The sequence below is a fragment of the Patagioenas fasciata genome, chromosome 1 (assembly GCF_037038585.1).
Source record: "Patagioenas fasciata isolate bPatFas1 chromosome 1, bPatFas1.hap1, whole genome shotgun sequence".
In the NCBI taxonomy this organism is placed as follows: Eukaryota; Metazoa; Chordata; class Aves; order Columbiformes; family Columbidae; genus Patagioenas; species Patagioenas fasciata.
In genome coordinates, this window is record NC_092520.1 from 149,552,935 (window position 1) to 149,623,839 (window position 70,905).

The following is a 70,905-nucleotide window of genomic DNA, read 5'->3' on the forward strand; positions in this document are numbered from 1 at the left end:
AGTGTTTGGCTTTCAGCTTTACAAGATCAAGCCTGTAAATTCAGCATTTCCTCATGTTGATTTAACAGCTGCGATTTTTTTGATGTAAACACCCTAACGAGTAGTAGCAGGACAGGGCATGATCTCATCTGGTGGTGTTGGAGACTGCAAAACATGCGCTCGAATCCTGGCAGGCAGAACTGCTAAAATCCAGGACACAGCACATGCCATTGTGTACAAGCACACATTGGTTACACATCTAAAGCAACGTTAACCAAGGTGCATTGGTGAGCTGGTAGGAGACCCAACCCTCAAGGTGGCCGACTTGAGATTTGATCACTATAGAATCACAGAATCAGAGAATAGTTTGGGTTGGAAGGGACCTTCAAAGCTCATCCAGTCCAACCCCCTGCCATGAGCAGGGACATCTTCAACTAGATCAGGTTGCTCAGAGCCCTATCCAGACGGACCTTGAGTGTCTCCAGGGATGGGGCATCTACCACCTCTCTGGGCAACCTGGGCCAGGGTTTCACCACTCCCATTGTAAAAAATTTCTTCTTCTTGTCTATCCTGAATCTCCCCTCCTTTAGTTTAAAACCATCACCCCTTGTCCTATCGCAACAGGCGCTGCTATAAAGTCTGTTCCTATCTTTCTTATGGGCCCTTTTTAAGTACTGAGAGGCCACAATAAGGTCTCCCTGGAGCCTTCTCTTCTCCAGGCTGAACAACCCCAACTCTCTCAGCCTGTCCTTACAAGACAGGTGTTCCAGGTGATCGTTTTTGTGGCCCTAAGACTTCTTTCCTCCTTATACTACTGACCCTCAGGCTGGGAGACCAGCAGAAGAGCAGGTTGGCTCTGTGCACCAGCTGGTCCCAGGCATGGACAGCACAGGGCTGACCTGCATCATGTCACAGCTCCACAGAGTGACTGGGATAGGTACATCTCATTCAGACATTCATTTATGAATTCATGGACTCACATATTCATTTATGAATTCATGGACTCTAAGCTGAGCTAAGGAGTGCGAGCCAGTGGGAAGGCAGGCCAGCAGACCTGGCGACACTGTCAGGTGCCAAGAGAGGGGAGAGACTAATTTGCACTGAGCTACACTGTGTGCGCACACGTACAATGGGTGCTCATCAAACGCTCTGAGTACATGGGTATCTCTGCATGAGGTCATTGGGAGGCTGTCACAAACGAGAGCATCACCGTCACACCTACACGTGATGCTATGATGAGCTACCTCCTTTCTCAAGGCTGTATAAACCAGAAATATGCTGCTGTTTAAGGACAGCTCTGAAATATTCCCCAGCTTTATCCAAGGTGTTATACACTCCTCCAGCATCATCTACAACAGCTCACGGCCTCTATGCTGTGTGTGCTTTGAGCTGGGATGTGCCAGTGCCAGCGGTTAGCGGCACAGACAATTCCCGAGGGAAGTCAGCACTGGTTCATGGAGGTGGGTTTAAGCATGGTGGCTATGTCCTACCAGCTGCCCCAGGAGTTTCTGCCTCCCACTGGCTGGGATTTAGGTGTTGCCACTTCCCAAAAAAGATAAAAGCTAAACCACCCATGGGCACTATGATCCATCATACTGCCTCTCACCCAGGGATGCAGCCAGGGAGGGTATTTGGCAGGAACTGCCCTGTTCCAGCTGGGGGGAAGATTTCTACTGTGCTGGAAAGTCTCCCCATCACTTAGCACACCTCTGCACAAAGCTGATTGCAGCAGAGCATAGTCAGTGCAGGAGACTGGGACAGCCCCTAGCAAAGAGCCTTCCACTTACTCTCTCAATTGCATTTTAGAGTCAGGGGGAGGTTACTGCACACAGCTGCAGAGGGTGGGATGGTCCAGAAGAAAAAGGCTGCCTGGTCTGCCAAGCTCTGGCTCACAGTGCCAGCCCCGATGGATGCGGTGGAGTTGGCTGGAGACTGCAGAGGGCTGAAACATGGCACCTGTGAGCAGCCCACACCATCCTGATGCACTTCTCCAGTTTCAGGGTCATGTCCTACAGCTACCAGCACGCCGGACTCCTCACTGGATGCTCTCTTTCTGCCACATGCCCTTCTGTTGTGTGTTTGCTGGTTCTGGTTTATGGTAGATCAATCCACAACCATCTGGGATTCGAACCTGGTGGCATCCGAATCTCTGGGGTGACAGCACAGCTGTGTGCATCTCTGTGGAGATGCATGTGAAAAGGCAAGAAAAAGAGAGAAGTGGTCAGCAGTCTAAGCTCTCCAGAAACACCACCTCTTGTCAGGAGGAGGAAGACATGGGCAGTGTCCACTCATCTCTGAGAGACTGAACCAGGATGTTGCGTGATGAAGATGGTCAGCACACAATGTCGTGGTGGCAGCTCACGCAGAGCCTAGGGAAGCTGTGCTGGGAGGAAGAGACATGAGGGTTCCTCCATCAGGTCCTCTCTTCAACAAGCAAAAGCCACCGCAGAGCTGGGAACAGTGAGCCGTGCTGGAGGAGCTCAAGGGACAATGTGGCATGAGCAGCTACAGGGCAGGATGAGGAGGTCCAGGTTGTCCTCCTACACGGCAGCATCTGAAACCCTCCCATTCAAGGATGTCTTCGGCTGGAGACCATTGTTCTGAGTGTGCACCTCTGGCTTGGGCTGTGTCATCTGCTGCAAACGCTGCCCAGGAAAGAAGGGAAAGAGGGAGTCAGCTGTGGGATCAGGGGCAACAGCAGTGACACAGCTGGTGCATGGCAGTGGCTGAGGGTTGGGACTCCTTGTCCCAAGCCTCAGAGGTGGCCCTAGTTACAGAGCAAAGGGATAGTGCATGCAGCAGGAGTTACTCCTCAGGCACCGTTCAGCAACCTACTGCAAGCCCCTCTGTGTCACTTTTGCTTTGGTGCTGCACACAGCACAGCAGCTCCTCCTTTTATCTGAAATACAGGGATCACCCTTGAAACACAGGCAAACTGTTACCAGGCAATACCAGCTGCAAGTAGGAACGAGGGCTGCAATGTCACAGGCTTCACAGCAGACCCATTTTCCCCCCTTCTGAAATTTTTCAACTAGGGTTTATTACAAAGCATTACTAACTAGCTACAGCATGCTGACAAGGTTACAGCCTGTGCTGCTGATGCAGATCAGACCAGTTCACCTGCATAAACATTTGCACTGGCAGTGATTCTTGTCACCCTGAGCAGATCAAATGAAAACTGCAGAACCCAGTAAAGTGAAGCAAGAACTCGGGAAAATATGGAGGGGCAAGTCATTACTGGAGGCGTGTGTACTGAGCATCAGGAGTGATAAAGAAGAATGAATCACTGTCAGGGAGGGACTGAGGCTGCAACTTGCAGAAGAGAAGGCAGAGGAGGATTGAGCCTGACCTGAACAGACATGGCTAAGTCAGGAAAAAGCTCTTTCCAACAAAGGGAAACCAGCTCCTACTCTCCTATACCACTGAAGTGGGCTGTTGCTAGGTGAAGTCCCTGAAATGTTCTCTGAGCTGCTTCTGCCATTCATGGTCTTCTTTTTTCCCCCCCTCACATTCATGCTCAGTAGGATCAAAATGACTTGTAATCTTTCTTGTCTGTCAAAACCATTTTATTCAGCATTGACATCTAATTTCCCTCCAGCTTCAGCTCTATTACAAACTAATCCAGGATCTGTGCACATAAGAGGCCAAAAATTCTTGCTGTCCATCTGATACCAATGCGCACATGCACACAGAAGCCTGCTTTCTTCCTGCTGCCATCTCCTGCTCACTCCTGGGCCTACAAACCATGGGGAGAAGGTCTGGGTCTCCTGATGTGTGTGGGTGCTGTCAGAGGGACAGCGGGACAAGTAGGGTAGACACCAGCCACTCACGCTACTGACTGGCATGGTGGTTGGCACGAGATGCTGAGGGGATGGGTGGAAATGTGCTCATGAGCTGCCCTCAGATGCCAAGATGTGCTTTCACCATTCCTAGTGGAATCAGGACTGAGACTAAGCAAGGGGTTGAACCACTGTCTGTATTTGCAGTTTTCCCTTTTCCAGCTCTTATTATGAGAGGATAAGGAGCCCTCGAAACATCTGAGGAAGGACATACTATTGGAATTACCACTGGCTTTCAAACCAAAATCACCAAAGTGGCTTGCCATAAGACCCTGGCTTGAGTCCTGCAGGAATCTCTACGTGAACCTGCACAGCAATGGCAAGAAGTGAAACTCAGCCTCAGATGAGAAACTGAAAGCATATCTGACACACCAAACCCACCTGGTTCCCACATCAGAGCCCATCCAAACGGAGAGCCCAATAAAAGGAAAGACAAATTCACCTGCAGCTTGACCTCAAGAGGTAGAGAGCATAAAGCTGACCTCATCCCAGCAATCCAGCCAAAACATTTCTGAATTAAACATTATTCAAAATACAGCATCCATGAAGTAAACTCATAGGATGTAGATAGTGTGTGGTGGTTGTTGGAGCTGGGCTGGGAGAGCCATCAATCAGCACTCCTGTGGTGATTTCTTGCACCTGTAGCTTGCAGCAGACAGCACTGGGCCAGGGACTTTGTGCACAGTGCTCTCAAGACTGAATGTCAACACTGTAAATAAAATCTTAACAGGTCTTATTAGATATGATACACAGAGGCTCGTGATTCACAGCTACATGAAACCCTACTCAAACTAAAAAAAAGAAGTTTTAAACAAGATAATAGTTGTGGGTCCTGCGTAAAAGTCTTCCTTGCTTCTTAACTCCACATTCACCGAGTGCCCTTTACAAAATACATGACAAACTGCCACTGTGCATGTCTCTGTAACTAGCAGGTCTTAGCTCAGTTATGTCAATCTTCATGCTCAGAGGAAGCTGATCTCTCTGCTGAGAAGTGCCAGATAACCATGCTCATAGCCAAGAACTGCCAGGAACTGGGATTTCTCTGGGTTAAGAAACCTCAAGGGTTTCTTCCCAATCTCTTTCAGGGCTCCAGTCTCCTGTACCAAAGAGATATCCAGTGGAAGAGGGCTCCTTTTTTGTGATGGTGACAACACACAGTTCAATGAGGGACAGCAGACTGACCTAAGGAGACACTACCTGAAGGTCTCTCATGCGCTGCCTGACCGTACTCCCAGACATCTAGACATGTTGGTGGTCAGTTTTGCTGGTAAGTCCTCTCCAGTGAGCCCTCCTGGAGGAGAACGTGGGCAGAGCTTCTGCGGCACCAACGTGAAGCACTCTGATAGTTGTGTCAGAGCAGAGTCTGCTTGGTTCTCCTTAGACTTAGATCAAAGGGAGCTCGGTCTAAGCAGGGAGCAGAAGAAGAGTGGTGAAGCTGTTCATACCTGCCGGAGGGTCCCCGTTGAGGTGAAGAAACAGTACAGCATGTATCCTGGAATCAGAACCATGGAGGACAGAGCCATAAGCCAACCAATGCCTTGTCCCCATGCGGGATAGATGTATTTTCCCAGTGTCAGAGGGGTCATTTCCACCACGCTGAAAAAGAACACGCCCTGGGAAAAGAGGACCAGCCATTGCAGGTGAAGCTGTGCAAAATCAGGGTTCATCCATTCTTTCCTTCACTATCTTCTTAGCTCCCAACACTCTTACAGCAAATCAACAGCCTTGCAGAAAACCAATAGCTCCTTAAAACTAGTTAAATGCTCTCAGCCCACCAACTGGTAATTTCATAGAATTTCTTATTATCCTGTGTAAAAAGCTGGAACTGGCATGCCCCTGATTGCCTTCTTCACTAAACTACTCAGACAAGCCGTGTCCCCACACTGGTCTCTAAGCAAGCCGGCAGCATCCTCACAGCTGGCCTCAGGAGCCTTCATCATCCTACCATTGGCCCCCTCACACCATTCCCTGTACTACTGCTGCTGGAAGCACAAGAAGCAGCAAAGTCAAAATCGCTCTGCAGTCAGTAATACTGCATTTGCTGATAGCTATTGCTCTGACAAGCCTATCAGGGGCTGAGGCTGGAGATGGAGCAGCCGAGAGCCTTCACCAGAATCAATAACAGCTTTTTAAAAGAGTAAATTATTTGCTTGTCTCCTGGCATCTCAGAAACAAGAATGAAGAACAGACGGCCTCCTTTAGATTGAAAACAGGCTAGAGCTTTTCTTACAGGTGATTTGCAGTAGGCAGAGTGACAGAGGCTCCTGTATTGCTTTACCCATCTCAAGTCCACCTAGGACCACCTTGCACCACACCTATACTGGATCAAGAACATAATGTTTCCCCTACAGCTCATCCAAACTAAGAGGCCCTTCTGTATCCACTCCTGCAGAGAGGATGTCCCAGGTCTTACCAGGCAGACAAGAGGAGTGAAGAAAGCCCAGCAAATCTTCCACCAGATGCAAGGTTTGTAGCCAATCATTTCTTCAATGTTCCTGTAAAACCTGTTCACACCTACAAGAAGAAAGGACCGTTAAAAAATCCCACCTCGGCACCATTGTCATCACCTCTTCCCATGACACAGCACACAGTGAGGGGGTGACAATGCCATGGCATGAGAAGCACTATCTGGAGGGAATGGGCGATAGGGACACAAAAGCAAATTTGTGCTAGCAGCATCCATCTTCCTGGTGTCCTCTTGAAGGACCAGAGGGCAGGACCCTAGGCATATGCCAGTTTGTGCAGACATCTTTGTGGTGGACTGAAGAAGTGAGACGACAACCTTTCACTCCTGATTTTCTGGAGTTATGAGCCCAAGCTATATTCAGTTGCAAAGTTCTCATTTGCTTCACTGTGGGAGGCTTCTGAAATAACTCTCTGTGCCCAGGGAGAAAACAAAGGAACAAGGCATTTTGTGCTTACCATAACACCAAGAAATGGAAATAGTCTCAAAGAAGACAAGAAAGAGAAGGCACATGCCACTGGCTGAGTAGTAATCAAACAGCTTGAAGACATAAATGCCACCCTGAGGAGACAAAACCAGGGTCAAAGAATTTAGCTGTAGATTATGGTCAACAATATCAGTTGGCTGCTTGGATTGTTGCTATCTGTATCTGCTGGGTTTAATGCTAATTTCCTTGGACATTGGAGCTGGTGATGCAACTTTTCCACTGGAATCTGGTTCCCAGCAGCAAAACTGGTGTGCTCTTGCAGACAATTAGCCAGCCTGTTCAGGTATGGCCAAGAGTGAGGAGAAAAGCAGAGATCCACTAGCATTTCTTACTCTGTTTTAGATAGAGTCACTTAATTTAGTCTGCTGTGCCCCTGCCAGTTTTGCTGCTTTGCCTCCTCATCAATCTGCACTGCTCCCCAAAAGTCTCCAGACCTCTCAGACCTAACCTCCACTCATGTGAACCTTAGCTTCAGCCCCAGAGATTCAGGTCCCCAACAGATTGGTCTTTATATTATCTCAACCCTTGCACCAAGTGTTTCTTCAGCCTGGGCTCTGTTAGCTTGAGCCCTTATTGCAAATAGCAAAAAAACCCCAAGCCAGACCGACAACAGGATTGTGTTAAAAATATGGAGGCACCCTAAGTCACTTGAGACATAGCAGTGATGAGCAAGACCATTTATCTAGCATTAGGATGGCTCCTAGGGATGCTGTCACTTCTCCAAAGCTTGCAGTGCTGGTGTTCTCTGCCAAAGTGACTAGAAAGGTGCTATGAACAGAGGTACAAGCATGGCTATCTGTACCTGGGTGATGTTGGAGAATCCAATGAGATAAGAGATGAAGCAGACTACTGCGATGAAGACCTTCTTCCTGGCTCTCAGGAGATGAGGATACTCATCCATCAGGGCTGTAATAAACCCTTCCACGGTGCAGAACTATGGAAAAAGTTATACACCAAGGACATATATATAAGTATCTTAGCCTGATATCACCCTCACCTACATTTAACTCCAACGTTGAGAACCTTATTGCTTTAAGTGCTCTCTGCAGACACTAAAGAAGAAGGAGGTACCTCTGCACAAAGCTGGCCTGAACTATCTTCTTGAAATGCCTCTCTCCCTCCACTGAATACAGAGGGAGCTAAAAGCACCGGGGTTAAATACCTAAGATTAGCTGAGATAACGCTCTTCCTTTTGCGTCCCATGGAAAACCTCCTCTTTCTTCCCCAGAACTCTCTAGGGCCTCCCCACCACTGCCCCACTCCCCCATGCTGCCAAGTGCTCTGTTACAGCCGTGTGTCTGTCTGCTGCGGGGACACGTGCAGGACCTCGCTTACTCTTCCTTTCCCATGTGTGGTCCTCTCAGCCTATTGCAACAGAGCTTGTGCTGTTCAGTGATCTAAAACACTCATTAAGGAGCTGCCTAACCCACCGCCCCCTCTCACATGCGTATGTGTAACAACAGCATCTCTGACTATGCAGTCTTTCACTTTATTTCAGTTTTTCAAGCATGCTACATTAAGTACATGTAGCACATTAGAAGCCCATCCTCACAGCACATGGTCTTTCTAGAGCTGAAAACACCCGCTGGCTTGCGCAGTGCTATGCCAAGCACAGTGTATTAACGCCGTCTGCACCATAAAACATTAAGAAGTCCCCATGAGTGTTACTTTCAAATCAGTTTCCCTACCAGTTCTGCCCTATGGCATGAGGACAGTTTGACTGTATATATGTGAAGTGCATCCCACCCTCCTATTTCTTGTTAAATTGTGAGATTTGCTTTTATGTCTCACTCCCAGAAACTACTGGTAACATACAGCTCTCAGAGAGCACATCATGCCTCTAGCAAAAATACTGGGAAGTTTATGAGGGCAGCAAGCTCCTAGTTTCCCTGGTCACCCTCAGTAAATGTAAAAGCCAGTACAATAAAAAAGAAAGAGGTTTCATTGCTCTTGGTTGTCAGGGATCTCCCTGTCTTTGGGGAGCGCTGTACAAAGTGCTGGTGGTTTTAGATTCAGCACTGAATATGGAAACAGAACAAGAAAATATCATTGGTGGAGGCAGCAGTAGAGGTACACAGATTAAAATGAGCTATACAGCACTGGAAAGATGTATGGAAGAAAAGTGGGGAGTCTGGACCATGTCTATAGCTGAGCAGGGACAGCAGAAGAGTTGGCACACTGCAGGCTGCTGGGGCTGGTTTCCACTGGGGCACAGAGCAAGTCAACAGGATATGTTATAGGATAGGACAAGGAGTGACAGTTTTAGACTAAAGGAGGGAAGATTCAGGCCAGACATGAGGAATAAATTCTTTACAGTCAGGGTGGTGAAACACTGGTCCAGGTTGCCCAGAGAGGTGATAGATGCCCCATCCCTGGAGACATTCAAGGCTGGGCTGGACGGGGCTCTGAGCAACCTGATCTGGTTGAAGATGTCCCTGCTCATGGCAAGGGGTTGGACTGGATGAGCTTTGAAGGTCCCTTCCAACCCAAATTATTCTATGATTCTGTTTCTGCCCAGGATTTCATATCTGCATGGTGCAGTGCGGAAAGTCAGTATTCCCAGAGTGCCAAAGCTCAATGGCTTCAACTCTGATTTTTAATGAACTAAGCCTTTTATGTTTGGCACAAGAGCTATTAAAGCATCTTTTGCCATTCAGGCATGGGTTAAGCTGCCTTTATACTCATTGACAAAGAGCTCTTCACCCCATCCCACCCAGCTCATTGTTAAAAAACAACACCACCACCACCACCCAAACAAAAACAAGCAACAAAACCCCAAACCAACACTGTTGAAAGTTATTCCTTTCATGTGGATTCGTGGCCAGGCACTGCCAGAGCCATGGGCAGGGTTAAGCAGTATGGCACAGGGCAAGGCAAAGAGGGAGAAGGGTTTGGAGGGGTCCAGGGGTGACTGGGAGCAGCGGGTAGATGTGAGGGGTGTCCAGCAGAGAAGTGGTGAAGAAAAAGACACCTCAGATAATGACAGGGAGTAAAACCAACAGCCCTTTGATGCAGGAAGAGGGATTGAAGTCAGGGAAAGCACAGAAGGAGGGACAGTGAGATGGGTGATGGGGAACACGGCTACAAAGTAAGTTGAGATCTCTTTGCCTCCTGTCAAAATTAAGCTGGTGCATAATGGATAAAGTGGAGAATCAGACGGTGGAGCTCTGCTTTTTCTAGCCATAAAACAGGTAATGGCTTTCACATAATTTACTGAAAATTGCCTTATGTCAGCCTCAGGCTTAGGAGGTGATGCCGCCTGCAGGACGGTCACCTTTACCACCCTGGGGACTGTGGCTCCCTGGCTGGCCTGGGATCTGAATTTCCCAGCCCCATACCCAACCTCAGACACTCACAAAGGATGAGCAGGCAGCTGAGTGAAAGCATGCTGCTTGCAGGGGTGATGAGAATCTGGTCATTGTCATGTCTCCTTATCTCACCCTTGCCCGGTGTGAGCACTCGTGCATGAGGGTAGATACACACACACTCATACACATTCCACAACACACCCCAATGCCATTGCCCCCCTCCCCCATGCATTCACACTTCAGTCTGCTCTCCAAAAAGTTCCAATTTTCTCACCAGCCATCTCCAGCCACAACTTTTAGCACATATTCTGTTCTTCCTCATGCCTTACCCCGTGATATTGTTTCTCTCCTAAAGATTTTATTTCCATTCGCATTTTCTCTTTTGCTCTTTTTCCACTTCAGGGACTTAATCATTACACAAGCTGCTGGGTCTGATAATCTGGGCTTGGTAGTCAACCTCGGTCTGAATGAAAGCCTGTCTGCCACCCTCTCCCAGTGTCAGAGGCTTGCTGTCCTCGACCACGCAGAGCACCCTGACTGGGGCCCATGAGGGGGTTCAACCACAGCTGCCAGATGTGCAGCAGAGAGCCACAAGAGTGGGTCTCACTGCTTGCAGCTGGCATTCCTCATGAATAACCTGTGAGAGGCAGCCTCACATGGGACAGACACAGGCTTGCAGTCACAAGGCTTGCTAGCTTCCCTGGGGAGAAAACGCCTGACCTGGAAATGGGTAGGTTAAAAGAAAGCATTAACATATTATGCAAGAGGGTCTAGACGCAAGAGAGCTAAAACCCCGGGTGGATCAGAAGCCGAGTGAACATTCAGACACATGAGCAGCAAGTGGGGGCACAGGAGGGAGGCGCATGTCTATCAATATAGGTCACTCATCCAGCTGAAGTAACTGCAGACAAGACGAGCACCCTGGCAGAAAGAGGCAGATGGAGCTGTGCTGCATCTGCGCGGGGCTCGCTGCTGAAGCTGATGGACATGGGTGGACCCACTCCCACCATCCTGAAGGGATTGGGGCTTGTTCGCTGCATTGCAGAGGCAGATCTCAGCCCTACCTTCCTTTGCCAGATGAGCTTCCAAGCTTCTCAGCTGTGCCTACAACCCCGTGCCCGGCTGGTGACAAGTGGCAGCCCCAGCCCAACAGCCCTGAGGCTGCAGGGTGGAAGAAATGCCCCTATGGCCCTGCTGTGTTCATGGACTGGACTGCTGACCCAAAGGGAAGATGGCTGCTCCCTGTCTGCAAATACCACAAATGATATTTATCAGCACACAGCAGAACCACCTTTTTTAAAAATTTTACCTGGACACTTCAAAATGTATGTGCAAGTGCAGCCATTATTGCAACCTGTGCTACTTGTTTTATACACATAAGCTACCATGCTGTTAATGATGTGTTTGAATCAGAGCTCCAGCATGCAGACAGAAAGCTTCTTCACATGTGTTTATCTGTGCTTTTTTAAAAGCTTGTTTTCCTTCTGATGCTTCATTCCCTCTCCCTTTCTCCTCCTCCTCCAGGCAATGATAGCCCCCCACGGACTGCCCGCCCTCCGAGACTAGCTGTCAGAAGGGACTTGGAGAATTTCAATAAGTGTTTTAGTAGCAAATGCAGGAAATAAATTCTACACAGTGCTTAAAGGGCTTATTGTCATGTCTTGAACTATTTACCAGTGCTGAGTGAACAATCCATGGAGAGTAATTTTCTTTTCTGTAAATGTGGCCTCTTTTGGAACATTTAGTCAATATTTGAAATTATTTGCCAAACAATGTCTGTGGTAATGCAGACATGAGCTCTATGATGTGTTTATAGGAGCGTGTCATAATTGAAAACCAGATTTGGTTGATTAGATTTTCCTGGAAACCATGTGTGACATTTCAAGAACAGGTCTGATTTTGATTATGAACTAGACCTGGGTTTATGAATGCTGCCTGTAATCCAAGAGAGCATCCATTTTGTACCGGTGGTTTGCACTGCAAGTAAAGAGCACACAGGCACAGGGGAGGATGTGACAGACCAAGCACAGGCTTTTGAAGGAACCTTTGATTTTTATGCACTCAAAAGGGAGGGACGCTGCAATTAACTGCTTCAGCTGGTAGCAACTTTTATGCTGAATTATCAGAAAAAAAAAAAAGTAATATCATTTGTAAAATTAGAGAGAACTTTTTTTTTTTTTTTCTTTTTGGTGAGGGCTCTGAGAGGGCAGGGTAGGGAATTTTTGCTACATACAGCTGCTTCCCCCTCAAATATCTTATATGATTTATCTGATGGTAGAGCAGTCAGGGTACTCAGGCACCATCATTTCACAAGGCGTGGGTCCTTCCTTCTGCCAGGAGCTACTCCTGCCCACCTATGAACCAGGCCAGGGTGCTTCTGCTCTGCTCAGGGCCACTTTTGTTATCAACAACAGTGGCGAAACACTGCATCAAACCACCATCCCCACAACATGGCAGAGCCCAAATTCAAACACAGCATCACTGCTTCCCCCAGTGCAACCTGTTGATACCACATCACAGCACTGTGGCCTGGCTGGGGACTGGTACCTGGTGCAGAGATGCTCCTCCCAGCTCCTGGGAGTAGAGAAGATGGAGATTTTCTACCCTATCCTATGAAAGTCAATCAAAGTAATGACATTTTCTTGATAGTGACTCACAGTAAGGTTGGTTAAGGTGCTCTGTAACACAGTAAAGAAATCCAAAGCATCCAAACTGAGCTTCTTACAAAAAAAAACAGAGAGCTGTGATGACCACACCTAGTATCATGCAGACACGAAATGAAAGAGTTAATACTGATTTCCCAAATTTCAAGTTTTGGGAGTTAAAAAAAAAAAAAATCACATCTTACAAGAACGAAGCAGTTATTACTTGAAACAAATATTTTTTCTTTCTCCCTTGTCCAGAAGTATTTTGGCAGGGATAGCTTCCCACTAGGTCTACTTAGAGCCTGTGAGCTCAGCTGCCAGGGTCTTCTGGCAAAATGGGGACATGCTGTGCCCACACAACAGCACCAGCACTGCACTGGGGCCAGAAATTGATCTGGACAGAGAAAAGCCTTCCAGAGACCCTCTTACAGGGAAGTGGTAATCATCTTGTAAGGCTGACTGGTTCTGAAGGGCTGCTGGAAGTGGGTCATTACTCTCGTTTTAATCAGCAGCAGAACAAAGATTGGTGTGCTGGGTAGTGGTTAGATACCATCACACTTGCAGTATATGACAAGTGAAGGGGTTGTCAGGCATTGGAACAGGTTGCCCAGGGAAGCGGTGGAGTCACCGTCTCTGAAGGTGTTTAAAAGCTGTGTAGATGGGGTTCTTAGGGACATGGTTTAGTGCCAGTGTTAGGTTATGGTTGAACTCAATAATCTTGAGGGTCTCTTCCAATCAAAACAATTCTATGATTCTATATGCCCACCTTAGGGAAGAGCGCAGAGGCAATGGCCACACAAGAGACTTTGTTTCATGCAGCTGCATCTTACCGTTAAAAGTAAGACAGGACCCTGTTCAGCACTGGCCCAAGGTGCAGAAGGGGACACCAGCATCGTATCTGAAGATAACTTCATGTTTTACCCCATTTTGTCCCTGGATCATCTCACCTGACTATCTAGACCCAACATCATCAGCATGGAGAAGAAGAGGATCGACCAGAGTGGGGACAAGGGCAGCTGGGTGACAACCTGTGGGTAGGCGAGGAAAGCCAGTCCGGGGCCTGTGGTAACGAAAAGAGGGATGCACCCATGTTTATAAAGCATTTGATGAGAAGTCTGAGCTAAGGGCAACAGTTGAACAGAGAGACCATGATCACAGTCAAGAACTGCAGGTATTTAATATAGGAGCTAGAAAAACGTGACCCTTCACCCATGACGCACCAAACCAGTGGAGCGCATAGGGGTAGGATGAGGAGGCAGGAATGGCTGGAGAAACTCTTTGCCTTTTCTCTTCCTGCAAGCAAGGAAGTCATCCAATTACTGCTACCAAATGGAGCTGGGGCAATCTGCTAGAAAAATAAAATGATATTCAGAGCTGGTTATAACTTTCCTGATACCTTTTTTCCCATCACAAAAGTCTGTTTCTTGAGATAAAAGCTTTCTCTGGGAAAACAGCAACTTCAAAATGTGTCTTTGTACAAAAAGACATGGTTCCATCTTAGTTAAAAAATTATTCTGAGATTACAATTTCAAAATTTTGCCTCGAAAAGGGACTCCAAATTTTGATGACATCTACTGAACACATAGGCAGTATGTGTTTTCAATAGGAAGGTTTCAGAAAGCAAATGGCTGGAATATTTTACTGCAGCAAAAGCAGATAAAACTTCAGCACTGTAAGAAGGTGAACATTAGAAGTAGGTGGAGATGCCACTTGCAGCCAAAGTGTGATAAACATCAGCCACAGGTGCCTGAGTCCCATCTTAGTGGGAGAGTGTGCAAAAAAGGGTTGCATACTTGGGTTGTGGGTCAGGAAAGGCCTGGGAGCAACCCATCCCTGCTGACAAATTGCCCTCAAAGGTTGCTGTTTCATTTGAACCTGGGTTTCTGCTTACCTGAGGAGGCCAGCTCCGAGATAGACTTCTTCGTGATGTGCGACATGAAGCCAACAATAGAGAAAATTACAAATCCGGCAAATATGCTTGTGGTGGAGTTTATACAGCAGACAATAATCGAGTCTCTGGAAGAGAGAAAGAAAGAAAGAAAAGAAGCCACTTGCAGGTCCCTATCAAGAAGCTGGGAGTGAAGAGTGGGGTAAACAAAAGACCAACCCTGCTGAGCACAACTCCTGTGCCTTGGAGAGGTAGCGCGGGTGATGTGTTAAGTGTCCTGCAGGCGAGGGAGCCCCGCTAAAATGATTGCAATGTGCCCCTGGGCTGCATGTTGCCAGTGAGGGTAAATTGGAGACCAGACACCCCAGACTCACTGTGACCCCCTACCTCACCCATGAGCACTCCCCACCACACAGAAGACTGGAAAAAGAACCAACAGACCTGTAGACGTTGTTGTGGAAAGTGTTGTAGCTCCCCAGAGCAATCAAGGACCCCAGTCCCAGGCCATAAGAGAAGAAGATCTGTGTGGCGGCGTCCATCCAGACCTGTGGAGAAGGAGCCAGGAGAGCAGTGCAGTGGGAGGGACTCTGGGCTGCAGTCACACCAGCAGCATCTCAGTGCAGGGCTGGTGAGGGGGTTGGATTCAGACTGTGGGGCTGTGGGCTTGGCCGTACAGTCCACTGGAGTGGTCAAGACCCAAGGGCATCCTGTCACTAGAGTCACAGGCACCTACAATACTGGCTGCTGACTCAAGATACAAGGAAATGTGTGGGTCAACATCTGGAAATGCCACAGGAGCCACCCTGAAACCTGTAGCTCTGTCATTGCCAACTGGGCTGAATACGTCTGAATAACAGACTTCTTCCCATGCCTTTCTGAACACCTATCTCTAGGGTGAGGTAGGGGTCAGAGATGTGGGGCAAGTGCAGAGGAGAAGCTCCATGTCCCATGCTCACCCACTCCATTTCTCTTCCACTAGCATGCCTTTGATTATCCAGCATGAAGTTTCTTATGCAAACAACTGCAGAGGAGAGCTTGCAAAGCTGGTCCTAGTGCCTTAAGGGCTTAAAGCCTGTGAGGCATATTAAAAGGGGGCAGACTATTTATTTCTTAATTATACAGTATTTAAACAACTCTTCTGGTCTTGAGAGACCTGTTTGCAGCCTTAGAGCCACTGCAGCTGGCAGTACAGTACTAGTTGCAGTGAGTGTCCTGCAAGAGGGATCATTGGGACCCCTTAGGAAATGATGGCCGTCCAGTTGTCCCCACCTACATATGACTGGTAACTCTGGAGACAACATTGCTTGCCACTCCTTGTCATTTAAGCATTTCCAAAAATTACTGCCGTATGTACTGTTGTGCTTGTGCTGATTCAGAGCTCTCCATGCTGGTGCTATCACATCATTCTTTCTTCAGGACCACCAGATCAAGGCCAAATCACTAGCCCTGGGATAATCAGTGAAATGAAGTATTCCCAACCTGGAGAGGAGGTTCCTTCATTGGTGTGATTTCTGATTCCCTCCTGCCTTATGGATAACACTGCTTGAGTACAACAGAGCTGCTGCATGGATTTCCTCCCAAGAAGGACCTGCCCTTCAGCTTTGTCTTGACCTGTGAGAGTCATGACTGCTTGGACGGGGAACTATTCCAGTTTATTTTTGACACTTAAAATGCTCAAGGGAAGTGCTCGAGGAAGAGTAATGTGGAAACAACTGGGAGATAAGAGCTTTGTCTTGACCTGTGAGAGTCATGACTGCTTGGACGGGGAACTATTCCAGTTTATTTTTGACACTTAAAATGCTCAAGGGAAGTGCTCGAGGAAGAGTAACGCGGAAACAACTGGGAGATAAGAGCTTTCTTCACTAGGCTACGAACCTCGGAGTCGGAGAGCTTTCTGAAGTCAGGCGTGAGGTAGAAGAGGATCCCCTCCTTGGCTCCTGGCAGCGTGACTCCCCGGAAGAAGAGAATGAACAGCATGAAGTAGGGGTAAGTGGCTGAGAAATACACCACCTGAGAAAGACATGATGGGAGAGAAGCCATCAGCCCACCAGCACCCAGGAGCTTACCTGCTCCCAGTGGTGCCAGGTCTGGTGTGTGTCCCTGTAGGGGGGGGACAGGCTTCTCACACACTGTCACTTTTGCCAGAATTTCCATTTTCTCTTTCCCGTTCCCATGCTAGTAATGTTTCTGGCTGTTTGAGGTTTCCCACTGGAAATGACATGCAAGGACGCACTAATCACAAAAGTAGCAGGCTAAAGTCTGGATGAATTGCCCAAAGACAAGGGAATTGCACAGAGATAAATTTAGTCCACAGACATAATCCCTTTAAGTCATCACTTCCTTATTTTGCAGAGCTAAAGCTGGTGTTTCTCTAGCCCAATGCATCAAGTAACATGAGTTGCCTTGACTTCACCGCTTTCTTTTCAGCATCCTTTCAGGGACTCACAGGTACCTGCCATCCCTCATCATGGGGCCCATACCAGCAATCACTGGAACTTCGTTGCGGCTGCATAGCTAAAACCTGTTTGAGAACGCCCAGGGAAGTTAACAGCTTAGGTGACCTACGCCTGAAGTGCTTCTTTTTGATCTCTCCTCTAGATTATTCCTTTCATAATATTGTCCCACTACACCATGCTGTGCTCTAAATAACACATCTCAGTATCTCAGCATCGCTGTTTCACTAAACTAAGCAATTACCTTTCCGCTGTGCTAGCCTGAAATGCTACACAGTGAATAACAACATGTTTCTGATCTGAAGGTCTCCCACCAATACCTAAAGGGCAGCAAGAAAATTTTCAAAGGAGGTGGTGAGATTTTTTTTCCACCAGCAGCATGTTAAGAGACCGTGATTCTCAAAAGGGGGAGCCCAGAAGAGGCCTCTTTTCCCAGGTCCTTCAGAGAGACTGAGGGCTCAGATCCATGACTTTACAGGCAAGAGTTATCCTCTATGCTTAGAATGAAAATTACCATAAACACGGTAGAAATTTTTACAACCATGAAAGGTAAATGTCAGAAATTTAATAGCATCCGCTGCAACTCTGCCTTGAAACATCATAACCTTAGTTATAGGTACTCAAATAAAATTGAGCCTGGAGGACATTTCAACAGCCAAGACCTGAGCACAGCAATGAGAGGCAGCACCCAAACACCCAGTCCTCGCACCATACCTTGCCTGTCCACTCCACACCCTTCCAGATGGAGAAGTAGACCAGTAACCAGGCCAGGGCCAGCGTGCCAGCCAGGGGCCAGCGGATGGTGCCAGGCTCTCCCAGGCCCCCGGACATCTGGTGCATGTTCCTCCTGGGAGTGGGAGAGGTTGTGTTAAGGGGAAATCTGAGTTTCAGGGAGAGAGGAACTAGAGATCCCAGAGATGGTTGCAGGGTGAAGGACCAGGTGCCACCAAGCACAAGAGCCTGAAAAACCCTAAAGGGACCTGAGGCTCTTCATGATATGATAAAGGAAGAAAAGAGGTGGAGAGGTTGTTATCCCCTCCATCATCTGACCTGCAGCTGCACAGCTCACGCCATGCCTCTGCCCACCCCAGCTCTGATCCCTCTTGCCAAGGCTGTCCAAGGAAAGGTGCCGGTGGGCATGGCCACAGCCCCAGCGAGCAGCCACGGTGAGGGGGAGAAACCTGGTGTAGGCAGGCTGCGGACATACTCCCAGAACTCGGTGACGGCGCTGGTGAGGTTGGTGGTATCATCCAGGGAGTAGTTGGAGAAGCAGCGATCAGTGTTCCAGGCGTTCCCACAGCTCTGCCACGGCAGGTCCTGTGCCGGTACAAGGACAGCAGGGTTATCATTAATGTGCCCTCTCTGACAGGCAGTGGTGAGCAAAATTTGTCTTCTTTTAAACTGGACCTGTCCCCCCCCTGCATTTTTTTGTCAAAAAGGATGGGTGGCTCCTCTGGATGGGCAGGAACCTTGCAGCCAAAAGCATGAAACAATTTCCAACATAATGATAAAATGGGACATGGATTTTCCAGGAAACAATATCACTATGTGATTAGGGCAATACCGTAGCTGTAATAAAATGTTAGCTATTCCCCAGATAGAAAACCATTTCCAATTAGCTGTTGGTAATTAATAGCTACTAATTAAAATGGCTACCGGGGGATATTGTGTTTATAATTGTTACAGCTTTTGGCTAGCTTCACTCAACAAGTGGTTGGAATTTACTCCATGAAGAATAAACTCTGATTTGTTTCTTATCTCTCATTTATACCAGGCTTCAATGCTTGAAAAGCAACGTGGCATTGAGAACAGGGGTTAGCGGTTTGTTGTTATGAATAAACTATTGTAACATAATCCCAGGAGTAAACTTAAAGCATAGTAGTTATTTTATACTGTCCTCTGCCCTTTAACAAGCAGCATGAAGGGATTCCTGAGATATGTTTACACCATGGGTTGCAATGCAGTGGGGACACACCACTACAGATTTAATGCAATCAGCTCTATCTCTTCAAGCGATGAAACCACAGCATCAGAGGCTGTGTGAGCATCCAGGGCAACTCGCCCATGCCATGTAGTACCATGGCCGAGGCAGCCCAGCAAGAGCAGCTCAGAGACACCTCCATGTGCAGCAACCTCATTTCCCAAGTGCAGTGCATGTAGAGGGATGCAGAACAGCTATTCTGGGTTACTTCCATCTACAGATTAGGCCTCAGGGTCCAGCTCAACAAAACTTCAAGAAGATGTTTGTATCCATTCCTATTCATCTATGAACACAGAGCCCTTTAAAAATATCTGTGTTCAGGTGCATTATGGCATCAGTGCATTTAAGTGCTGCCTTCACCCCCCGTCTAAATCAGCTCACTCCAGCAGATGATCCTTCCTAAAGTGCACACTGGCTTGGTAGAAGAAGAGCTATGGAGAGGCAGGCAAGAACATCTCAGTGGTCACCCAGGCTGTTTGCACCCACTCAGTGATTTCTTTGTGGACTTGCTAATTGCACTGAAACAAATGCAATGGCTCAAGTGGCACTGCACAGCAGCCCTTCAGCCGAGTAGTTTGCACGTCATAGATGCTGCACAACTCTTATAAGGAGGGGCAGGCAGGACAGTTTGTTGCTGCTCCATTTCCTCTGAATTTCAGCCAACAGAAACTCCAGAAGGCAAACTGGGTTCCTGGTCAGGTTCAAAATACTCCTAGTCAAATTTAGGGGGAACAGGCATCAGCCTAGCTTTTTGATTTGCACCTCGACTCCTTTGGGGAATCTGGAAGTACTTCTGGTAAAAGAAAAGGCCTTAAGCCAAATACCTGGAGCTGCTGGTATAGATACAAGCACTGTCACCAGTCGAGTCCGTAACACCTGAATGTACCAATGCCTCATCCTAAGACGCATCCTGCCCAGGCTGTAACTGGGATAAGTTTCTTTGGAGCAGACTTTTGTTCATCTGAGAATCCCCTGGAAGCGCCTCTAATCATCCACAACTAACAGTTTTGTTCTTGACCCAGGAGCCTACAGTCGGCGTTGGTGGTAGAAGCACAGCCGGGAATGCCAAACAGAATATTGTAGCAAAATTCTTGGTAGATACTTGACATTTTTAATCAAGCAAAAAGTGAAACTGGAGGTACAATATTCATAACAGAATTTCAGGGTTATACGTAAATAAAAAAGATCTTATTTGAACCACAGAGTTGATGTCTTTAAGGCTGTGTGTTGCTCAGAGAGTTAAGGAATCTCTTCGCAGCTGCTGGGCTGAAATAAATCATTCAGCTACCAAGAGGTTAAAGTGGGATAAAGTGGGATTGGATTCTGACCTTGTACGGTAGAAGACCCTTCTATGAAAGAGAAATCTACTATAAACCACAATGCCAAAATACATGCTAAGGAACAGTCACAATCGGATGACTAAATTCTTTCTGAATCATTTTTCCAGCAGAAAAAAAAAAATCCCTGGGATTTCATTTATCAAAGGGAAGTGTAAATGAGGACCAATTAAGGCCAGGACTAAGTCTTGGGTAATAAGAACAAGTTGTGACAAAACCAGTTGTGGAAATGTGCATCTCTTGGATTCACACAGATCTAGAAATACGGCACAGGCACAAGGGTGGCTTTTAAAGACTGATGTAATTGGCAACAGTTCACAGAGAGGGGATGGGACCATCCCCTCCAGAGAACCACCTTCTCCAGAGGACAAGCATCGGTACCCATCAGCACTGCACAACTGCCTCCAGGGCTGATGAACCTCTTTGGGAATGGTCCTGCAGGGTTCTGGCAAAGGTTCTGTGCACTAACTGTGGGCAATTAGTGCATGTTCTGTGGCATAAACAACTCATCCCCATAAAGCAGGGAGTGAGCACCCAGAGCACAGCTGATGCCATGCTGTAGACATGTCTGTGACTCACCGCGGTGAAGGAGTTGAAGAGATAGTAGAGAGCCCAGGCGATGATGACAATGTAGTAGATGTTCAGCCAGAAAGAGAGAACCACAGCTGCCAGCCCCACTCCTGCAAATGAAGGCAGAGAGCAGCATCAATCCAGGTCTCCAGTGCCCAGCTGCACTCATGGGCATCACAGCAAGTTTTGTGACAGAGCCAGAAAAAGCAAACCAGCTCATCAGTGCAGCACCAGATACAGCTACACTGAACTGGTCAGTACGGGAGGCTTACTCCCTCACATCTCTCAGCCACCCTTTTCCACTGGGTGAGCAGTGCTACCTTTCAGTATGCTACAGGTATTTTAGGGACAGAGCTCCATGAAAACAGGATCTGGTTACTTCCCCAGCAGAATTGCTCTTTCCCACATCCAAGGCATTTCTAAACCACCACTAGTTTCCAGAATGCAGTTACTGTAGACACATCAACATGTTCATGTCCTCTGTCTACAGCTTTCCCATGCAGTTAAAGTAAGCCTATGTAGGGAGGCTTGAGGCAGGTCTTCTGCAACCAGAGCCTGCTGCTCATGAAGTGCCTTGTCACCACAGAAGACTGCTTGAACAGAGCACAGTGGTATTAGTGATTGCAGACATCAGGTCAGGGACAACTTGATAGAGGGGAAAAAACTCCCCTCACCCATCACCTCATCCCAGTCCCGAGGGATTTGCTGATTTGCTTCCCAAAGCATTAAAAGGTGTTGGTTTTTTGTTTTTTCTGTGCTTAAGTGCCTTCATCTTCACAAACTTAACAGTACAGTACCTTTAAACATGGGTGCTAATTTCCAGACTCCCAGTCCACCGACAGAGGTATACTGGCCCAGAGCAGTTTCCAGCAAGAAGAGAGGAATCCCAGCAAACACCAGTGTCAAGAAATAGGGGATGAGGAAGGCCCCTGAAAGAAGGAGGAATGCTATCAGATGGCTCCCCCTTTTACCAAGAAGTAAATGCCTCCAGCTGCTGTTTCTTGCTCCACAGCACCTGGGTGATGAGGAGCTGACTTGCTTGGAGGCAATAGTTTGCAACTGGATTTGATGTATTTAGTAGGTCTCCCATTGAGATCACCACTGACTTCACCCTTATCTGCTCCTGTCACTATGGATATATATGTATCATATATACGTATCTACTGGCATCACTAGCTATGGGATGCCAGTCTCAGATCTTAAATATTTATGCAGTGCTAAGCCAAATCTGACAATGAACCCAAAAGCACAGACGCAGACATTTGTAACTTGTTCTTTTTGATGTTTTCTGTCTTACCTGAAGCAGCTCCCCGTTCTTCACTTTGAGGGAAAAGGGCACAGGAATATCTGGCATTGGCCACTACTTACTTTCTTTATAGCAGTTTCAGTCTCTTAAGGAAACCCTGGCTAAGATCGTATTTGCTCTTGTAACAGCCCTGTACACATCCCCACTCTTCCACTAGGTTTCACCCTTAAAATTGTGGGTGAAAATATTATTCTTCTCTACAGACGATGTGGAAATCATGTCATCACCAGAAATGAGGTAGTGCAGCCGTTCACTGGAGATGTTACTTGCACCTTGCTATTAGAAGAGCAAATAGATTAGGAGAGCCTCGTCATGTGATTTGAAGGCTGTACATGTTCAGGTCTTCCTGAGTTCTAGGACTTGGGGCAAAGTTCATCTTCCTGACTCCTCATGCACATGCCATCATTCCTGAGGAGAACAAGCTCTTGCAGAAGATGATGGCTAGGTAGAGAGAGGGGACACTGAATTTGCTCAGAAGCAGCTGGCCATGTCCAGAAGGGTGCTGGTTTCTGCACTAGACAGAGGTCTGAGCAGTCAGTCTGAGTCTTTGTCTCCAGATATTGGTGGAAAAGCAAACATGGAGCCAGCAAGCAAAGCCACTCTGGAAACATGCAGCCCAACTTGTGGCTGGCAGAGCTGGACTGCAGCAGCTGCTCTCCAAGGGCAGGGAAGCAGTGAGGCACAGCCAGGGATGCTGGCTCAGAGGCACCCAGCTGGGCACTCCTGCCTGCCAAGCGGAGAGCTGAGCCCAGCTGGGAGAGGCAGGCGCCAGCACCCACGGTGGGTGTCTGTGTGAGGCAGCATGCAAGAGGAGGGGGCAGCAGGTGGCACGGAGAAAACATGCTGTGGGCCAGCAGCTTGATGACCATCAGCCTGAATCACAAGCTGGCATGGAAAAGCAGGCTCTTGGCTTCACTGGCAGCCTGGTGTGGAGGAACCAACAGCTTTGAGCATTGCTGCAAGAGGAGCGCTGCCCACTCGGTGTCCTCTTCTGTGCTCTCTCTGGCCACTGCAGCCTGCAAGGCTGGGAGAGGTCAAGCCCCACAAGGATTGTTCAGCCTGGACAAGAGGAGGCTCGAGAGAGACCTTATTGCACCCTTTCAGTACTTAAAAGGGGCCTATAAGAAAGATGGAGACAGACTTTTTAGCAGGACTTGTTGCAATGGAACAAGGGGTAATGGTTATAAACTAAAAGAGGGGAGATTCAGGCCAGACATGAGAAAGAAATTTTTTACAATGAGGGTGGTGAAACACTGGCCCAGGTTGCCCAGAGAGGTGGTAGATGCCCCATTGCTGGAGACATTCAAGGCCGAGATCTATTTGAAGATGTCCCTGCTCATGGCAGGGGGTTGGATAAGACGACCTTTGAAGGTCCCTTCCAGCCCAAACTGTTCTATGAGGAACCCTGCAGGAAGCCACGCTACACTCCAGGGTCATGGATGCTGCCTCACTCCCATTGTGCCTCATTGTAGAGTTTGGAGACTGAGCTTATCAGCAGTCACAGTGCCTGGTTTGCTTCTGTGCAAGCAGCTAATGAAATGTGGCCACAGCCCCCATGATCCTGCATTTTTCATTTACAGCAGGCCAGGAAGGTTTGTAGGTGAAAGATTTTATCAGATTATTGAGAAAAACGAAAACAGAAAAACTTTTGGACCCAGTTCATTTACCTTGGCTTAACAAAAATCCTCTAAAATAGGGGAAAATCTTCAAATCAGATCACAGCCTTGAACTGAGGGCTGTTGTCAGTGACACTGTCACTCTGGAGGGTCAATGCCACGAGCAGGCACAGATAACATCCCCAGGTGCTGTACAGCCAGAGGGGAAATCAGTTCTGAAATCTGTACCTAGAATTTGCATGTCTGTGCCTAAATCCTTGGGACAGAGGAAAAAGGACGATCTTTAATCTCTGGCCCTGGATGGACTGCTGAAAGGTCTGGTTCAGTTCCTGACCTGCTACAAATGATTGTGTGTGACCTTGGGAAAGTCCAAACTTGTCTCCAAAGTCCATGGGTCAAAGGGGTGATGATGCTGGTCCTGCTCTGCCTGCTCAGGGCACCAGCTCTTGGAGGCAGGGAAGGATCACACAGCGCCTGGCACTCACTGTGCAGCCCCAAATCTGCCTGCAGTCTCCAGCTCCTAATGCTATACAGCCAGGAAATAATAATTCATCCTTAAAATGGCGAACACTGCCCACAAATCGAAAGTTGAGCATTACAAGCTTTTACATGCCGTTGCTTGGATTCTCGACGTGTAAATGAGAAATGCGTGATGCTCATTTACGGAAATGTTCTTCTCTCAAGTTATTCAAGCTCAGGATCTCACAGATAATTTTTAGCACCTACTGAGCTGCGTTTAGAATGAATTTAGAGTCCGGTAGAATCCTGTTGACATCAGAAGAACTGCATGAGGTTAGAAATCGGTGTAGAGGCTGGAGCGTTAGTCATAGCCAGGCACATTCAGTTGTGTGCAGAGCCAGCGGGGAGCACAAGCATCACTTTGGGTAAAGCCTGCTCCCCACAGCCGATGGCCCTTGCGCTAGGCTGCTGTACCCTGGCTGGATATCTCCTAATCATGTGCCCGATTACAATGCCGAGCAAATCAGCCATGAGCTGATACAATGTGACAGCGGTAAGTGAGACGACAATATTTCCATTCAGTTCAATTTGCCTGTGCGTAATGGAAGCAGCCCACACGACCCTGCTCTGAGCAGCACACATGCAGGACTCTAATTTTAGAGTCCCTCCCACAGTCTGCTTTGCTCCAGAGGCACCTCCGTCGGGCCAGAGCCAAGACGGTGCCCACCCGATTCGCAAATCAGATGCCATGCGACCCTTCCTCGCCACTCCGCATCGGCTCCCAGTGATGCTTTCGTGCGTCAGCTCTCCTGCCTGTCTCCGGCAGCAGCAGCCTCCACTTGCTGCTCATTATTGCCGGCTGCGGGAGCAGCCAGGCTGGGTAGGGGTGAGAGGGACGAGCGGTGCAGGGTGCCATGAGCAGCATGAACAGGCAGGCGAGGCAGGGGATCTGAGAGGGGGAAGGTACCTATTCCTGCTTTTTGCCTGTCCAGTGTTTTTGCTTGCAGCCGGCTGGTCCCCCTGCGTGCCTGCAGCTGCTGAGGCAGAGATCACCCTGTGTGCCATTGGTCTTGCTAATAATAGCACTCCACACCTCCACAGCAGCCTCCATCCAAGGATCTCAGTTGACTTTGTAGACGGGACTGACTTTAGCTTCAAAACACCCCTCATCTAATTATCAATGTCGTCATCCCCACCTTTATGTGTGAGGACACAGAGCCACGGGCAGCATGGATCCGGTGTTTTTGCAATGGTGCAGCAATCGCAGGGCAGATACCGGGCTAAAAAACAGTGCTAGGATGTAGCCACAGGGCTACTGTTGTGTGAGGAGAGACATCACAGTCAAGTGCCAGAGTGTGGCTAGATTAAAATATCAGAACCACACCATGGTGGCACAGACTCCCCTAGGTAGACCTGACTGATTCCCCTAAACCTCACCCAGTGCAACTACACGCTTGTGCCTTCGCACAAAACAACATACTGAACTAGAAATCTTTTTGTCAAAATAGATAACTGTCCAGTTTCCCCCAGGACTCGTTCCACATGCTTCAGAGAAAGGGCCAAGATCCCTCTAAATGCCATGGAGCAAATGGACAAACAGCTGCAGGGACGTGGACTCCTCTCCTATTTCCCAGGGTGGGACGAGAAGAGCATCCTACACCATCTACGGCATGGACAGCAGAAGTAGGCTGATAATATGGGAAGTCATGAGAGCGAAAGACAAAGCACGTTTTGAAAATGGAATTCAATGTAAAAGGAAAAGAAAAAAGATGTGAGAAGGAGCACAAGAAGAGACCCTCAGAGCAGCATGTATGAAAGTGGCACTGGGGACGGGAACTCTGGGCAGTGATAAGCTAAGAGGGAAGCAAAGAGTAACATGGGAAGACTAGTGAGTAGTACTGAAATTATGTATACAGCCTTAAAGGTGAGGCAAAGTGGTTTGGACTTGTGCGGGAAGTCTGAGAAATGGTTCAAGGAGGTGAGCACCTCTTTAAGGGGGGAGGGAAGATTATTTTCGCAGCAAGTACAAACAATGGGGGAACTGTGCATGAGGAGGGAAAGAAAAAATGTCTGCTCTACTGATGCCAAAGCAGACCATACTCCCCTCCACAAAAACATCTCCCTGCCAGGGCTGAAGAAATAGCACCATTAGAGGGGAGCTGAGGCACAAGGGTATATTTTCTGACTTGATTCAAGACATACAGAAGGTCTGTAGCTGTGCAGGGAGCTGATGTCCCAGATCAGCCCAGCACTGTCTGCCTTTCTCTAGCATAGCAATGGTTTGGCAAAATCTCAGCTGAGGACTGGTGAGGAAACGATGTAGTGGCACAATAATAAAAAGAATTTTAAAAGCTGCAGAGGAGGGCACTACTACCAGCTGCATCACAGTTACTATAAGTCCTTCACCAGATGTCACGTCCTCTCATGCCCTCTGTTTTCCAGACATTAGGATGGAGATGACAACTGTGACCCTTCTCACAGCACTGTAGTAAAGCTCATTTCCTTCCATAGGTGATGACACTTTTGCATGCCTGTGTACATGGACATACATATGGATTCTTGTATATATGTCTATACAGCCCTGCTATGGTCCATGCAAAGCTTCTAATCCCAAGTCCTCACACATGTGACTCAAACTCAGGTGCAAAACTGTTACCCCTTGAGAATGCACTAGACTGAGGAGAAACCCACCATTAGCAGATATAAACTGATTTCCCTGGGAATGCCCCAGTATCCAGTTGGGTGCCGGTGTGCAGAACCCTCCTTGTAAATAAATGAGATCCTAGATACTCTTGTCTGTGGCTCTGAAAATTTGGACTGCGGATGCTTGACAAAACTCAAACTTCTTCTTATATCTTTTTGGGCTGCATCTTTCCAACCTGCACTTACTAGTAAAACCCACAGACCATGGGAACTAGTCTCCTGACAGCTTAAAAACATAATGAGACAGAGCTCTCAACCAAGGGGCCAGACATTTGCCCAGACCCACACCAAACCAACACCAGCTCAGGGGACAAAGCTGCTTAGGGATGACCACAGGCATTGTGTGTTTCTCTCACCTCCTCCGTTCTTGCCACAGAGATACGGGAAGCGCCAGACGTTGCCCAGCCCGATAGCATAGCCCACGCAGGACAGCAAGAAGTCAAATCTGCCTTTCCAGGAGCCTCTGTCTGGGATCTCCTTCTTCTTCTTCTTGGTGCTCACAGCCTCTGGGGCGATGGTCTCTGTCTCGTCCAAGGCTGCCTGCTTCACCTCGGAGGGGGAGCTCAGCTCCACAGAGGTGTTGTCCATCTTGCCCATCGTGGCTCAGTTGTATGGCTGCTCTTGCTCAGGGGCTGGAGAAGTAGGAAGGGCAGCCTCCACACTGGCTGAGCTTGGATGAAATGGGAAGCACTGGGCAAAGCTCCTGATGAGAAAATAGAGAGAAGGTATTCTGTGTTAGTGTAGTGGGCTTATGGGAGGGTCTTACTGGCTCTGAGGTGGGCTCACTGGATTGACTGGTACACATCAGGGCAGCCCATCCATGCCTCTCTGCTTTCCCCAGGGAGAAAAAGGAGGATAATTTTGCCTTGCTCCGCAGATGTCCTTCTGAGGAGCCATGGTCATGTAGACTGCTAACAACAGGGTCAGACCTGGTTGTTACCAGCACATAGCAGACCCATCAACTCTCATCTCTTCTTCATCCCAACACCTGCTCTGCAAGAAAAGCTCCAGGACAAGTATGCATGCAGGGAAGCCACACCCTGTGGGTGACCCACCACAGAGCAGTCCAGGTAGAGAAATATATCTAGCATGTCTGAGCGATGATGGAGGAGGACGTGATGGAGGTGCCACATGCTCCACATCTGGGGCCCAAAACTGAGTGCATCAGCCACAGAGCTATCTGAGAGATTGTGTGGTCCAGCCAGCCATGCGTGACTGTGACATGTCCACTATGGACATGCCCCGCACTGCAATCCCATGCCCTAATCCCCTCTCACGGCAGTGACACAGATCACGTCTGTGCACCTGCAGTGCCTGGCAAGGAAATTGCTGATCTACTCAGCACCTCCTTGAACACCATGTCACATGGGACACTGTAATCATGAGATGTATTCAGATGATGCTTGCTAGTGACCATAGCCAGCCTGTGAACCACTGGCGTCACACTAAGTCAGGACTCCCAAGTCCTGAGGATTAATTGGATAAGTCTCACTAAAAATTTAATGAATAAGCAGATTATTCATCTCTGTTGTGAAGGCTGGGTGGGTGGCCAAGAGCACAGCTTTCCCCATGGGGACACCTGAACTGGACGCAGCAGGTGGGTGTCCCAGAAACAGGCTGTAGGGACAGCCATGGCAGCAAACCTTCAGTGGGACCACAGTGAAAACCAGACATCCTTGTGGAGCACATGGTGCTTCAGTCTGCTGAAGACCATGGGTCCCCATGTGGTGGCAGGAAGGTGGCATGACGTGTTGGCCGTGCAGCATGGTGGGATGACAATGGAGTGAATTGGAATAAAGAGGGACTGAGAGGAGACCTCATGGCGGCTGCAGCTTCTTCACAAGGAGAGGAGGAGGGGCAGGCACTGATCTCTTCTCTCTGGTGATCAGTGACAGAACCCGAGGGAATGGCCAGAAGATGTGCCAGGGGAGATTTAGGTTGGACATGAGGAAAAGGTTCTTCACCCAGAGGGTGGTGGAGCACTGGAACAGGCTCCCCAGGGAGGTGTCACAGCCCCAGGCCTGACAGTGTTCCAGAAGAGACTGGACAAGCCCTCAGACACATGGTGTGAACTGTGGGGTTGTCCTGTGCAGGGACAGGAGTTGGACTCAATGAGTCCCTTTTGGGTCCCATCCAGCTTGGGACATTCTATGATTCTATGATATCCATTGATTTTAGGCTCTAAGAAGTGTGTAACCAGCACACCAAAACAATTCAGAAAGAAAGTGAGAACAGGCTACATCATTACACCAGTGTCTAAAACAATATTGCATTTATATCTTGAAAACTCAGTGCAGTTCTCTCTTCCCCTTACAGAAGCTATTGCAGAGTCAGAAAAAGGCATGGAGGAGAACCAAAAGGATGCTCAAAAGTGTGGAACATCTTCCATGTGAGGAAAGGCTAAATGAACTAGAAACCATTGTCCCATGGAAGCAGTGACTGACACGGGTCTATAAATGTATCAGTGTCATAGAATACGAATATTCATCATTTCTGATACAAGAACTATGGGGGATTAAATCAAGACAGCAAGTGCTAGGTTCAAAAGGAGCAAAAGGTGATGCTCCACAAAATGCAGAGCTATGGAGTAAGACTGCCTACCCCAGAACATGCTGGATGCTAAGAGTTTACATGACTTCATAAAGGAAATTAAGAGGAAAAATAATGGAAGGAAAATCCACCAGGAGCTACTGCTGCGGTTCAGGACATCCCTGGAGGTTAAAGAAAGGACTCTTCCAATAAAGTAATGCTCCCTACTTTTCCTGGTTTTATCCTCTCCCCTCAGCATCTTCGCTCAGCCAGTGCAGAAGATGGCATCTGGGACTGGCGTAGCTTTGGTTCTCACCCAGTTCAGCCCATTTTACACAGAGCTGAATTTAAGCCTCCACCACCAGCTGTAAGGGTGACCAGTGCTACAATCTCCCAGGGAAGTCCATTGATTGACAAAAACATTCCCAGATGCACATATTAAATTAAAAATAAAAATTAAAAAAAGAACCCTCCCCCCCACACAACAACAAGTGGGTATATCAGAAAACAAAGCAATGCTATGAAGAGGTGGCATGTTCTAGCAGTTAAAGCTGGTCTTGCTTGAGCTGCTTACTCTTGGCAGTCTTGTCTCCTAAGCAAACATATGGATGCTTGGGGGACTCATTAATTAGTGTTTCTAAAATGTCCCATTTCACATAGCTCATGAGGCTGATGCCAGAAGAAAGCATTGCTAAACACCTGAAGCAAAACCTTTGGTTACCAGGTCCCCTATCTGTCCTAGACTGTGTGATAGCAGTGTCATACCAGCTCCTGGGTCCTCAGTAAGGCAGGGAGAGCAAAAAGATTATACAGAACACGTAGGAGGAAAGTAAAATAAAGACAATTTATAAATCAAACCAGAAGAAATAGCACCAAAACCCCTGGGAAGAATTCAGAGCTCGGCTAAATCAGGATAATTAGCTATGCCTGGAGACATAATAACTTAGGCTCAGTAGAAGCCATTTTGACTTACTTTTTTTTTTTTTCTGAGACAGAAAACAGGAGGTAAGCTGCTGTCTTTAAAAAGTATCTATGTATGTTGCTCTCCCTGTGCTTTTTCCCCTCTTCTGGCTGCCACAGTTCTGGAGTGATATTGCAGCTAGATGATCACAGCTTGTATTTCTTATACTTGGTGTAGGATGATAGAGGAGCAGCAGACCATACTGTCAGGTTCTTCTTACCTGAGAAGTGAGGTCCTTCATCTCCAGCTCAGAAAGAATCAACTAGATTTACAGAGGTTTCTCCACAGTCAAGAAACAGAAAAACAGTCAAGAGGACCCACTGAAGGTTCATCCTGCCTATTGTCCTGTGTCCTACAATGATGGATGATTAGAGCAGAAGGGCTCATGCATGTCCCGCAGCGCAGCTGCACCATGTCCTTCCCCAGACACACAGCTCTGACCAGGAAAAATACAGGCATTGGTTGCTCCAGGCTGGGTGTTTGACTTCTGTGTTTAGGCATCAGCTCACACGCTGAACCAGTGGTCACACTGGGACAAAAATGCACCAACCCTTCCACTTCTACACTTGGGTCTCCTCCAGAGTGAGCATAGGGCTCTGCCCTGTGCTGACAGCCCAGAGAGAGCAGAGCTAGTTCAGCAGCGCTCTGTCATGTCACATTATTTGTTCTGAAAAGCACACGGCGCTTTGGGGACAGCAAAACGCCTGAAGGACTCAAAATGATAATCGATAAGAGCAGAGCTACAAGCTGGAGGTGGGCGCTGCTTCGCAAGGACTTGAAAACAAGGTCAAAGTGTTTGAACATGACACTATAGCAGGTTTCTCATTCGTCTTCTTCTAAATACACCATATTCTAAAGCCAAGACTTTCAAAACAATCACTAAAAGCTCAGGTCATAAATCCCTAGCAGTAAAGTAGTGACCCGAGTTTCACTGAGCCATGCAGAAGGCCTGGTCTTCTGCTGCTCAAGTCAATAAAAACGATCGTGTGGTCCCTAGTGGGTGCAGAGCTGAGCTGAAATGCATTCTGGAAAACAGTCCTTCCCTTCTCTTTTCTATTTTTTGAGGAACTTCACTTCAAATAAGAAAATAGTCCTGAAAAAATACTACCTCCACTTGAAACGCTGCTGCCTGAAACTGCTAACAACAGTGACCTTTTTGCTTTCCCCTTCTTCAGTGTGAAATATTAACAGTCTCCTCAAATTCGACAGAAACCAAAAATTTCAAGGGCATAAAATGGCTTGAAATGAAACAGCAAAATTACCTGTGGCAACACATGTAAGAAATACTTTCACACCTCCCCACCTCTTACTTGTCAGTGCTTTAACAGCCACACAAATCACTTCTGACCCATGCAGGTAGAGCCACAATTAGTTTAATTACACAGTGCAGGCTGTTGTTCAGTCAATTAGACTTTTCCTTCCATCCACACCATTTTAATGACAGCCAAGTAGCCCCAAGGCTCTTGCATCTTGTTTAAAGCCATGACCGGTTGATCAGGGCACAGCAGACTCTCAGCCTGTTTTCTGCTCACTGCAGCGGCAGCAGCATGTGCTGTAGCTTCCCACAGCCATGAAAGACAGAGGGTCTGGGGAAGAGCCCCCCTTGGGAGACTGAGGATGCTGGTGAGGTGCTGGCCCTGCGTGAGGTCTGCTCAGGTCTGGAGCATCACTGTCCTGCCCAGCTGGGTCAGGCAGACAGGGTTTGTGTTTTACAGCCCTCTCTCCATGATGCCACTGCAGCTACCCAACCTTTCTTCTCCCTTCCCCTGAAGAGAGGCAATTGCTTGGCTACAGGAGAAATCAGTGCTCACAGAGGACACGAGAAGAAAATAAATCAAGCGTTCCCGGGTGATGGAGCTGCTGGGTGTCCTCCACCCCCACCTTTTCCACCTATCTGTATGAGATTTGGGTTGTTGATGTCCAGGTCTGACATGTGGTTCTTGGAAAATCTCCTTCCTCAACCAGCAGCCCCTGGCAAGCTGCATTGCTCCCAGTAACGTGGCAGGCAGTGTTGGCACCACTCCACAACCCTATCCAGATGAGCAGAGGCGGGAAGGCAGGCATGGGACATGTTCTGTGAACCATTGAATGAACAGGACATCCACATGAGGCCAGAACACATCTCGCAGCCACCAGACATGATCCTGGGAGAGCTGTGGCAGCCCCTCATGGCCTTGAAAAAAACAGGGAAAGAACTACAGCACCTTGATTTTTTGCATTATGAAAGCAGAAGGAATCAGTTCAGCCATTGCAATGCCCTCCCTGCCTCTGGTTGCCCACTTGAATCTTCTCCGGCTCCTCACTCCACAGGGTGAAGTGGGGTCAGATACTGCTCCCGGCTGCAGACTGTGCTTCACCCACCACCACTGCTCTCACCTCCACGGCTGGGGCTGCCTCATGTTGCCTCAAAGGAAAGTGAGGGTTTTGTGCCTTTTTTGAATGATGCAAATGACGCAGCCTTTGAGCCGCTTTTGCACTCTCATTTAAAGCTCATCCTGCCACCTGAGGAGCTTCTCCAGGGAGCAGAGAGCCAGCAGGGCTATTCCTCAGTTCCTGCAGACCATCCAGACCCAGGCTGAGCGACTGCAGTAGCGTGAGGACAGGAGCCGAGCCGTGCTGTGCTCCGCTCCCATCGCAGCAGCCTCACAGCAGCCTGCAGGCAGCTCCCTGAGCCCCCACTGGCTTCCAGATCGGAGAATACAGACAAGTGGCTTGAAGGCATCCCTGTCTCCATCCTCCAGAGCAGAACTGCCGCATTAAAAAGATTAAAGGCCTATTTCTCCCCTTTTAAAATATGCTGATAAATTAAGAACTGTTTTCCTTTTCTTAAATAAGTGCAAGCTGGCACACTGGGATACCAGTTTCACAATACTAGTAGTATGTATAGCTTTGCTACATCATTCTTTTTTCCTGCCTGAAGCAACGTGGACATTTTTAGCCCAGCTTTCTCGTAGAAAGACCCACCTGTCTGTACCCAACCTCAGTTACTTTTTGAGCTCACTGGCGAGTTTTACCCATACTTGAAAAAGGAGCACAGCCCTTAAAGACATCCAGTTCCTTGAGAAGAATGGAATAGAGAGAGAAGAGACTCCAGCTAGTGCTTCTCCCAAGAAAGGGCTGTGGGGTGTACCTGGCAGTGCCCTGTTGGGCATCATATGACAGTCAGTGTGGATGGGGCCAAGGAGGAGGGAGGCAGCTCCCAAGAAGGCAGCCTGGAGACATGGGAGACAGGCAGGAGCACTGAGGATGGGGTGGTGCTGCAGACTAGGGAGTCAGCAAACACTGCCGTGAGGGAACTGTCAACTGTCATGAGACGTGGAGGGACAAAGGACATTATTAAGAGAAAAGCAGATATCGTTAGTTCTGCTGAGAAAAAACAATCCTCCAACTCACTATTCCTCCCCTAGGACAGAAACTGCACATTCTCCACCTTTTTTTTTTGTATGCACAACCCAGGAACAAAATCTATTGGCCTCCCCTGTCTGCCTTGTTCCTTGCTAAGGGACAATCCCACTCCAGGGAGGCTAATGGAAAAAAACCTTCCCCTGACTTCAACGAGAACATGGCTGGGGCAGAAGTGCCTCAAAATGAACACAGACGGCAATTTCAGCTGGAATTTCTCATTTGCCTTGTACATCTTGTTCCCTTTCATTACAGCCCAGCATGGTCTCCAGGCACTGCCACCACAGTCTGGGCAGGCATTCGCACTGGCCCCGTCACTCTTTCCCCTGGAGAGGCTCCAGTGTCACAGCTCAGCCAATTCAGAGTGAGTTACTGCTCCCTCCAGCCACTACCTTACCCAAACTGTGCCTCTGAGCCAAGATTTTAGCTCAAACCCTGAGCTGCAGCAGCATCCTCAGTGGGACCATGACCTTCACAGAGGTAAGTTTCCCAGCCTCTCTGGGAGTCACAAGTACTGTGCAAAAGGCATAGCTGTGCTGTGTGTGAAGGGAGGAAATAATAACTCCATACACATAGAGCTGTATGAGCTGTAGAGCTCCAGAGACACTGCAAGTAACGTCACTGGTTATTTGCTGTGTTGAGCTTGCTGTGTTTTGGGTTCTTTTTTAGGTGTTTTTGTTGGTGGTGGTTTGGTTTTTTATGATGTCATAGAATAATAGATCAAATTGGGCACAATTGGTCTTGCAATGGGAAGCGATAACCTCCACCTGAGAAAGTCACCTTGGGCTTTGTTGCCACAATTTAATAAAATTAAAAAAAAAAAAAAAGGAAGAGGATGATCCAGAGACTGCCCTGAGATGTCCAGCATAACAGGGGCGTGATCTCTCCTCATCTTGCATGGCGGAGGAGCAAAGAACTGGCCACTGTGTGTGTCCCCTGTGGCTGGAAAGCTCACAGCCAGGGATACAGCCCATCCACAGGGCATCAAGTGCAGCTTGCTCCATGCCAGCCAGCACCTGCTGTTCTTGGAGTAAGACAGGCAGGTAAAAACCCTGCACTGCCTCAAAAATCTCTGCTACTGCATTCATCTGAAAGCACAAAGGGAAACATAAGTGGGAGATGGAGGAGGTCAAACACAGTCCTTCCCCCAAACACAGACCATCAGGGTCACGGCAGCAACCAAATGCTGCTTCAGGTCACCAAGAACTTATTCAAAACATGGCACCTGTGAAACTGCCCAGCACCACTCCAACACACATGCTCAACTCTGAGAAAGACCAGAGCCTCACCATGCAGAGAACAACATAGTTTTCCTGCTGCAGCACAGCCAAGCTGGAGAGAAAATCTGTGTCCCACTTTCAAATGCCAAACTCTTTGTTCTCCTTCTCCATGAAAATGGAGAGATAATCATGCCCCAGAGCCCTCAGGCTGCTGCGAGGCTCCAGCTTGTTCATACTATTTTTTGGGGTGGAAAGCAGAGAAAAGCAGATCCTGCTCCCTCTAACGGGAACCACACACAAGCATTGTTAGCCAGCAACCCCTCAGCGGAGATTTTCCTTGAAATAGCCCAGAAAATGTGCTCATTACCCAGTAAGGCCATGAACTCCTGCTACCTAGGATCAGCCTGCAACTAGATGGGCATTATTATCTCTACTACTTTAACACTTGGAGCTTCCTTCTCCTCTCCGTACTTCTTATGCTAAGTGCTATACAGTGGTGTAGAATGAGCGGCTCTTCCTCCTGGGGCTTGTGATATCAGGAGATAAGGCAGGTGAAGGAAAGGTTGTTGTCCCTGTGTCACAGCTCACACGGCCAGCCTGTACCAGGGTGTGGACTCTGAACCACCAGGGCCAGGCACAGCCTTTACTTCAATGAGCATCTCCTCAGGGGCCAGACACAGCTCTCGCTTTATCCCTGGCATACAGGACCCAGCTTCATGGGGCAGTCCACCTCCAGCATTAGTTGTTTGTTCCATGTGCCCATTAAGTTTCTCCAGAAGAAAATGTATTTGCAGCTGCCTGTCTTCAGTCTGATCTTTATTCTCCTCAGTACAAAACTCCAGATTGTGGTAAAGCTTCTCTTGGAGGGAGGAGAGCCAAAAATAAATGTGCTGGAGGTCTCCACCACATGCTGGAAGAACCATAGAAAGGTCACCAGCAAACTGGGGAGCCTTTGGTAGCCAGGCTGTGGCTGTCTCTTCCTCCAAACAGTACTCATGGAACCTGAGAAGTGGGGAGAAGGTAGAAAGGGAGGAAGCAAAGGAGTTTGGCTAGTTCTCCAGTGCTGTGGAGACAGAGGAGGGATGGGGAAGGACCTCCTACAGAGTCAGCGTCTCTTTGGGATAGATAGGAATGAAAGGCACAGACATGGCCCCCTGAAACACTGCAGCAGCTTTACAGGCTGGGAAGCTCAACTCCACTGTCAGAGACTTCCAGATTTTGCAGGACCTCTGCAAAGGGGTGCCAAGAGCCTGAAATGCTGTGGTTTTGGCTGATCCTTGGGACTGCAGCGCAAAAGACTGGGAAGGGCAGTCACAGCTCCAGGCAGAGGCAGCTGTACTGATTCCTCTCTTATGGATGTCACCTAGCCTGTCCCCAGAGTTCTCCTTACTGGATACCCCTGCTCAAGGAAACCTGCCCAGGTTTTCACCTAAGTGTTGTTACAGTGTCTTTACGGAGACATCCTTTAAGACATCTCCCTCCAGCCCAAAGGCACTGTGAAAAGCTCTCTGCTTTTCAGGCCCCCAACACCATCTCTGGGTGCTGCTCTTGGACCACCATCCTCCCATTCACCCTGCCTGGCAGCACTGGTTCCCTGAATAGAAACAGAGGACTCATGCCTTGTTTCTCCACTGCAGCAGCAGCACTCTGCCCAGTTCAGGCTTTTGCTCGAGGGAAGGGGATTTTGAAGTGGACACTGGTTGATGCAGCTGCCCATTAATAAGAGGTGGAATCCAGTTGGTTCTATGTGCTGGTGGCAGGTGGGAAGGATACTACTTTCCCAGCAACTGGCATCTTTCTTGATCAAGGGGACATTGCAATGGCAGTGGCAAATGGCAAAAAGAAATTTAGGGATAGCAGTGGTGCAGCTGGGGGTAAAGCATAAACAAAATCTGCTCCTGCTTTGGGCAGCATGTCTGCTTCACACTGCCCAAACAGAGCATCAGGCAGGCAGGTCTGCCCTCCTTTTCTCACCAGTTCAGCACCTTTGGGAGGCAGAAGCTGCTTTTCATCCTGTCTTGTCCTTGTACTGCTGAGCCTCTCAGCCCCACATCCAAGCCAGAGTGGATGGAGGAGAGCTCAGCACCTGCAGCGCCCCTTCCCCAGGGATGCTCATGTAGGCAGGCAGCTTTTCCCCACCACCGCTGCAATGCTCCCTTCTCCAACCCCCAATACCAGACACCACTGTCCCAGTAGACGCACCTACCTCACGATGCCAGCCGGTTGTGGGTCCTTGGGTTGCACAGAGACACTCACAGAGACACCAGCCTGGGAAGACACATAGTAACCTGCTCCCATACACAGAGGGGAGCTATGAGCCCCTCCTGCCAGGGGCCCCCTCTCCTCCGTCTCACCCCACACAGCTTCTCATTGCCCTTATTGATGAGTCTTTAATGAGCTTTGAGCTCACGTCCAGTCAAATCAACACCCTGCATGTCGCAGGGGGTGGGGGAGCTGGGTACCCAGAGCACTGGAAAAACACACATTGCTGGGAGAGAAGAGGCTCCAAGGGCATGGACAGGAGGGAGGGCATGAGGATGGGCAAAGGGCCTGGAGCTGAAAAATGAGGGAGGCAGCAGGTGAGTGGGTTGCATGGGGTTGGTTGCACCCATGTTGCCACAGCAGTTCCTGCAAGGATGACTGTAGCAGTACATGAGAGGCTATAGAATCATAGAATGTCCCATTTTGGAAAGGACCCACAAGGATCACGGAATCCAACTCCTGTCCCTGCACCGGACAACCCCGACAGTTCACACCATGTGTCTGACAGTGTCCAGTCTCTTTTGAACACTGTCAGACTTGGGGCCATGACACCTCCCTGGGGAGCCTGTTCCAGTGCTCCACCACCTTCTGGGTGAAGAACCTTTTCCTAATGTCCCGCCTAAACCTCCCCAGCACATCTTCCTGCCATTCCCTCCGGTTCTGTCATTGGTCACTAAAGAGAAACGCTCGGCGCTGTGCCCACTGTGTTTGCAGTTGGAGTGGTCTCCAACTTTGCAAGCAGGACTGGCTGCAGCCATGCAGAGGATGCAGAAATCTGGCACGGTGGGGAGGTTGGGTCTTTGTCTGTGAGCCTCTCCTGCTTTTACAGAACCCTGCCTGATGCAGCCCTTGCACTGTGGCCAGGCCTGCAACAGCACAGCCATGCGAAGGGGGAACAGGGCAGACAGGGCTCAGGAGGAATCGTTCCAAAGAACCCCACAGTGTCACCTGTCAGTTGCACTACTGGCTGTGAGTCAGGCTTTTGGAGAGGAGGGGGAAGGCAGTGGAAGAGGGATACTTCTGGTTTGAAGTGTCAGGTACCAACCAAGCAAAGGAGTCACATGTGAATGACCAGTTGTTTAGCATGTAAATCCTGTCGTTGACTCTAAAAAAGGTTTCCCTTTATCTTTCTGGGTCCCAAGACAATTTTCATCCACTGGGAGCAGAGAGAAGTCTCTCTCAAAGGCAGTGTGAGGGAGCTGCCAGCTCTGTGAACACCACCTAATTAGTGGCAGCGTTTCCAGAGGTGCAGGGGCAGCAGCCCAAGTGAATTAAAGTATGATTCTGCCCAGAGATGGCCAGCAAAAATGACACCTTCTCACAAGCTCCTCTCTTTGTGTGAAAGCAGAGCTAGTCACGCTTAAATTAGTGACAAAAGTACACTTAGCGGCTTTCAGTGCTGCGGAGACAATGCAGCCCGTGACCCCGATTCCCCCTGTACCGCAGCCCGTACACAAGGGCTTACTTCACCCCAGCCATGACCCCACACCAGTTCCCCAGGTGGGCTGAAGGAACCCTGGTAATCCCACTTGTTTTATTCCTTGCTAGCAAAACTCACCTTCTTTAAAGGTCCACCATGTCTCCTTAGAGCGGGTAATTGCACGAATAACCCATCACAGCTAAACTTATTGCAGCTCACCTGACAAAGCCTTTAACCCACACTGATGGGAGGGAAAAAGCACTGCCTTACATCTTTGCTGAGGTGGTTTCTTGTGGTTCCCTCTGTGCCTGTGCTAATATGCTTCCTGTTTAAAGACTGTGTTTCAGGCTAAGCGGGCAGTAGAGCAACATGAAGGAAACAGTAAGACTGCTATTTTGGTTATTTTGGCCTTCAGGTGAAGGAGAAAGATGGTGATGCCAGGAAGGCTGATGAGAGGAAGAGTGGAGAGAGAAAATAATTTTTCCTGGGTAAAACCAGGAAGGTTTGAGAGCTGAGTGGGACAGTTGCACTCAGGCTGAAGATATCCTGAACAAAAAGGCTTCCTCTCTGAGCTGGAGCAAATTCTGTGAGCTGGAATCCCTTATAAAAATGAGCTGTGGGGTCTGAGAGAGCTCCATGATACCTCTCTGCCAGTAAACCTGTGTCCCCCCATGCCACCCTGTGAGCTTCAGTACCTCTTGTTTAGCAGCTAGTAAAGTTGAAAGAGAAGTAAGCTTTATCTGCCTCAGAAATCTTTCCCTTCGACCCTTGTCTGGGATTAAAAAAAACATTGGAAATGTTGTGCTGCCCTCAATCCCTAGCACACACATCTTGCATTTATGCGAGTGCAGTCTGCACTGGCCAGACCTGCAAGGACAGGGAGCACGTAGTACAGAACAGGGAGGTATTATTGCCTGTCACAACATGGAGGCGAGATTCTCCTGGGGAATGTGCAGACACAGCCCTGGATGTGCTGGACTGTGTAGAAGGCTCAGCTCACTCTTGTCTGACAGACTTGCTTTGCAGCCACCACAGATCCCAAGCCAGGAAAGGGCTTTTTGAGTGTAATGCCATGTTACCAGGTCAGATTTGCTTTGGACAAACAAACCGAATTAGAGCAGATACCTGCAGATGGTAGTTTCAGAGGAGAAGCAGCAGCAAAGCCCCTGGCCTCCTTTTGTCAAAAGGAATGAAAATCCATCTACAGAGATATCATAACTCACTTCTTCCTGCGCACACTGTGCCTGGCATTAGCCTGTCCATCACTGTTCCCTCTTGGCCTTCAATCTCTCCTCAAGCCCCATTGCTGATGTGACGCTTCCTAAAATAAAAGGACAGGGAAAGACAGCAGGAGTTTGCTTGCAGGACAGGTGCAGATCTCAGGCCTGAGGGAATCAGCCTGCTGTATGCGTTTTCACAGTTCCCCACGCAGTCCTGGCTGAGGAACACCTGAGAAACACAGTGGGTCGGCTGGAAACACCAGGTGCCAATAGGCAAAGACATTCACTCCTTTCACTGGAAGCACAGCAAACAATCTCCCTGCTTCATGCACTGCTGGCCTGGACAGAACACTGGCCAGAAAACAGCAATTTCCATTGAAGGGATAAAAACGAATATGGAAGCAACAAGTGTTTCTTGTACAACATTTGTTGGGTGAGTTAGAGGCAGAAGTGGGTATCAAAGGCACTGAGAAGCAAGAATTTATCTCAGCATCAGTCTGAGCAACCCTTTCCTTCCCAGAAAAAAAGGAAAGTAGAACCAAGAAAAGAAGAGATGATGTGGATATTTCATCCTTGGCTAGGACTAGACATGAACTGGTAAGCACAAATGAATTTGGGACTATGCCTTCGAAGAGAAGCAGAATTTCTTTGGAAGGGTGGGATTTGGAGCTGTTCTCTTGGTTGTTGTCCATGAACATTCATGAGACTAAATTTTTATTCACCAGCGTGTTCCCAGAAAATGAGAGCTTGGCGGATACTCAGACAAATACTCTCTGGCTTGAGTATTTGCATTTGAAGCATTTGGGCTATCACCTCCAAAGCTCTTGGTGGCTTGGAAAGTATCCAGCAAAAGAGCCCAACCCCACCATATAATCTGGGTGAGTAAACACAAGTGCAAAGAGTGTTTTCTCAATAACAGCTATTGGATGCGATGATAGCAGTAAAAGCTGCCAAATAATCAGGCTAGCCATCTTTCGGTTTAAAATTCATTTGCAAAAATCATTAGCACAATCATTGTAAAATAAGCAGAAATATAATCACTTGAGGATAATTTGAAGAGACGAAGAGGGCTGCACTCACTGAAAAGTGCTACTGGTAGCTGTGAGGCTGCCTGGCTCTGACTAAGCCTACCAAGTCCACCACATCCAAAGGGAAGCGAAGCTGGCCAGCACGGTAGGTCTGTCAGGCATTGCTTTTTTGAGCCCAGTCTAAGGCTTGGCCTTTTCCTCTACAACCTCAGTGATCTTGCCAGCCTGTGGTGGGGTCCAAGATGGCTTGCCTCCTTCCACCCTGAGCAGGCTCAGGCCTCTGCTCCAGCCCACCTCCTGCCACCCTAACTGTCCTCCATAACACAGTGTAGGGAAAACCTTCCCTAGACAGGGAAAATGTATAAGACCAGGGTGTGTAAAGCATGAAAATTCCCATGCTTGATCCTCCCAGCTTCCAACCACAGATGCTAGATGGGACTCCCAGCCCAGAAGGCCTGTTGAAATCTCCTTTGGTGGGGTCCAGGGTCGCTTCATCAGCAGTGGCTGGGCTGTTAATACCCAGTAACATAATCATCTCCCAGCCTCGCTGGCCTCTTCCCTTCAGGGAAGCTACCAGTACCTGGGGTCCTCCTGCTCTTTGGCACCTTGTGTGGTTCCTCCAAGCCAAGGCGGGATGAGCCAGCACTACGACACAGGGAAAGGTCTTGCCCCACACATTTCTAGTTCTTCACAGGCTGCCAGCCACACACCTGGGGCACACAGCATATTTGAAATATCCTTCCCCCAGAAACCTGCCCAATAGTTTCCACAGCTAGCACTTTTATTTACAGTTGCCTTCACTCACTGGTCTTAAATCTACATTTATGCCAATTGCCCCTGCAGCTGCTAGGAGCCCTTGGGAGCAATTTTGTCTTGAGATCACTTGTTTCACAGACTGGGAATTTTTAAATTACTTTCACTGCCAGCAGCACAAACAAAGCAGAACATGGTAGAGGAACAAGAAATGTAAAAGAAATATAGTAAGAACAAAACTGAAAATAAGTACGAGAAAAGGAATTTCCACCCTGGCGGAGATTAAAGGTGACCTGCAAAAGAAAAATAGATCAGGTTGGAGGACTCTTGTTCAAGACTTGCCTACTTATTTTTTTTATCCCTGGAATACTCTGGAGGCAGGGACAGCTAGTGAGATAATGTCACTGGCGATACCAGCAGTAAGACTTCATCAGCTGTGAAACAGCCAAGTTCTGTTAAGCTCAGTGTTTTTTCCATTGTTTGCCCTATGCACTTCACCTGAACTCATGTGGCTGAGAAACACCTGGGAGAAAAGCTTCCTTTGCTAAAGATTTATCAGCACTGAACTTTGAGTCAGCAGGTGAGACCTGAAGGACCAAAAGTCCTTCAGCACAAAATGAAGAAGATCAATCTGACAAGTCCTGAGATGTCTTATAGGAGGAGGGGGAATATTAGGTAGAAGAGAAAGAAAAGGCCACTAAAAGAAAATTTGTAAAATTCACAGAAGTCTCAATAGCATTTTTCCTACTCTTTCTTTGAACAAAGGGCCTTCACCTCCTGTTTCCTTCAGTAGAGTATTTCTAGGTGTATGAACAATTTTTCCATTTGATTAAAATAAATAGGATTGTATATATGGAAGTTTCTGAAAGGACAAGAACACACGGGATAGCACACCTATGCTTTTGTTAACAACTAAAGCACAGTGAAAGCTCAGACCTCTGCAATGTCATAGTATCTCCTTTCTCAGCCATGTCAAAGCTCGTGGTGGCACTTGAGGATGTCCCATACTCACGGGGAGCTCAGCCCATTCTGGGCTACGGCACGTCACTGCGACACAGATGCAGTTTATTGTTGGGCAAAGCCAGACCTGCTTTGCCCTTCCAAAAAGTGTGAGGTTTAATTACTAGTACCTGCCTCCCAGGAGCTGCCCAAAAGCTCTCGAGCTGATTGCTGGTTAGATTGAAGCACTGGCAAAGGTATGGCACCTGCCTATGAGCTTTTGGCATTCTCCAAAGATGCTCCAAATGCAGGAGTCCCCACATTGCAAGCATGCCTGGGGTCTGAGTGACACAGGGACAGTGGTGTTCCCAGGGGTCCCGAGAAGGCCCAGGAGGCCATGTACTAGCGGTGTCCATGGTGGGACTTGGAAGAGTGGACTCTTAGCATAGCAGAGTCTCCTCTTTCCCCCACCTTTCCAGCCATCTCCCCTGCCATACAGGTATCTGAGTGAAACTGGAGAAAACTGGGTGTCCAATGTCCCTGTGATGTGCACCTCCTGGCCAGCACACCAAACAAGGGTCTTGAGGCCCCAGGAACCAGAAGCAAGAGCTGTCACAAACACCAGCCATGGGATTTTTGCATGGAGAAGGACTTCTGGTAGGACTTGTCTAACAGCAGGGTTGCAGTACCTACCCACTGTAGGGAGCTCTCTTAGGTCTTGTCTACCCATAAGCAACCAGTGTTGCCCATCTGATTCAAAACCAGTTAGGCTAAATGAAACCAGAGTACCCACTTTGCAAATATAGTTATTGCAGTTTGAAGACCTTTTGGGTGATAGGTGGACATAGTCACATTTATTAAACCGTGCCTGTGTCTGCAGGTTGTTTTGATAAATGTGGTTAAAAAACCTGAGCATATTTCTATCAGTGAAACTGCTCTCACAGGGGACTGTGATGATTTAGCTCTGTTGCTTCTAATCCATCCAAAGCAGTGCAAAAAGTAAAGCCATGTTCAAGTTAGCTCAAACTTGATCCTGATGGACTTAATATAAATTTAAATTAGTGTGAATGGAACATAAATAGAAGTGTCCTCACATACTTTGGAAGATTTAACTGAAATCACATACTGTGTTAAACCACCCTAACTTTAAAGTAAATGTGCCCTTAGGTCTAGTTACATCATTAATATAACTCTGCCAGGAAAGTGGATGATTTTTCCCTTTTTATTGAGGCTTATGCTGATAAAAACTTGAGGTAGATGCTTTAAATCAGCATAAGTACAGTTATACTGATGGAGCTTATGCCACTTCCAAGTACCACTGTATGGCAATGTTGTCCTACAGGGAGAAGAAGAAGCCCTATTGCACTGCTGTGTTTGACCTCAAAAGCACAGGGCTGTGAAGAAAAAAGTGATAGGTGTGGAGGAAAAAGAGGACAGATGTTGATACGAGGTGCAAGACAGGCAAAGTTAACAAGAGAGGCAGAATAACCACTGCCCAGTACAGGTACCTCATCATGGAAATATGGAAGAGGAGGAGGAAGAGCAAAGACTCGGCCCCTCTGTGAAGTGCCAGGCAGGTGCAATCTCATTTATACCCCATGGAAAGGGATGGTGCCTGCCTCATGTGCAGGGCTGTGCCCACACGAGTGCAAGCAGGAGGGACAGGGCAGAGCCAGCCTGGGTGGGAGAAAATGTTTCCAGCCTGCAGCCTTGCTGCTGCTTGCCCATGTGATGATGCTCACAACCAAAATGAGCCCTTGTTTGCAGCAAGCGCATTTCACCCCCCAGGGGACTTGCTTCTATTGATAGAATTGGATGGTGGGAAATTGCTTTGCTGTCGTTCGATGGGCCTTATGTCAGACCATCTGAGGGACTTTGGCCAGAACAACCCGAAGGTGCTGCTGACACCACTACCCAGGGTCAATACAACACCCTTCCCTTCCTTCCAGAGCATGAAGAAAATTTGGAAAGTTTTACCAAGATTACAAATTACACCTACTCATAGTCAAGGACTGGAGACTCACAAACTGCAAATACTGGCAGCAATGTATTTACTCACTGGTCTCTGTCACAATGTGGACGTTGGTGGTGTGATTAAGCTGCAAAGAATACTAAAGCATAATTGTCTCTCAGATGACTCGGCACACGTGCACCCACATGGAGATGCACAACATCTCAGATAAGCATGTCCAACTTTCTGAAAGCGACTGACTCCCTTTTGTCCTTCTCCTCTTCACATGAAGACCCATGGGAGCCCAAGGGCCAAAGAGCAAAGGTTTTGCTGCCACCCCCCTGGCCATGGGCTGTGACAGCTGCCTCGAGAGTCCCTCCCAGAAGTACCCACAGAGGTCAGTGCTCCCCTACCATTCTTTAATGAAGCCCAACTCCAGCTGCCTGGAGACCAGGGAAGCGGGAAAGTGGGACTGAGCTTGACCACCCCCAAATACAGCAGAAATGCCACCCCTATCTTGAACTGCAAAAGAGGCTGGGGTGGGGTTCATATTGAAAACTACATTATGTAAAATGTTAGGCAATTTTAGACACCAAATAACTTTAAAAAGCCGTATCTTTTAGCTGCTGGCTAGGGCAGGTAACTCATTAAGGGAAAAAAAAAAAAAAGGAAATTAATTCCTGGAATTTTCCAATCTTGTCACTGTAAAATCAATATGTTCTTAAAGTGCTCAAATATCCTCCACACACAGGCTATGAAAAAACTGCCTGTGCCTGACCAGCGCTGCTTGCCCATGTGGAGACTGCCCTCACGCTTGGGCTCCTGGACAAGGAGGTTATGGGACAGGACAAATGGTGCTTGCCCCAGGCTCTGGTTCTGCTTGGCCAGTACTTTACTCTTTACCTAAGCAGTAGGTTTAAAGCTGAGCCTTACAAAAGCAGTTGAGATTGGGAGAGCTTGGTGCTGGCGCCAAGACAGACATTCATGGGACAGGATGGCATGGGTGATGGAAGAGAGGACTCTGCTGCCATCCCCCTGTAACATGACTGACATACACATCACACCAGTGCCAATGGGAGCCAGAGTCCCCTGGCCTGCCTGGAGAATTCATACCTCATCCAAAAGCATGACACAGGAAACTAATACTGCCTAGGCACATTTTCCCCAAAGTTATGAGATTAAACCCCAGGACTGGGCCAGTTCCCATTGCCAGGATGCCCCCCCCCCCCCCCCCCTGAAGAGACTAACCTAGGGTTTCTGGTTTACACCTCTGTGCCCTGCCACTAGTGGGATTTTTGTTCAAAGCTCTCTGTTCCCACAGAGCCTGGTTAAGAAACACCAGGCTCCAGCTCTCAGGTCACCCCTACTTCAAAGTTAGAGATGAGGGAGGCTCATGTTGCACAATGAGGCTATGGCCCTTCTCCAGGATGTGGGAAAGCAACAGTTTGCTTTTTTCTTTGGGGGTGGGTTTGTTCCTCCATGAGAAAAAGAAGCTCGTTACATCTCCTGCTGAAATACGAGGTCAAGAAAGGCACCAGACTGCCTATAATCACTTATCATTCTTCAGAGACTGCTGTCTCCACTGTGGCACAACAAAAGCCTTGCACTTGATAGACCATATTTTGGAAAAGTCTGGTGGCCACTGACAAATAACAAACCAGAGTGAGCATGCTTTTGGTCCAGAGCATCCAGCCTAGAAGCTCCCCATCCTGGCTGTAACCCAGGCTGGGCAAGAAATTATGCTACAGCTTGGGAAAAAAAAAAAAAAAAAAGAAATAAAAATAAAGAGGTTGTATTTCACAACATGGTCTTGGCATTTCACCAAAAGCAAGACAGGACCAGGTCGCCCACGATTGGCTTTGCACAGCCATTGCAAACATTTCTCTCTGGGAATCCCTTTCCTTTCCACATAGCTTTCCAAGCACAGGCTTGACAAACCAGAACAGACAGCTCTGAAAATAAATGTCCTCCTTTGCAGAGACAGTCATGGACTCAAAACAGAGCCAGGATTGTGCTCCAAGAGCAGTCAAGGGGGCGGAACTTATTGTGGGTTTCAAAACCAAACAAAGCAAAACAAACTCCCCACTGCCCCCACAGGTGCTGTTAGACACGTTTTTTTTCTCTTCTCTTGGCTCCAGCAAGAGATTCAGGAATAAAATCTTCGATGCCCCAGCCCCTCCCTGCAGCCTTGCAGAGGGAGCTGGTTGGCAGCATATACACATCTCTTTGGCCCCTCGGGTCTCAAATTTTATTCCTGACTTTTTGAAAGCTTATATTATCTTCTCCTTTGATGAACATTACTGCCCTCTTACCCTGTTCAAGCCCTGATTAGCTAATTAGTGAGGGGTGACCATACAAAAGAGTGAGTAACCTAATAAAGGAGAGAACAGCAAGATAACCTGATATTCATGACTGCAGACTGCCCTCTTTCCTGGTCCTTGTTTTCTGGGCACCCAAGTTACTTGCCTACCATCTCTTATTTCTACCTGGGCAAGGCCCATCTCCCTTCAAGACCAGGAAAGCACCTCACCAATCTCCTCCTGCCACACACAAAGGAAGATAAAGCTCTGGAAAGCCCCCAAATGCAAGCACAAACCACAAAACCCCTGCAGATCACCCACGACTCACACAAGGCAAATGTGACTCAAGATCTGAGAAACCAGCCTCCCCTCCTCTTCACAAAGGTTTTCACAAACAAAAATACCCCATTTCCTCCATCTCAGTCCCTAATGTCCTTTGTTCTCTCCTGACCCTTGGCAAGGTGCAATAAATGCACAGGATCAAGGGAAAATCAAGAGCTTTGCTCAGGACAGAGCTGTGGCCCCAGTCCTTGGTAGTTAACCCCTGTGCTAGGGCTATCATGGGCATAGCTTCTCTCCATCCAAAACAGCTAAGGTGAGGACTGGAGGGAGGGCACAGCAGCATCTCCAGCTTGTTGAAAGCTACAGCAGGTCACTGTCCTTTGCCTGACTGCTACCATGGTCACTGGGGGCAGAGGCAGGTTTGAGAGCTGAGCTCCCCCCAAGATGAAATGCCACTGCGATTCTCCTCCCCTCAAAAAACTATGGAGTCGTGAAAACTGAAGATATCATGATAATGAAAAGAAATACATATTACTTCATGCTTAACAAAGACAGAAGTGCAAGAATTTCTATTAAGAGTCTTCCAGAGCCTGGATGCACCCTCCAGGGCCAGGATGGAAAGAGCTCCTCAGCCAGCTGCAGGCCCAGGGCTGTGCCAAGGACAACGCAGTGTCTCCCTACCTAACCTACACAGGGCGAAGCAGCCCAGCCAGAACAGGGATCACGTTCATTCAGATGAGGATCTAAGGGAAGAAGCTCAAGAATGACACATTTCTTTTTGGGAAAAATAAACTTGCCAAAGGACTTGTTTGGATACAACCTCTCTGTCTGTGATGGTGGATGAGTGACGAGGGGAGCGTAGCAAGCTAATAACTCTTAATAACTTGTTGGACTTGTTTGCCATTTGTTTTATCTTTATTTCTTCAAATTTTGTCTAGTACAAGTTTTAGGCTATTGTTTCCTTCTCCTTTTTTTTTTTTTTTTCATTTGCCACTGTTGAGGGAAGAAGGGAGGGAAGGCTGAAATGGAGGGAACGGGAGAAATGGGAAGAAGCAGAGAATGAAGAAATGAAAAGGAAAATACAAGACCTTTTGACTTGATTTCTTTCTAACTATTTTCCTGGCTTTCCTTTCTGGAGAGGAGGGTGAAAATGGGCTTTTTAATGAAAAAAACCCTGAAAACACAGAAGCAGTAATTAGATGCTTGACAGATGTCTGTTCTCACTTCTGTATATAGTGTTTTTCCTCCAACCAGGAGGAGCAGCACAGTATAGCCACCTTATAACCTCTATTGGACTTCAGCTTCAAATATGTTACGTCTTGGCCTCTATCAACAATTGCAAGGAGAAAAATATCTCTCCCTTATTTCCATACCATCCCTTCAGTAGTATATTTACACGCTGGTAGTGCATGGAAAGGGAACAGCTTCCCATCAGATAGACTCACAAGTTTCCCAAAGTGCCTGCTTCCAGGGGCTGATGGAAACCTGTCAGATCTATTGTGTGCATTCAGCAGCACATGAGACATTTCTGTCAGGTCAGCAAACCATGACCTGGTCTCTAACCATGCCTGCATGCTGGGGGTCTCATAGCAAAAGACTTGGTGGCATTCTCCCTCGTTTACCCCAGCTGGATGTACCTGGGTCACTGAGCTTCCCCTTAAACTTCCTGAGACATTGCTAATCCCAGCCAAAGTGTTTGGATGAAATTTCCTGATCCTGGGAATTTTCTAAGTGTTTTCAATGGGGACAGCAATACCTCCTCTGACTTCATTTAAATATGCAGCTTTCTGGCAGAAGTGGGACGCTACTATTAGATTATACATAAGCAACAGAGGAATCAGTTTGTGCAGTATTTATTTTCAATAACACAGCCTCATATTTGTGTTCAAGAAGTGATTTATTTCTACCTAGGATTTTTGCAGTGTTCTCGGAGTAGGAGTAAACACACCTCCACGACTTCTCTGGCAGTACAACACCACCTTATATCCTAAAGGCATGGCAGCAAGAGCAAAGGGGTTAAATGTCCTACCAAAGGGCCGTACAAGAAGCCCGTGCTAATGCCTGAGACTGAATCTGGATGGCAAGTCCCAGTCCTTCAACTTTCCTTTTTGTTGCTTGAAGAAGAGATCGCAGCTTTTCTTCTCAAAACGAACACCACCATTTTGAGGCAGCTGCAGCCCATGCCTGAAATCAAACCTCTTGTGTCCAGAGGCAGCTGCAGGGCAAGCACCTGGGGGACACCCAGCACCCCCCAGGGATGGTGATTTCTCCAGCTGATCAGGCTGTTTCACCCTGGCACAGCTGCTCCTTGGTGGCAGCCGCTGGCTTTTGCTCCGGCTGCATGTAGAGACCTGCTGCAGGGAGCTGCTCCCCCCGCCAAATCGTGAGCAACTCCGCTGGGAGGGAGAGGAAAAAACACCAAAATACTTACCATGAGGCCTGACTGCAAGCCTCTGGATGTTAAGCGCTGCACATGACTATTGCCGCAATGTGACATTTAGCTCTTTAAAGATATAAAAGTAAAATAACTGGCATCTTGTGTGGTGCTGCAGTCCTTTGCAGGGAACAAGAGTGAGGTTTGCCAGCTATCTCTACCTTTTGCAGTGAATAATCTCCAATCAAACAATAACGTCCCAGAGAGGTACAAATTTTGATACTTGACTTTCAGTGTTCATTTCACCAACAGTTTTTAGTTGTTAAAGGAAAAGGAAATTAAAGGGGGAAAAGATTGCCCTATGCTAATTCACCAGTTAAACTCACAGGAAACTGTAACAGATAAGGTTCCCATAGCAATTGGAATAGGTACTGCATTGCACACATGAGGCCCAATTTTCCTGCTTACTTTCAGTGCTTCTGGTTTATCTCCACAAAGCACAGGGAAAAGCAATTACTTGGAACAAGGGAAAGAAGCCTGTGGCATCTCTGATTCTTTTTAATGGCTGTTCTCCAGTGTGGTTTGATGCACCTCTATTGCAACACAGCCATGCACCAGAGCATGTACCCTCAACCACAGCAAAGCTCCTGGGGAGGATCCTGCCACTGTTTTTTCCTGTGATCTTAAATGTGAAATTCTGATAGGCACTCAGGCAGGTTTTGGCAGAGAGTTTTACAGCCCCAGCCTCCACAGAACAGAGTTGTGTGGCATTTCACCAAATGCCACATCCGAGCGCAATCCCTCCCAGACATTGCCTCACGTTCATGACTACCCTGGCAAAAAGAGACCTTTAAATTGACATAATCTGCTTCCAGTGATCCCATCTTACCTATTAATTGTCGCTTTATCTTGCCTGAGCTTATGATTATTGTGCCCAATTATGTCTTCCTTATCCCCTGAGCAGTCGCCAGCAGCAAAGCTGAGGGAACACAATCCTTCTCTCACCCTCACCCCAAAGCTAGTCTCCACCACAGAATCAGGACCATCAACTCCTTCATTAATTCCTCTACAAAATGCCCCAGCAGTGCAGTTAAATTTGTAGGCGTGCAGTCCCCAGGGTCTCATTTCTTCCTGCTGTGCTGCAGCTCGTTTTTTTTACCAGCTGTTCTGTGAGTTTTCCTACGCTCCATGAATTTTCTGAAAGAATTGTCAAATATTCAGCTGTTTCACTCTCAGATGCATGGGCCGTGTAGTTTTGACCAAGAGCGAGTCCACTAGATAGTTATTCCTCATCCCCTTTCCATCCTGAGATCTGCCTTGAGATCCATCATCAAAAACCATGATTGCATTGAGCAGCCTGTCACTCTCTTCAGTGACAACTGAAGCTGTAAGTACTAACACTGCAGCCTTCTTTTATCATTGCCTGTGAGTTCCTGGCTCCGTCTCCCTTGTACGGAGGTGACCTAGCAATGCACTTGCCTTTGTCATCCTCTAGCTTCTTATGTACTTCTGAACCACCTTACATATTCCCTGTGCTAACACCCCATCGTTTTGTGCCTTTGCATCCCTACCTTTGCTACTGTACACACCTTTATTCTCTGCCCTCTCTCACCACTGTGGTTTCCTTTCCTCCTCCTGACAAGACCACTTTTCTTTTTTTCATTTCTTTTCTTTTTTTGTTAATACATTGTTTGTCTCTTCCCCACCAGTGTTAGTACTGGAGGACACTTCTGACAAAAGTGTCTTGCTCTCTCCTCAGCTGCTAACAGGGAATGTTATCCCCAGGATATTGACAGAAACGCTGTCCCTGGTGTGTGCAACCAGCTGGCCGGAAGGAGAGGGTGTCCCAGATGCTTCTGTCTCAGATGCGAAGGAGAGAAGGGAAGAACCCAGGAGAGAAAAGAAATCACTTCAGGGAGGAGAGAGCAAATCAGTCTGGGGTATGGAGGAGACATCTCCAGTGCTTTAGAAGTGGGTTTCTCTCTCTGTGATGCTGATCACCTCCTGGACTGGAGGGGACCATCCCTTGTGCTTCGGTTCAGACAGGCCCACCACGTGCTTTTTCGGCTGCGGCAGATCCTCCGCTGGGGAAATCAGCTGTGTCAGCCGCTGCAGAGAAGAAGTCTCTGTTAATTAAGCTGAGAAACAAACTGACACCCGATAGTGAGCCACAACCATTGCTGAGGGCAAAGGCATCTTAGAGAGCTGGTGCTCCCGGCTCCCCGTTCCTCTCCTGTCAAAGGGCTGTGAAAGGGAGAGGAAAGAGAGCAGGCTGCATGAACTGCTCTCAGTGACAATTAGTCCACCTCTGGGCTCAAACCGAGGCCATGGACTGACAACCTGACATACAGGGCTCCTCACAGACATGTTTCTGGAAGGAAGAGTGCTAGAGATTGGCCCACAGTTATTTTCTGTAGCTATGGAAAAGCACCATAAAGCCCTTCTTTCTCCCTATGCCAAGTAGCCATGGTTTCTGCTGACTTTGGTGGGAGCTGTGGAGCTTTCCAAATGGTCTGACCATCACAAAGTGCTGGGCATCTCCTGCTATGGTCCAAAGCGGGATGGCAGTTGACACCTACCTCAGTGGCACTTCCCTGGTAAAGCCATCCCCCAGTAGATTGGTTCCTCCCCCCAGGCCATCCCAGCTCCCCTCTTCCAGCCAGATAAACTGTGACAGTGCAGGCAGGGGCTGTGGGGTAGCTGCCTGCCCTTAGCTCGCCCCGTCCTCTGCAACGCAGGCGTGTTGCAGGCTGTTCCACACACACATACGTTGTGTTAAGTGTCAGTTTTGGGGAGTTTGTTCTTGAAAAAGGCAAAGAACTTGGAGCTCTTTGGGCAAAAGGTGCTGACCCTCAGAGACAGCTACTGTGAATTCCTGGTCTTTCTCATCCCATTTTTGAAGTCCCTCTAATGCCAGACACCTTCCTGAGTGCCTGGTCTACGCCCAAAGCCAAGTAACACATGATGTCCTATGAGGACAGGCTGAGAGAGTTGGGATTCTTCAACCTGGAGAAGAGAACTGTTTGGGAAGACCTTATTGTGGCCTTTCAGTACTTAAAAGAGGCTTATAAGAAAGATGGGGACAGACTATTTAGCAGGGCCTGTTGCAATAGGACAAGGGGTGATGGTTTTAAACTAAAAGAGGTGAGATTCAGACTAGACATGAGCAAGAATTTTTTTACAATGAGGATGGTGAAACACTGGCCCAGGTTGCCCAGAGAGGTGGTAGATGCCCCATCCCTGGAGACATTCAAGGCTGGGCTGGACGGGGCTCTGAGCAACCTGATCTAGTTGAAGATGTCCCTGCTCATGCCAGGGGGCTGGACTAGATGAGCTTTGAAGGTCCCTTCCAACCCAAACTATTCTATGATGTCCTGCAGCCACCTGCCCAGCTCTACAGGCCAGCATATAATTTCCCTGCTGCAAACTGACTTTCACAGTTACTTTTTCCATTACAACCTGTTTGGGCCAGCGCACGCTCCTTCCTTGCAGAGTGCAGCACAAGCAGAGCAGGCAATTCATCCATGACTCGTTGGATTAATTTCAGTGTTTCCACTCCTTGCGAAGTGCCTGCCAGAATTTTTGATTTTGCTCATTTATTCAAAGCTATTTGCCCCATGATTTCTGAATTTTGCCTTAGCCTGCAGCTGCTCTGTGGGCAGTTCATTGCAAGTTTTCAGTCTTTGGAGCCTGAGCTGTCTTAATCAGACACATTAGGAAACAACATTTGTGTTTCTTGGTCAGTCAAGTGTAATGAGAGGAAACAGTTTGTTGCAGTGACTGCTCATGATTACCAATTAGAAACTTGCTTTCAGTGAATGGTTTGCAATATTCAGTTGAAATGCACTGTTCCTGGAAGCATCCATGTCAGGAAATTGATTCACTACATTTCTGAGGTGTGACTGGAAAATAGGAACAGGTATATTTTGAGAAAACCTGTTTTCGAAACAGGAGCAAATATTACAGTCCAAGTTAACCCCATGATACCTCCTGTCTCCTGAATCAGTCCAGGCTTAGCAGTGATTCCTTCCTACATGACTAAACCACAACCTTGAAAGTTTCTTCATACTGATATGAATGAAAAGTCCCTGGAAATTACAATGAATATCAAATAGGAAAACCCTCAATCTTAAATTGGCATTAACACTACTCAGAGCAGCATTTCAGTCCAAGGCCTCAAAGCGCTTTGCAACAAGTGAGCAATAGTTCTTGTTTTGCAGGCAGGACATTCAGGAAATTACTTCACTGACAGCTCCAGGTGCTCATTTAGACATCTGAAACCTCTGAGCTGTGGGCAGTCAGACACGTTGTCAGCTACCCAGTCAAAGTCTTCAAACTGCCCATGGGAAAGGACAGATGCATTACCACTACATGGCCTGGAGGACAAGAGAGGGCTTTAAGAGTCAGGACTCAAGATTTGAACTTGTACCAAACCATATCACAGTACCTTGGCGCAAGATTCACCTGGAGTTCCTCATATTGGGAGGTGTACCATTCCCAGCTCCCTTGCAACCTTGTCATCTCTTTATGGTCACCGATGACAGCCAGGAGGCCCAAAGGCCGAAGACAGCTAAATGGGAATTATTTTGTAGCATCATACTTCTCCAGCCCCCTGCCTGCATGCCTTATGCCCCTCTCACTGTGTCACTGAAGGCTTTCATCGCTACCATTCCTGTCTGGGCATTGCACTTATCTTCTCCTCGAGCCTGAGATGGGTATTAACCAGCTCTGCCACAACTCCCTACTAAGTCCCATCTCCCAGTCAGCAAATAAGAGCCCCCATGAGCACAGATTCACCTTCCCTGAGGCAACGGAGCCAACAAGAACATCTTGCACCCAGACCATCCCTGGCTGTGTCGGCCATGCAGGGTCTTTCTCCCCATGACCCTACAACATGATGGTCATACCTACACCACAACTCTTGTTCACCTGCTCCCCTTGCCGCAACCAGCCACAGATGAGCCTATAGTCAGTGAGGATGGGGAAGGACCAGAAGGGAAATTATGCAGAAATTTATATGCACTGTACATCACTCAGTTCTTTCTCCATGGGTCAGGTAAGGTGTCATCTCCATGACACCATCTTCCTAGACACAGTTCTTCCTAGGACAAGATGTATACAAGTGAAAGAGGACAGGCTTGGGCATGGCACTGGGTAGACCTTTACAGCTCTGTGAGCATGTCCTCTTCAATAACCATGGGTAATCTCTTCAAAGAAAATAACATAGTCCTGATCCAGGACTAAAAGGGGAACAGGGACAAGAAGGAAAAACAGATCCTGTTTTTGCCCCTGTTTTTGCCCCTGGTTTGCACTGGCTTCAGTCAGTAACAGAAGAGGAGGCAAAGGTGGTGGCATGCCATCTTTGCTTACATGACAAGTGGGACAACCTGAACCATAAACCAAATCAACCAGCCTGTGGCCTCAGGTAGCCCATACTGAGGGGGCCCTCTGCCAGCCAGTGGAGCCAGTGTCAGAGATGCTTTTGCAGATGTCCATGTGTTGCACTGGGCATGGTGGTGCAACATCTCATGGAAGACTCTGAACATTTGGTGATCACCCTGAGAGCCATACTGAGACTCTTCAAGCCCTCCAAATTGCCAACAAGACCTACAGAGAATTCTGGGGAAGGGCCACCGTCACCCTCCCTTGCCTTAGAGAAGAAATGTAGGTTGCACATCTTCCCTGGGGGCCCTTCCCATAAGCCATCTGGGAGAAGCAGCAGCAACTTGCCCAGTGACCACAATCACCATACCTGCTTCAGGGATCCTTTGGTTTTCAGGAGGATGAAGATGGCATGGAGAGGAATGCAGACCATGGAGGAGAGTGCCATCAGCCAGCCAACCACGTAGCCCCAGGGTGGGTACACGTAGGTATTGTTGTATTTCAAAGGTGTGTACTTGATCAGGGAGAACAGGAAGACGGCCTGAAGGGCAGAAAATGGAGACATAGCCAGAGCAAAGGGAGCAGCCAAGCAGGGCCATCTGGCCACTCTGCAGGCACCAGCTGGGTGGCAATGAGTGTGCTGTCTCACATGAGCTAGCATGGACCTTGCTTGCTGCAGTGAGGCAGAGCTTGGTACGTGCTGTGGCAGATGCACACCCCCCTCTCCTCCTCACCCCTTCCTTGGATATGGAAGGTGCAGGCACATCCCTCTCTCCCTCAACACTTCCTCTCTCCCCACCTCTCCTGCAATGGGGGTAACAGCTTCTTCTGTTTGACCCCAGAGCCCATTGGCCAGGGTCATTAAGAGAGAGGATGAGGGGGCGCAGAGGTGCCAAGGAGCCGCTGGGTGCCCACAGCCAGAGTGGGGGGTGGTCTGAGAAGTTTCAGGGCACCCCACAGCCAGAGTGGGTGTGCAGAGAAGCTTCTGGAATGCCGACAGTCAGATATGACTCGGGTATATAAGCGGGACCCCCGCCGAGTCACGTGCTTGGCCTGTCCTCTTGGAGCGCGGGCCAAAGGCTGCCGCCGAGAGCCCCCTCCTTAGGCAGGATCGCTGCCTAAAGTAATCTCCCAGGACTGGGATTGCCTCACCAAACGGTGTGGGTGAGTGATGAACTTCTCAATATTTCCTCGCAGGATTGCGGGTGTTGCTTTCCTCACTTAGGCAAAGTGAGGGTATTCCGTGCCTAAATATGAGCACGTGTATTTGTTTCCTGGAGTCAGGGATGGCTCTGGCATTGTTTTTGGTGGGCCATGTGTATGCACACTGTGGATCTCCATTATTATTATTTGCTGCACCCCAATAATTTCCTCAACTGATACTCAAACCTGTATTTACGTTACTGGAGAGCTAAAATCACGTTCTTTACCAGTTAATCTGCTGCACCATTTTGACCAGAATAGAAGTTTGTTTTGGACCCTGTTGTCCACCTAAAACTAACTTTGGAGTGCCTCCGTGACACATGCCAACTGGGCAAGGAGTTATCTCATAGAGAGGGCCAGGTTTCTCCACAATGTAAAGCCTTTGGGCTTCCTAAGGGTTCAACCTAAGCAAAGCCAGCAGCAGCTTTGAGGGTCTAGCAACACTGAGACTGCAATTTATTCATATCGAAGTCAGGAATTAGTGCTGTCCCTAGCAGAAGCCCTCCAGAAGTACCACACAGGCACAGCTTTACCCCTCTTGGGGCTCTCTAGCCACAGAGCTCTCAGATGATTTGGGCTTCATCAAGCCTGGCTTGAAAATTTCACTGCTATTCAATTCCTGCTGGAACCTGAAGACAAAGGACTAGGAATCTTTTGTAAGCTGCAGCTGTAGATCCCATCTCTGTCTCGACTGAGATCAAAGAAAACAACTCTGAACATCAAATGAAGGAGCAGAATTTGGCACAGAAATCATGTAAAAGTCAGTCAAGCAAGACTGGACATAGATTCAAAACAGCCAAGAACTTGCCTGACTTAGGGTGCATTTTCTTTAAACACAGTTGTCACAGAAGTTTTAAAAGATGTTTAATAACACAGGAAGCAAATGGCCATGGGAAGATATTTCTGAGCCACGGGAGATCACAGGAACACAGGTTGAAGCAAGCCTTTCAGAACAGCATAATTCTCACTGGTCTTCTATTCAAAAGTAATTTGATCAAACCTTTCCAGACTTTGAGGATGCATTTCCCTTTGCCTTCATGGTAAACAAGTGGCTTTTCAGGCTCAGTTAATTTTTTAGACAAAAGATAAGCTTTTACAAAGGAAATAAATTGCCACCTCAGCTATGGACAAGTTTCTGCTTTTCCATAGCGCTTTGCAAAACTTAGAGTAGCACCTTGAAGACAAATCAGCCTTTTCTACTGAGAACCCAAGGACTCAGAATAATATGGCAAATTGTCATAATTGCACTTACCAAGCACATACCCGGGGTTATCACCAGCCAGCATATCTTGATCAAGGGCCATGGTCGAAAACCAATCATGTCCTCAATGTTGTCGTAGAAGCGGTTGGCACCTTGGCCACCAGCCAGTACAGAGACAAAGTCAGAGGTCAGATCATAGTTGTTTCCTTCAACTACTACTCACATAAGATCCCCACTTTCTTTATCCTCAGTATTTACTCCTGGCACAAACACCATTATTTCAATAATATAGCACCAGGTAACAGGCTTTTCTGGCATTGAAAAGGCTGATCTGTGGCTAAATACAGATGGAGGTTTTTAACTTCAGCCCTAAGTTATCAGAAAGGTTAATGTAGAAGAAATGCCCTGTCCCTCAGAGAGCAGCCACCAAGAGCTGGTGAGGAATGGCACAAGGCAAGGAGGGGTGCCTGGTTTACAGGTCAGCAAGGGAAAGCTCTTGCAGGTTGAGTACATGGGACGGTGTGAACCCAGAGTGCTAAAAGGAAGAAAGAGAGTGGGGAACACCAAACAAACCCCCCTCTTTGTAACCAGATTGGCACACCAGAGAAGTCATGTCAAGAATCCCTACTGAATTAGCCATTTCCCCTGTCATCAAGAGCCTGCTTTCCACAGAGTATGTTATTTTTGCCTACACCCGGAAGACCTGTTAACCCACACTCTGCTGGAAACCAAATCTTTCATCTGCAATCATTGCTGTACTGCCCAACGGGAGGTGCCTGATCTCCATCTCCTCTCATTCATTTCACTTAATAGATTATGTTGTTCACAGTAAATGGTGCCCACCTACCCCTGGCCAGACTCTATGCATTGACTCTTCCCAACCCAAAGCACAAAGAGGAAATGTATGCAATGTTGTATAGAGGAGATGGCATAATGCAGATGGACTTCAGCAGACCTTGCAGTAACCTTTGGATGTCTTAAAGGTGCAAGAGCTTAATGTTGGACAAAAAAAAGATGTTAAATGAGGAATAATTAAAAAATCATTCGTAAGGTGCCCTAACTTCTTCCTAACTAGAGCCAGCCAGAGGTCATACATCAGACAGCCTCAGGTGAAATAGAGCTACTATATGAAACAAAAAATGTAGCTAGCTTGTCCATAGAAAGGGGTACCAGTTAAGCACCTCTGGGATGAAATAATGCCAAGTTTATCTTACTGATGTTTAATCACAGTGCTTAGCTGATAAAGAAGGAGTCTGCCTTTAGGAGTGTTATCCCACTATGAACTCAAGGTCGTGCCATAGGTCCCACCTGCAAGTCTGACGAGACTTTGCTTTTTGCATCTTAATGCCAGAAGGCTGGGCTGGGCAAAATATAAGCCTAGAGGACTGGCTACCCTTAGAAGTGTTTGGGATTTGGTGACTCTTATTTTGGTTTATGTTTTTTATGCGTTAGAATTAATTTCCCATATTATGTTTCCTTTAAATATATGAATTCTACAAAACCATTTTATGTATGCTTTTCTTTTTTGTAGCTCTTTGCAATATTTTATATAGTCCATGACTAATGTTTGCAGGAAAGTTCTTTTAAACCCAGCTTTTTGAAGTATTTAGTCTGGGGAGGGAGGGGTGGGCAGGTTCTTTGAACACCTCATGATTCCCATCTTGAGTTGTGAAGTTAACAAGTAGCCTCAAGCAGAGACAGCAAGCTGTGGCATATCAAGGGACACACAGCTTTGTGTGGGAGCCCAACCTACACCAGAGAAGAGAGCCCTAAAACTTCCAAGCTGTAAATATCATGAGGCTTCTGATAGCATTTCTGAAAATATACAGGGAATAAAAGAGAGATGGTATAAAGAAATTCTCTTGCCAAAATGCCAAAATCTCCTGCAGGGTGAAAAAAAGCAAAGAGATGTGACTCGGCATTTAGAATATGAATATAGCACCGTCTCTTATACCATACAGTGTTTCCACAGAAACACCCCATGATGTCAGACATATGACAGATAGATTCATTCATAATGCAACTTTGTGGAAGCCAAAATTTCACCACAAATTTGGGTCTAGCATCTAGAGGAAGAGACATAGCAATTAAAGAAATACAAAGGTGCTAAACAAAAAGAAAGACACAGCAGACATCCACCCATCACTGAGAAAACAACCCAAAACTTAAGTTGTTAGTTACAGTGTGCCTCCACCTGTTCTTATTCCTGTTCTCTGTAGTGCAAATATCAGGTCCTGTATTTCCATGGCCACTGTAGCAATCAGTAGGTGAAGTGATGAAACACAATGGGACCTGACATGAATGTCCTTAGAGAGAATATGAACAGGAGGTTTTACATGTTCTGCATGTCACAGGCAGATGAAAAAGTAATCAAGCTTAAGAAGTCATCAGTTCAATCACTTGGCATTGGCTTTTTGAGCAAATTAGAAGCTGGAGGATGTGTGCAGTCCCCCTTCCTTCTCAGCACATTAGAACGATTAGATAAAGCTCCTGCAGAGAAAGCCATAAAGATCTCCCCAAAGAGATCTTTGCTGGAATGAACAAAGATGTTGCTGTTATCCCCTGTATCCCAAGACAAGGAAGACAGTATCCAGGCACAGGGCAGTTATCCATGTACACTGGTACCACTTCTCTGGTGCCGACCCATCCCATATACCTTCAAAGCTCCTGCATGCTTTTTTGACAAATTATTTTATTTTGCTACATAAATTCTTCGGAATAAATTTCACATGAACTCAACTAGATATTTCCTTACATCCTTATGTTTTGTCCTTGTGGACACCTTTCTATTTTACATAGCTTATAATAACTGCAAGTGATACTCACACTGAAAGGGACAAAGATTTTTTTTTTTTTTTTTTTTTTTTTATGACAACCAGAAACAGTGAATTTCACAGATCTTCTAGTTTGGAAGCTGTGAAAAAGCCCTCCCTTTTAAATCTTTTCACCCAAGCTGCATTTATTTCCATTCACCTATTTTAAATTTCACCCATAGGGTTTCAACAGGTGATGACGCTGGCTCTGTGCCATAGTGCTAAGCTTGTATCTGCTGCCTCTCTGTCTCAGATCTGCAGCATCAACACCTGCACCAAATCCGTAAAGAATGCCAGCAGCAGAGGTGTTGTGGCACTGTGACAACTGCACATCCTTTGGGTACCAGGTGCATAGAGCAGGACACTTATGGTCCATAAATAAGATGGTAAGATTGCTGGTGCATCCAAGAGGATAAAGCAGATGCAGCCAGCACAAGCCCAATGGGCAGGATCCAGGCAGAAGGAGGCTGCTGCTTCTGATAGCCATGCTGCATGAGAGCAAGAGAGAGATTTATACCAGCACAACACAGATTCACCCTAGGGCCACCCACAGGTATCCGCTGGCATCAGCTTGCTTTAGCTTTGTAAACAGTACTAATGATTTCAAGCCCTGGCTCTCCTGCAGCGATGGAGGCTTTTGCTTTCTCCTGGAACAGCTAATCCTAATGTGCATGCTGTGACTGCCTGGAAAAATATCCTCCCTGCAGCATGTTTTGGTGGCATCATGTTGTAAATCCCAGTGTTCAAAACCCATGTCTGCTTATATGAAGGCTGCCTGTCCCAAAGTGGGAGAGAGGAAAAAGGGGAGGAAAAAAGCCCCAAACAACAACAACCAAATCCTCCAGTGCTCCCCTCCAGGGAACATGATTGGCAGGTCTGATGCTGGGCAGTCCTTTCGCAGGCAGAGAGCAGTACGGGAGGAAATCCTCAGATCTTTGCGAGAGCAGCTGCCTGGCAGCAGAGAGAAGCTGCCAAGTGGTGGGTGGTTGGTGTATGTGCTGGGAGAGGGGAAGCTCAAAACGCATATTTGTGTTAGCAAAAATGCTGTAATTCTTCACAGTGTAAGCAAGAGGCTCAGCCCTGCCAGTTCTGAGGCCGCAGGGGAAAAAAAAGGCATTAATTGGCACCACTCACATTTTTTTTTTTCCACCAAGATGCCCCACCTTGGCCCTCTGGCTACATTTTGGACCAGAGTCAGTCCAATGGATGCAGAGCAGAACATCAAGAGAATAAAATCTAGCTGTGTGGAGTGTGACAAATGAACCCATGGTAGTGAGGGAAAGGGCCATTTCTCAATCCCCAGCTGCTCTGTTCCTCTTCCAGGTTGGTAGGACAGTATCACCTCTCCTGCTGCTCATTGTCTGCCATTGCTCCTCTCTGTGGGTCATGTGAAAAGGCACATGGCTTGTGTGACCCTAAAATGGCAGGGAGGTTCTATACATTAAAGCATAATTCAGTTTAATGTAACTGAGCACAGTGATGAGCCCTGTAACAGATGAATGAGCATTGTGATCCCCCTAGAAATCCCACAGGGACTGGGTAGAATGCAACTCTAAATTTAAATCTGGCTGGATCTGGTATTGCAAGCTCTTGGGTGAGCTTCCTTTGCAGGACATCTCTCTAGATAAATCCGTCCTATAGATCTGCTTCTCTTGCATTCCCTGGAGGTCAAGCCCAAACAGCTGGACCTGCTCCCATTTCAGTCAGAGAGGAGTCCATCCAGACTAGAAACTGGCTCCTGCTGTACAAGTACAGCATTTGGAGAAACTGATAACCCCTTCATCAGCAATGTCACTACAGCCAACACAGCTTCTGTAAAACAGTAAGCACCAAAGAGAGTACACAGGGACCAACTGCTCACTGTCTTTTCCAAAACAAGATATAGGCAGCACCAAATGAAATTAGCAGGTGGCAGATTCAAAACATGGAAAAGAGAGTGACTCCTTACACAACAGCCAACCAAGCCACGGAGCTCCTTGCTGCAGGATTTTGTGGATGATAAATGCTTACCTGAGTCAACTGGAAAAATTAACAACACAGAAATAGATTTTACATCTGTCTCTGGAAATCCCTGGGCAACAAGCTGAGTATTGCATCTGGCTCCAGGACACCCAACACAAGACAGACATGGACCTGTTACAGTGTCCAGAGAAGGGCCATGAAAATGATCAGAGGGTTGAAACTCTTCTCATATGATGAAAAGCTGAGAGAGTTGGGGTTATTCAGCCTGGGGAAGAAGAGGCTCTGGAGATACCTTGTTGAAGTCTTTCAATATGTAAAGGGGGCTTGTAAGAAAGATAGACACTTTTTACCAGGGCTTGTAGGGACAGGAGAAGGCGTAACAGTTTTAAACTGAGAGTAGATTTATTATAGATTGGATATAAGGAAGACATTCTTTACTATGAGGATGATGAGAGACTGGAACAGGTTGCTGTCATTAGAAGTGCTCAAGGTCAGGTTGAACGGGGCAACCTGATCTAATAAAAGATGCCCCTGACCATGGTGGCGGGGCAAACTAGATGATCTTTAAAGGTTCCTTCCTGCCCAAACCATTCTATGATTTTATAATAAGTTGTTAGAAGCTGGAAGAATATTCACAGAAAGTATCATTGCTAACTTTTCTGCTACTATACTCTTCCCTGAGCATCCACTCCTGCTCTTGAAAGAAACACAACATGATGTTAATGCTTGCAATCTTTTCCTTAGGTTAGTACAGGCACACTGCTCAGCATAGCTAGGAGCCAGAAGGTGCTTGTTTGTGAGATGTTGAAGGCCTGGTCTAAGCTGGCATCTACCATAGCTTTGCACAAACCTTACAGTTACTGAGCTCTTGTACCTCTGTGAAGGTAAAGAGAGAGAGCGGCTGCTCTGCATCATACGCAACTAGAGCCTTACCCTAAAAACCACTAGCCTCAATGTGAGCTTCAGGGAGATGAACAGCAACCTGTGTGCTCAGGCACCATTTGGCAGGGAAGAGATCTCTGGTAGGATATCACAGAATACTCTGCTTACTGCACAAGCTATCAAATAGTCAGTTTCCTTCTGATAGTTCACAAAGCTCAGTTTAATCCTGTTCCTGAGTAGTTTAGCTACAGACTTCACTGAGAGCCAGAGCAGTCCCTCCTGTTTATTTTAGGAGTGCCATCACAGCCCATGCCAGCAGGAAGTGTGTATCATCACAGAAGGAACACAGAGCAAGTTTGCATCCCAGCATTTTGTGTTAAATTACCTGACAGGACTAAACTAAAGGCACAATGTAAGCAGACTACAACAGAGACCAGAGAGCAGCAGTCACTCCTCTATAGCTGATTTTCTAATTCAAAGCACAGATGGGAAGAGCAGCAAGGTAGTTCAACACGAGGAATTTTCAGAGAGGGAAAAAACATACTTACTCTAAATGTGGAGCAATTAAGAAACATTGTGAGGAAATACAATGGAAACCAGAGACAAAAGAGAGGGTAATTGCAGCATTTCTTTGCCCCTAAGGATCTTTTTTATCCACTCCCACTTTTCAACCCCCCCATTCTTGCCTTGAGAAAGAGCAACACAGGTTTTTGTCCTCCGCTTACCATACACCCATCCTACGGAGATGACTTCAAAAATGGCAAGGAAGAGCAGGCATGTGCCACTGGCAGCATAGTAGTCAAAGAGCTGGAAGATGTACATCCCACCCTGTTGAAGAGGTAGAGAGAGTTATGGCAGGACTATTCCATGTGATGAAAGAATGACTGAGGCTAGCAGAATATCGGCAGAAACACTGCACCTAGAGCAGGTGAGAGTAGAGAAGAGTCTTCTTGGGGCTTCCCCCAATGTGCCCCAAAAAGATAGACAGGCCTCGTGGCAGGAAAGTATTTCATGCCCATTTTCTCACGCTGCTGGGCTAGGCTGATTTCTGTGTCCATAGGAGCAGAAGCCAGTTTGTTTGCTTGTTTTAAATCAGTCAGCAAGTTTCCAGCATCATTTCAAAATACTGTATAGCAATGCAGAACTTTGCACCCAAGAAACTGGTATCCTGAGGATCTGGACATTCACATACTTCATTTTAGCTGCATCCATCTTTACATATTGCTCAAGGTCCAAGCCCTGTGATGACAGAGGCATGTGGCTACCCTGTGGCCTCTACTTTTGAGCTCAGCCCTGCATAGTTGCCATCATCTACCTGTACAAGTCAGTGGATGACTCCTCTCTCATACTTTCATGCATTTTCTCAAAAAGAAAGCCCCTCCAATACAAGTCAAGTAGATGCTTTCTAACAGTGCCAAAGGGCCCTTACACTGCCAGAGTAGCAGAGCTGTTACACTCTCACCCCACCATGCATGAGGTGACATCCTGCAAGGATGGGAGTGTATGTGTCCATGCAAGGAAGCATGAAAAAGCCATGGGAACCCTTAACACAGTTTCACTCAAAGCTCTCTTGATCACAGTAGCAGCTACCTTCACCAAATCCTTAGCCAGGATCCTGTTGGAGGATCATTCTGCAGTGCCTAAGAAGTTTAGCAGGAGTTAGCTTTCACTACACAGCACATGGAGGCAACACAGAGGATTTCTCAGACCCCAACCCAAGAGTGCAGTATGCACACACAGCACAGCACATCACCATGCAGGCAGAGGTGCTTGGCTATCAGCTGCAGAGCAGGGCAAACACCATGCACATAGCCTTGCACCAACCCAGCTCTTCTGCTTCTGGTCTTGGGGGTCACAGGCTCCCCACTGGCTCAGGCAGGGTTACGGTGCAGCTATTACCCCCAGCCTCCTCTCCTGCTGCTCTGCTGCTTGTGGAAAGCAGACAGCAAATCACTGCCCTTAAAAGAACTTCTACTTGTACAGATCAGCTTATTCTAACCACCAGGCCTGTTGTTTGCACAAAGCTGTATGTCAGGCAGCCTCTCTGGGCTGCAGGACCATCTCTCTGGAAGGCTCAGTTATGCAGCGAGTACACTAGCATCATGCAGGGTAAAAGCAGCACCAGCTGTGAGAGGCACTAGCTAATGCATTAGAAATGAAGGATAATTAACAGCATCAAAGATGAACTTGCTGTATCTATCCACTCTTCCAGAGCAGTCTAGTGGGTTTTCAGCTGTATACCCCAGCTGCTCCTTTCTTACCTCAGTGACCAGCAACAAGCCCAGCAGGTAGCATATGACTGCGACGGTCAGGATCAGAAGCTCCCGACGCCCCTTCTTCCGGAACACTCCCGGGAACATGTCAATAATAGCTGTCACCATGCTTTCTACACAGACAAACTACAGAAGAAGACAGGTCAGAAGAAACAGTGTCTCCACTTCCCCAAGCAGTCCTTTCTTCCTCTAGCCACCCAAATTCTTTTTTTTTGTTTGTTTTCTCTTTTAGTCTGTCTTGCTTCCACCAAGGGCCAGCTGCAATTGCTAGGGACCCAAACACAGCTCCTCTGGAGCTGCAGACTAAAGGGGTTAAAAGCACAGCCCATGTCGGGAGGTTGAACTGTGAGATGTGTGATGAATTGCCTCAAAATCAACAGGGCACATCCCTGCATAGCAGGAACAACCAAGGGATGGGGAGGCAGAGGGCAGACTGCACCCCTCGAGCAGAGTGAGGAAGCACCTGAGATGGCACAAGAAGCCCTTAGGAACAGAGGGGAGCTCCCCCTGCCACTGTGAAGCTAAGGGAAGCCAAATGTCTGTGAGGGCACAGCTCAGCCCTGACATCAAGCACACTCCTCAAACAGCAGGCGGGCTGCAAAACACACCATGACTGCCTGGAACCACCAATAGAGTATGCAGCCGGGGTGGTCCCACAGGTTGATTTCTGGCTTTTGGGGCTGACCGTGAGACAGGACACCTGCCCATTGCCACACGGCTCTTGGTCCTGCAGTGTACATCGCTTATGGAATATGTAAGAGAACATCAGCCACTGCTGGGACAGCATGAAGCAGAGCTGTGAGATCAGGCAGGAGGGGACCTCAACCCAGACAAACAGAGGAAACAGACCTCATTCTCCAGGTGCAGGGGCTGAAATGCTGCAAAGAAGAAGCCTGAGCAGAGCACCCTGCCTGGCAGGCATTCTGGGACATCCCCTGCTCCCCTCATGCTGGCTTGCCAGGGATGCACACTGTGCTCCCCTGGGTGCTCTGCTGGGTTTTGCTCCTGGCATAATGGGTATGGGAGAGTAAGAGATGGGCATACCAGCAAGAACACACAGGGCTTGCTCTGGTGAGATGCAGTTGGGAAAAAATGGGCCTATTCCCCTTTCCAGACTGCCCTGCTCTGTGCCAGGCCTCGCTCCACAGTGTGCGAGGTTTCGGTGCTGGCACAGAGGTGGGAGGGGATGTAGCTGGGATGAGATGTATCTGGGACACCCTCACATACACACAGGGAGAAGGATGCCAAACAGAGATGCCAGCATGCATAATCACTGGCCTTCCATCAGCCCTGGTTCTGAGCTCCCACACTGTGAAAGTGCTGCAGACAATGTGGAGAATGTATTTGAGATACCAGCAAAGCACATAACCACCTTACCCTTTCCCATGACCTTGGGGAGTGCTCAAAGTGGGGACAAGCACCAGAGCAGTAGACGAGGAGGAGGGTGTGTTTGCTGTACCTGGCTGTCCAGTCCCAAGAAGATCAGCATGAGAAAGAAGAGACAAGACCAGAGTTGAGACACAGGCATCATTGTTACCGCTGTTGGATACGCTGTGAAAGCCAGGCCGGGACCTGCCAAGAGACCACAAGATGAGCAGGAATGCCCCCCACACTGCAGCCTGCCACCACGCCCCTGCAGCACAGAGTGAGCTCGGGTACTGCTTCAGTGCTTGCTCCACCACAGCTCACACAAAACTGAAAGCCGCATCAGGAAGCACAGTCCTGCAAACTTCACTGCAGACACCCACAGTGATGTAGAATGTAGGTAACATCCCAGGCTTCGCTTCAGAAAAGTCCCTGCTTTGCCTTGGCTCAGAAGTCTCCTGGGAAAAAACAAAACATAACAAAACAGCCTACCTGATTCAGCCACTTCTGCAATCGGTACGCCCTGCTCTTGAGACAGGAAGCCCAGCACTGAGAAAATGGCAAAGCCAGCAAGGAAGCTGGTGGCACTGTTCAGGAAGCAGAGCATGATGCAGTCCCTGCAGGGGCGAGATCAGAGAGAAATCAGTGTTTCCCACTGCAGAATGAGTCCACTTGGGATCACATCTGTACTCAGCTTTCCAAGTCAGACAGTATGGACCAAGGAACAGCAATGCTGCTCTTGAACTCCCTCAGAAGTAAAAAGCTCAGAACAAAGCAAAAAATCAGCCTACTTACCTTGTACCTTACTGTTCAAGAGTTATAGGACTATACATGGCACAAAGAGAGATGTAGGGCACCACCAGTGGCTTTTGAATAGGATGCCACAATGATATATGTAGGGACATGGCAACAAAAAAAGTCGGTAAAAGTCAAAAGAATATGAAAAACAACAGAGAAAACAAAGAAGATAAATTAGAAAATGAAGAGGTTGCAAAAGTTAACATGGCCAAGAAAAAGGAGCATCTGGAAGCATGAACACATACAGGTTCAGCAGGTCTGGTAAAACAAGGACTAATGGGTTAACAAAAATCCTCACCTGACAAGGGTTGTGTCTACACTGTCTTAATTAACTATGGTCAGGTGGAAAGTGCTATGCCACTTGTCCTGAAATGTTTGTGCACTTGCTCCCTGTGAAAACAGCGCACCAGTCTGAGCTGGCTGGGCTGGAAATCCCACAGCCAAGGATCCTGCCTGGGCATCCACCAGAGCTGACCCATAGAATCAGCTGCTATGGGGCAGTGTGGACACCCAGCACATTTGGGCTGGAGAGGCACCCAGAACTGTGCTGCTGGTCCAAGGCACATAAGGCACCAGACAAAAGTGCCAGTGCACTGCTTTATTGGTGACAGATACATTTCAGGAAAGTTAGGAGAGCCAGGAGAAAGTATTAATTGCCTGACCAATAGCTGTGGCAGCACCTACTGGAGAACAAAAGAGGAGAGATGATTGATGTCTCCAGAGTACCATTACATTTTCCCATCCATGCCAGAGTAATACACAAAGGAATAACAAAGCCCTGTCTACTCAGGGCTCTGTGAAAGGCGTCAGAAATGGTCCTGATGCCTTCACTGAGCTCTGTGTCAGGCCATGGATAAAATGGATCTGTAATCCAAGGGCAAGGAGGAGGTCAGACAGACTCGATTAATCTTCTTGATAGGATCAAAATGCCACTAGCAGTACCTTACCCTGATGGTATTAAAGCACTGGAGACAGGGGACCCAGCCATCATCTTCGTACCATCTACCCTGCCTACCAAGCGTCAACAGAGCTGAGTGTGCCACCCCTGCTCACTCATCCTTGTCAAAATAGCCCATGGTATCCCCACAGTGGCTGGAGACACTCTCCTGTTTCATTCCTCCCCCTTCTCTAATCTCCTCCCATTTCAAGCTGACTGGTGGGAGGGCACTACCAAAGCTGTTTTCTGGAGCTCCTGTGTTCCCCCAGCCACTCTCCATTCCTATGCTGAGCCCTTTGCAGCTTCCACACCCTGAGCAGCTCATTAGTCAAAGCAGCATAACCCAAGGTCTCCCCTGGGGACAGTACTTGCCTCAGATGCAGCTCTTTGCTGCTTTAGCAAATTTCCAGAAAGAAACAAGAAGCCGAGGCTCCTCTTACCTGTAACAGTTGTTGGTATATTTGTTGTAGCTGCCCAGAGCTGTCAGGCACCCCTGACAAATGGCATAAGAGAAGAGGATCTGAGTGCCTGCATCCATCCAGACCTGGAACAGAGAAGGTCAGTGGTCTCCAGACCTAGCAACAAAATAAACAAATTGCTGTGCCCTGTCTAGCAACAACCCCTTCACCCACACAGAGCAAACCCCATGAGACAGAGAGAGGCTCAGTGGAGGTAGAAACAAGACCTCTCTGAAAAACGGAGCTAGGGGACTGAAAGTCCACTAGGAGAAGTCTCCTGAGGGGACTGTATTTTCAAATCCCACTCAAGGTGACACCACTTCATTTGATGCCTTTGCATGCTGGGCAGAGATGGCATCCCTGATAGCATGGCTCCAGCTGAAGCTGACATTGCAGATGTCCATGGTCTCTATGTGGCTCAGTGGTCTCAGAGCCACTGGTGAGTCATCCCAAATGAGGGCCAGCAAGTCCTTTGCATGATCAATGTGCTCCCCTACCTGCTCCCTGGTCTGATTTCCCACATCTCTGAGGCCGTGATGCAGACTGAAGGGCAGAAAATTGCCAAGCTGAGAGATTTCAGGCCGGTGGGGTGTTGTGCACCGAGGTACCCCTTTGCTCTGGGAATTTCATGGGAAAAGCTGAGTGAGCTTGTTTGCCTGTGCTCCAGACCTCTCCTCCGTGGAAGACTCCCTTCACTCCATGTATTGTGGGTTGAACTGCAGCTTCACTCTTACCCCCTCCCAGGGAAAGCCCTGAGCTGCAGGCAGGAAAACAGCCCACATTTCTGTTGTCCGTGTCTTCCCCCTCACTCTCTTTTTCCTCTAAGCAGCCCCCAGCTGCAAATATCCAGGCAGCTGCAATTTGGCAGCCTTCAGAAAATCCCAGTCCACGCATTGCTGCTTAAATTCATATGGATCTCTCACATATAGGAACCTACATGGGAGCCCTACAGACATGGGCACACATCATGCTTCACACCAAAGCCCCACATTCTGCTTAAACTCAGTAGCAGGATCTCTCACTCCCACTATGCTGAGTTCCAGCAGCCTGCAAAGACCATGTCAGCTTTAGTTAGGCTGTGAAAGACAGGAAGGTTTTCAGAGAATAAGCTCTGACCCTGAATAAAACACACTCAGCCCCAGTCACCTCCTTGTTATTTATTTTGATATTAAAATGCCATTTACGTTCAGCTGGCTCTTTGCTTTCAGCACACCGCAGATTTTTTATTGACAACACATAATTGCATCTGAAAGCCATTAGGGGGAAGACAGCGTGTTTGGCAGCTGGTTTGGGAGCAGTTGGGGCTTTGGCCATCTGGGAAGATGCGGGAGGTAATCTGAGACTTTGGGCTAAGCATATTGCTTGACTGCCTCCAGGAAAAGACTCAGCCATGGAATAATTAGCAGCAGTGTCATTTAAATGCTTCTGGGGGACTGTCTGCATTAGCCCCTCCCTGGGACAGGGGCGGCATCCTGCACAGTCTTGCTGAGCCCACATGGGGAAGGGATGCAACCTGCTGCTACCCAAAGGTGTCTGAGCAGACACCACTGGGGGGATACTCCAAGGAGGATCTGTGCAAACCCTAAAGGTGCTGCCAGGCTCCTGCCAACTCGAGCTGCCCTGTGGGTCGTGGGTTTGGCTGCACCTCGTGCCCTAATCTGAACTTGCCCTCACTGGGTACACAGCATCTCACCTGTTGGGAGCAGTTTCCATGAGCTCCAGCGAGTGTTGGCAGAGGCTGATGTGCTCATTTTGGCCAGACCCTGACGCAGGCAAGTGGGACCAGCCCCCAGGATGGGGGAAGTGAATCTGCTACAGAGCCCATGTTACCTGCACGCATTTGGTCTCTGCAAACACATGCCCCCCCCCCAGCAGCCTGTGAAGGCCTTGTTGGAGCCAAAGTGCTAACCAGGCCAGAAAAAATGAAAAGTGGTAGATTATTCCACCCTACCTTC

At 47.9% G+C, this 70,905-nt stretch overlaps 2 protein-coding genes across 3 annotated transcripts in view; both read right to left on the reverse strand.

Annotated features, from left to right (window-relative positions):
• Positions 1–2,444: 2,444 nt before the first annotated feature.
• On the reverse strand, positions 2,445–27,705 carry LOC136103468 (sodium- and chloride-dependent GABA transporter 1-like). Its single transcript, XM_065841630.2, has 14 exons — positions 27,392–27,705; positions 21,749–21,880; positions 20,961–21,061; positions 18,271–18,380; positions 17,778–17,910; positions 16,486–16,620; positions 15,052–15,155; positions 14,614–14,738; positions 13,670–13,782; positions 7,572–7,703; positions 6,741–6,843; positions 6,232–6,332; positions 5,264–5,431; positions 2,445–2,624 (listed from the first exon to the last, which is right to left on the reverse strand). The coding sequence occupies exons 1-14, from the start codon at positions 27,630–27,632 to the stop codon at positions 2,520–2,522; spliced, it is 1,803 nt and encodes a 600-aa protein (XP_065697702.2). The 5' UTR covers positions 27,633–27,705; the 3' UTR covers positions 2,445–2,519.
• A 21,768-nt stretch (positions 27,706–49,473) lies between these two features.
• The window catches only part of LOC136103466 (sodium- and chloride-dependent betaine transporter-like), a 42,778-nt gene continuing 21,346 nt past the window's right edge, over positions 49,474–70,905 (reverse strand). Inside the window, exons 8-15 of one of the 2 annotated variants that reach the window (XM_065841617.2) lie at positions 68,933–69,036; positions 67,250–67,374; positions 66,852–66,964; positions 65,381–65,518; positions 63,845–63,947; positions 57,514–57,614; positions 55,429–55,599; positions 49,474–51,785 (exon numbers count right to left, since the gene is read on the reverse strand). In XM_065841617.2, coding sequence (XP_065697689.1) covers positions 51,642–51,785; positions 55,429–55,599; positions 57,514–57,614; positions 63,845–63,947; positions 65,381–65,518; positions 66,852–66,964; positions 67,250–67,374; positions 68,933–69,036 — 999 coding nt within the window. In that variant the 3' untranslated portion in view covers positions 49,474–51,641. The remainder of the gene's footprint in view (positions 51,786–55,428; positions 55,600–57,513; positions 57,615–63,844; positions 63,948–65,380; positions 65,519–66,851; positions 66,965–67,249; positions 67,375–68,932; positions 69,037–70,905) is intronic. The other variant, XM_071817405.1, reaches the window with a different exon arrangement.

Coding starts and splice junctions, on each gene's coding strand:
- LOC136103468 (XM_065841630.2), bottom strand. CDS start 27,632: ATGGGCAAGATGGACAACACCTCTGTGGAGCTGAGCTCCCCCTCCGAG. Junction 13,783..14,613: donor CTCGGAGCTGGCCTCCTCAG/GTAAGCAGAAAC, acceptor TCGTTACCACAG/GCCCCGGACTGGCTTTCCTC. Junction 6,844..7,571: donor GATTCTCCAACATCACCCAG/GTACAGATAGCC, acceptor TTGTCTCCTCAG/GGTGGCATTTATGTCTTCAA.